This window comes from Nelumbo lutea, chromosome 5 (genome assembly GCF_056320005.1).
Source record: "Nelumbo lutea isolate HS-2025 chromosome 5, American lotus-T2T, whole genome shotgun sequence".
In the NCBI taxonomy this organism is placed as follows: domain Eukaryota; kingdom Viridiplantae; phylum Streptophyta; class Magnoliopsida; order Proteales; family Nelumbonaceae; genus Nelumbo; species Nelumbo lutea.
In genome coordinates this window covers 9,887,538-9,959,626 of record NC_142688.1, presented here as the reverse complement: position 1 = coordinate 9,959,626, position 72,089 = coordinate 9,887,538, and the positions used below count along the sequence as shown (strand labels likewise).

General features: G+C 39.0%; 2 protein-coding genes, 1 long non-coding RNA gene and 1 pseudogene across 4 annotated transcripts; 1 reads left to right on the top strand and 3 right to left on the bottom strand.

The window, feature by feature from the left end:
* Positions 1 to 1,479: 1,479 nt before the first annotated feature.
* LOC148850254 (noroxomaritidine synthase 3 pseudogene) lies at positions 1,480 to 2,786 on the bottom strand (annotated as a pseudogene).
* A 17,340-nt stretch (positions 2,787 to 20,126) lies between these two features.
* LOC148850253 (uncharacterized) lies at positions 20,127 to 21,322 on the bottom strand. Its single transcript, XR_016099140.1, has 2 exons — positions 21,099 to 21,322; positions 20,127 to 20,845 (listed from the first exon to the last, which is right to left on the bottom strand). It is a non-coding gene; the product is annotated as an uncharacterized LOC148850253 (long non-coding RNA).
* Positions 21,323 to 30,381: 9,059 nt separating this feature from the next.
* On the top strand, positions 30,382 to 60,500 carry NHD1 (sodium:hydrogen antiporter 1). The gene is made up of 10 exons (XM_088947872.1): positions 30,382 to 30,887; positions 35,089 to 35,265; positions 35,478 to 35,606; positions 36,778 to 36,954; positions 39,021 to 39,127; positions 41,729 to 41,849; positions 47,894 to 47,955; positions 48,057 to 48,359; positions 59,472 to 59,766; positions 59,880 to 60,500. Exons 1-10 carry the CDS (start codon positions 30,627 to 30,629, stop codon positions 59,997 to 59,999), a joined length of 1,752 nt encoding a protein of 583 aa, XP_088803998.1. The 5' UTR covers positions 30,382 to 30,626; the 3' UTR covers positions 60,000 to 60,500.
* Positions 60,501 to 60,714: 214 nt separating this feature from the next.
* On the bottom strand, positions 60,715 to 65,604 carry LOC148850251 (D-3-phosphoglycerate dehydrogenase 3, chloroplastic-like). 2 transcript variants are annotated; one of them, XM_088947870.1, is made up of 5 exons: positions 65,376 to 65,604; positions 64,308 to 64,911; positions 62,800 to 63,176; positions 62,503 to 62,709; positions 60,715 to 61,589 (listed from the first exon to the last, which is right to left on the bottom strand). In XM_088947870.1, the coding sequence occupies exons 2-5, from the start codon at positions 64,855 to 64,857 to the stop codon at positions 60,918 to 60,920; spliced, it is 1,806 nt and encodes a 601-aa protein (XP_088803996.1). In that variant the 5' UTR covers positions 64,858 to 64,911; positions 65,376 to 65,604; the 3' UTR covers positions 60,715 to 60,917. The 2 variants fall into 2 exon arrangements, with proteins under 2 accessions (XP_088803996.1, XP_088803997.1); XM_088947871.1 differs by having other exon boundaries at positions 65,406 to 65,494.
* Positions 65,605 to 72,089: the final 6,485 nt, after the last annotated feature.

The following is a 72,089-nucleotide window of genomic DNA, read 5'->3' as shown; positions in this document are numbered from 1 at the left end:
GATGAAGTTAAATTGACTAAACATAATTATAACGGTTTTGGTTCCATGATGAGACCCATGTGTGGTGTGGGCTCATATGAGTTTTATGTGTACGTAATATTCGCATATTCACTTGCTTTTGAACTGTTGTTGACCCAAACGATCAATTTCAACTTGATTAATTATTCGATTTATAGCTCGATGAATAAAAAAAAATTCTCAATTAGAATTGGATTCAAATGGAACCTAACTAAATTTGAACTTGAACTATTCAATTAAAACTAAGGGTAAGCAAAAAAACCAAAAAACTGAATTGATCGAAAAAAATCGATTGAAACTGAATCGAAAAATCGGTTAATCAAATTGGTCTATTCGGTGTTTTTTAAAAAACCAAAGGTACTGGTTCAATTTTGGATAACCAATATAAAAAACTGACGGTTAATCGAACCGACCGATATACATATTTTTCTATATATTTTATATATACTTTATGTATATTATATATATTTTTTATATATTTTATATATTATTAATTAATAAATATGTATTATATATAAATATATGTATATATATTTATAATATATAATATATTATTTATTATTTAAAATATAATACTATATATATTTATAATTTTTTATTATATATTTATATATACTTTTATAATATATATTATCAAAACTAAAAACCCAAAAAACTGGCAAACTGAACCGATGATTAACCAAACCGATCAACTGGTTAATCAATTGATTTCGAAACAATTCCAGATACTGATTTTCCAAAAACCGATACTACCGATTTAGTTCAAAAAATGCACCCCTAATTAAAACTTAGTTCGATTGTAATTGGATCTCTTCGTATGGATCGGATAGCCCAATATACCGCCCTGGCCTAGTCCGTTTTAAATTTAAACCCACAAACTTAAAGTCTGAGATTTTGAACTTCGAATTAGGCTTGATCAGAACACTCATGCCTTGAATTGGATTTGGGGTTGAACCATCAGAAAACCTGAGCCCGACCTGGCTAACCAAAATTTTAACCACATTTTATTTTATGGTACACCTATCTATGTAGACAAATACAACATATAACGTATATAATAAATTTGCGATAAGTTCACATCCTTATATATTAATAATATAGTTATTATTTATATACAAGCATGCATGCATGCATCATCTTTATCCAAATTAATGTATACACGTGGGTGCTCATTGGGATAAAGTTTCTCTATGCAGTAGATCAGATTCAGACACAGCAATTGACTATATTATTTTATTGTTTATGAAAAAATGAAAAGAAAGAAAATAGAGATAATACTGACGATTCACATCATGCATTCTATATATATATATATAGACCATAATATTAAAGCGTATGTTTCATATTTTCAATCTGGCTAGGATGTGCAGTTCTCCTTCGGCAGGGCTACACTTATTTAATTACCTCAGTATATATATTGTCAATTAAACTGCAAGTAATTAGTAAAGCTAATAATAAAGATTAGTAATTTACCGAACCCCAAGGCGGCCTTTCCTGTATCTTGACCATTAATCCGTGTTTCATCTGACAAATTATGCTTGGTTTCTTGGAGACGGGTAGAACCTTATCAACCAGTTCAACATGGAAATTGAAGAGCAGAGTGGCAGCAGCCAACTTCATCTGGGTAAAAGCCATTTCCCTACCTACGCAGGTTCTGGTTCCAGTACTGAATGCGAATAAATTGGACATGATCTTTTGAAGATCTAGCGTTCCATCATCACGAATCCATCTCTGGGGCTTGAACTCCAAACAGTCCTCTCCCCATATCCACGGCATCCTCCCAACGGCATAATGGGAGAGTACTCCATACATCCCAGATTCCCAGGCCGGACGACGCTGCCATCGGGGAGTACATCTTCCTTGAGAACTCCTCTGGTGTTGAATTTAACCGGAGGATATAGCCTCAAGGTTTCACAAAATGCCGCATGCAAGTACACCAACCCTGACATCACCTTCATCAAATACCACCCATGGCCGCCATATCCTTCGTACTCTCTCATCAGTATTCCCTTCACCTGCAGATGCAGCTGCTAATTTATTCATCTTCTCGGAGAATACAAACCCTAATTCTTCCAAGATCTTTGCTTCTACATGTGGGTTCTTACAGACCAACCAAAAGAACCAACTAAGGGATGCAGCGGTTGTGCTTTGTCCAGCGATATTGAAGGTGAGCATGTTGTCTCTGAGGAGCTTGTCACTGACGTTTTTTGAGACTTGATGTAGATGGCCAATGTGGTATTTGTTTCCACTCCTTGAAGCAATTCTTCTCTTGTCTGGGAAATGAACTCGGCCGACAAGGCATCTCCAGTTGCCCATGCCTTTGAATACTTCTTCTCCGTTCCAACCTTCAACCAGCGCATCAACTTCCAAACAAACGTAGGCAATGCAAACCTATAAAGCATGGCCTCCTCTGCATTCTCAACCACTTGGAGGAATTCATTAGTAGGGAATTCTGGAGACAGATAGCCCAAATCTCTTCCATATACCGTAGCAACGGTGGTCTCAAACGTGAATCGAGACATCACATCTTTCAGATCAAGACAACACCCTTTCCTCGCCAGATCAACTAACAATGGAATGAGCTTGTCGTCGACTATCTTCCTGGTAACGTCCGCAAGGAAAGTCCGAAACTGGGCAGACCTGAAACTTGAATGTGCCATCTTTCTTTGTGTGGACCATTTATCAAAATCAGCGTTAAATAGTCCATCTCCAAGAATGTCGAATTTCTCGAAGACTCCCAAGAACTTCAGTGAGCGCAATTGAGGCATCTTGTAGCATGGTCTGCATAGAGTTTTGTATACATCGTAAATTTGTGCCGAGTTGTGAATTCGTCGTGGGTATTTGTGTAGCATTGGTTTAGGGCTTTTCTGTGCTATTGCGGTCCTCTAGCTAATGGGAAATTTTCACTTTGTTTCTCCAAACTGACATGTATATCGGGCCAAGTTCAATTAATTTTGTAAGATTTGAAGGCTTGAGAAATCTGAGTTAGTAAAATAAAATTCTTAGGTGGAAGACTTGAGTGGAAGATTTAATGGCCAGTTTGGAAAGAGTATAAATACAAATATGCATGATGTAGATATATACAAAATAATATAAAATACATGGTACGAGATTTTTAAATTTCCAAACTAAGCCTAACAAAATTCAAATTTCCAAAACTTTAAGGTTACTTTAAGTAGGTTTTTAAATTTTTAAGATATTTTAAGTATTTATAAGGTAGTTAAGGGGTAAGTAATTAGCCTTTCAAAAAATCACTATTGATAAACAAAACGTGTGTTGCTTCCTAACTCTCATAGTCTTTAGTCGGTCAACTAGCAAGTACCTATGCATTGCACAGGTTTTGTTAAACGAAAGTTAAACAATAAAAGCGTATAAGAGTAGACAATTGTTTTATATTTTAATTTTTTAAATAATTAATAACTATTTATATTTTATATACTATTTTTATAATTATTTAAAATACAAAAATAACAATAATCAATTTTCAACTAGGACTATTCATCGACCTGATGAAACCGATCAACCTGACTTAATTCGACTCAAGTTAGTCGGTTTTCTTGTATTTTTGGTCGGCTTTAGTTTAGCATCTATCAACTCGACTAGGTCAGGTTAGTTTCGGTTTGACCATATGTAAACTAACCAAAACTGAATCGACCCAATCATAGATATATGCTAATATTTTATAATACAAGAAAGTGGGAAATTTCCCACATTTCTTAAGTCTAAAATATTTTATATTATAAATTAAAATTTTTTAATTTATTTTTTAATAATAGCACTGTAATTTTTTAAATTTAAATTTAATTTTTTAAGTTTAAACCTTTTAAACAATCGACTGAACTAAAATTTGATACAAACTGCCAATCCAAACCGGTTAGGTCTCTTCATCAAACTGATGAAATCGGCCAAACTAACCAACCAGACCCAACTTGACCTGAGTTGGTTGGTTTTCTAGGATTTCTAATCGGCTTCAATTCAACAACACTACATGACCAAGTCAAGTTAGTTTTGGTTTGGCCATTTGTAAATTGAACAAAACTGAATAAACCCAACCATAGATATATAATAATATTTATAATTTAAATATAGCTTTTAATACAAGAAAGTGGGAAAATTCCATATTTCTTAAGTCTAAAGTATTTTATATTGTAAATATAAAATTTATAATTTATAATTTTAATAATACCATTGCAACTTTTAAATTTAAAATTAATTTTTTTAAGTTTAAATCTTTTGAACTGATCGACCAAACCAAAAACCAACCCAAACCGGCTAGGGCTCTTCATCAAACCAAAGAAATTGGATAAACCAACTAACCAAATCTAGATCAACCCATGCTGGTCAATTTTGTAGTATTTCCTGTCGGCTTCGGTTCAACAACTTTCCAACCCGACCTGGTCGGGTCGGTTTCAATTAGGGGTGTAAACGGATCAAATTCAAATGGAATCAAGCAATATCCAAATTCGAATTCGATTAGAAAATTTGATATATGAATTTGAATCCAATTAAATATTCAAATATTCAATTCGATTCTAATTCGATTAATTAATTATTTTAGATAATTAATAAATATTTTATTGATATAAAGTATACAAATATATAAATTATTTATATAACTTAATTATTATATATAAATTATATAAAATATTTTATATATTTTATATAAGAATTAAATAGTCAGTTAAATTCAGATATTTATCAAATCGAATTATGTCATATCTGAATCCGAATTCGATTAACTATTCTATAAGAACATGATATCCAAATTCGACTGATTAGATATTTGAATTATCCGAATTTGATTTGATTATGTTGAATATCGAATTCGAAATCGGATTTTTGAATACCGTTGACACCCTAATAGCACCCTGCAACTTGTTTCCCTACACATTGTCATATTATTATTACTATTAATTGAGAAGTGAAAATTTTAGATGATGATGATGACGACGATGATGATAATAATAATAACTTTTAATGACTTTTTATACTTTTGTCCATAAACACAATTCTTATTTATCACTTATTTGTTTAATATGATGTTTATTTGAAAGTACACATTAATAGCACCCTACAACTTGTTTCCCTAGACTTCCATATGTTAGACATTGTATGCCCTTAGCTCCAATCAGAATGATGTACATTATGACATTTAATGTAAATGAATAAAGTACATAGTTGATTCATGTTATTATGGTGTGTTTATGTGTACTACCCTTAAACTGGACATATATGAGACTCATGTTAATTTAGAATCTTCATAGCCGTTGGATAGATCTGGGGAGATTTATCCTGCCAAGGCTGACATTGATGTTCTGCCAAGTTGGTTGGGGTGGCTTGTCTCAGCTGCCAAGATGAGACCTGAGGTACATGTAGTGTGGGTTTTCTTGAAACCCTGAACCGGACCAGAATTCTAGTATTGCCCTGGACCTTGGAGATAAATGGGCAAAACTGGAATGTTACACCTGACCCTAGACTCGATTATGATACTACACTAGATGTCGGATTAGGCTATTTTTATATGTCAATCAGTGATATCCTTAGAGGGGGTCAAAACCTGGGTACATTGGGACAGTCCGAGAATTCATCTGAGTGGGTGATCATAGTGATAGGATCAGCCCCTTTGTCGGACAAAGTTAATGATCGGAGATGCACTCTCTCTGATGGAAACCAAAACTGTCAGTAGTTGATTTCAATCGTTGAAATTTGTTTTGCAAAATATATTTATATAGAGATACACACACACACACACACACACACACACACACACACACACACATATATATATATATATATATTATGGTTTCAAAATGCTTGCAAAATGTTTTAATTCCCGGGATCCATGTGAATAAAGAGTGCAACACTGTACCTTGCAGCCGAGGGAGATGTTCTCTCTTGTCGGACAGTATTTGATCATTATGGGCTGAGAGGTTAAGTGTAAAACCATTGAAGGTAATACCTAATGGGCTAATCTTGCATCTGCCTACAATCCTTGGGTTTTTATAAATTGCTTGACCCAATGACCATTTAGTGTAAATGTTGGGCTCATTAAAAGCCCATGGTGATGGACTCAGGGGTTCACTGTCTCCTATAGTGAATTCAGTTAGGCCTTGTAACAGAAGTTGGGCTGAACCCATGTGGCTGATGTGTAAATCAATGTTTGGGTCCCACGCCATACAAGGATATCCAACTGGGCAGCAGTTTAGAGGGTAAGTGAGCAGATGGACTTAATGGGCCCAAAGCCCAATTCGAACTAGCTTAATGGGATTAATTAAAAGGGGGAGGTTCTGGAATTTAGATCAGCAGATAAGATAAGGGATTGTCCCTATCCACTCAAAGAGTCCAGATCCAAATAAAGATTTGGATCAAGAAACTCCTAATTAGATTAGGAGGGCTGATCTTTATATGCAGATAAGATAAGAGATTATCCTTATCTCTTTAAAGAGAGTCCAAATACAAGATTTGGATTAGGAAACTCCTAATGGGATTAGGAGATGCTCTCTTTAAAGGCAATAAATAGAGGAACATGGAGAACCTCCAATACACAATTCTCAATTCAAATATTTCAAAGAGAGAAGAACATGCAGTTCGGCTGCTCCTGTCTTCTGCTCTTTCCTACTCTTGCCACCATACCAGTTTGATCTCCACCTATGGGAGCGATCAAGAAGTGTTCTTGATATTACCTTTTGGCATAAAATGTAATCAAAAGTCGTGCTCACTAGCCCTCCATCAGATTCTTGCTGAAGAATCATCCTGTTGATTTTGTTTCATCCTGCACCGTGTCATCTTCGGTGGAAGCAGTCTTTGGATCTTTCCTTGGGCGTGAACACCTTCATTGGAGGTTATTACTACCTTGTATCAGGTATATCCCTCCACTCCCTTTTGGTTTTGATCTGGTTTAGGTTCAAGATTGATTATTGAAAATGCAGTTTTCTAAAATAGGGAATGTGATTCCCACATGGGAGAGAGAGAAATTTTTGAAATTCCGCCCAACCATCCTGTAGGGTTCGACCATTCATATGATGGATCTCTCATCCCTTCACCATATTGACATGTTATTATTACTGGTAAATGAGTAGTGCAAATTTTGCACGATGATGATGATGATAAAAATAATTTTCAACAATTTTAAAATAATTATTATTTTAACGCTTATTTGTTTAATAAGATGGTTATTTAAAAGTATACATTAATAGCACCTTACAACTTGTTTCCCTAGACTTCCACATTGATATGTTATTATTAATAGTAAGTGAGAAGTGCGAATTTTAGATGATGATGATAACAATAACAATAACCATAACCATAACAACAACAACAACAACAACAACAACAACAACAACAACAACAACAACAATAATAATAATAATAATAATAATAAATGTTTTATATTTTTGCATAACCACAACAACAACAACAACAACAACAACAACAACAACAACAACAACAACAACAACAACAACAATAATAATAATAATAATAATAATAATAATAATAATAATAATAATAAATGTTTTATATTTTTGCATACAAATATAATTATTATTTAACACTTATTTGTTTAATAAGTAATGATGATGATGGTGATAGTGATAATAATAATAATGTAATAGTTTAAACATTTTTTAATATTTTTCATACAAAAAATGATTATTATTTATCTCTTATTTTTTTAATATGATGCTTAATTCAAAGTACACATTAATAGCACCCTACAAATTGTTTCCCTAGACATCCAAATTTGCATGTTATTGTTACTAGTAAGCAAGAAGTGCAAAATTTAGATGATAATGCTAACAATAATGCTTTTCAAAAATTTTCAACAATTTTTTAGAAGTGTAAATTTTAGATGATAATATTAACAATAGTACTTTTCAAAAATTTTAAACAATATTTTTATATTTTTGTGTACAAATAATTATTATTTATCACAATTATGTTTAATATGATGGTTATTTGAAAGTATGTACACATTAATAGCACCCTACAACTTGTTTCCTTAGACTTTCACAATTACATGTTATTATTATTAGTAAGTGAGAAGCATAACTTTTAGATGATGATAATAATAATGTTTCTCAAAATTTTAAAGCACTTTTTTATATTTTTGCATACAAAATTCATTATTATTTATCAATTACTTGTTTAATATGATCAATATATGATAGTAGAGATATGCCCAAACGAGTTGTACAAAATTTATTTACTTTTTGTAACTTTTTAATTTTTATTATTTAATTATGACATCAAGGGTTAACACATTTGAGCTAAGGTTGAACTATTGACCTACCACTAAATGTTTCTATAATTTTTTTTTTGTTTGCTATGATTAATATGTAATATTAAAGATGTGCCTAAATGTTTTTTTACAATTTTTTTTTGCATTTTTCTTAATTTTTTGCCTTTTTATATTTTTTGTACTTTTATTATTTAATAATGATATCAAGGCTGACACATTTGTCCCAAAAGTTTGAATGTTGACCAACCCCAAAATACAAACACAATTTCATTTTTGGGCCAGTTTTTAACTTTTTGTATTTCATTCCTAATATCAATAAAAGTAATTATTGTTTACCATGCATACATGTTTTTATTCAATATGATTGATGATAAAACATTAGAGAAGTGCCCAATTTTTTTATCATTTTTATTTTTTATAGTTTTTGTATATATTTCTATTTTAAAAGTTTTATTATTTAAAAATGTCATCATGGGTTGATCCATTTGACTTAGATGATTGAATTAAATATGACATCATAGTTTTATTAATTGACTAAATTTTGGGATGTCTTTAAACACATTAATTGTGAAAAGTATTGGATATAGATGACATACTTGATTTAAAGCAAAGAAAATAATGATATAATTTATTAATGAAAAATTTAGTTGAAATATAGGATTTAATGAGAGAGAATGAGAACTAATACTTTAAATATAAGATTTAATGAGATGGAATTAAATGAGGTAAAAAAAGTAGCTCAAATTCAATTTTTTACTCTCACAATTAGAGAGAGACCAAATTAAAAGATAAAGGCAATTTAGTCAAGAACAACATTCAATGAAAGATGATGAGAGTTAATACCTTAAATATAAGGCTTAATGAGAATGAATTAAGTAAGGTGAAAAGTAGTAGTTTAAGTTACATTTTCTACACTCACAATTAGAGAGGGGCCAAGTTCAAAAAAAAATAATAAAGAGGATATTTTAGTTGAACAAAAGTTTCTAACTCTCATTGTTACTTTTAATTGATAGGAGTATTGTATAGATTAATAATATTATAGATATAGATATAGATTAGAGTAAAAGACTTAAAACCTTCCCTAAGTTTTCTTATAAATACTAAAAACCTCCCCCTCTCTTTTGTTAAAAGGTTAAAAGACTTACACCTCCCCTGTCAAAACAATAACAAGTTGTTATATCTAATGGAATGAATAAAAAGCTCCTTTGCCCTACGGATGCAAACAGATCAAATCATATTCAAATCAGGATATATCCGAATCCAATCCGATCAAAAGATCTCATCGGATCTCATAAGCATGGATTTGAATTCAAATTCGATATGGAAGTCAAATATTTGGATCCTATCTGGTCCGGATTGATTTTTTTTTTAAATAATAAATTATTAAAAGAAAAAACAAAAAATACAAATATACTTTCAACTATTTTCATCATATATATACATGTTTTTTATAAAAAATAAATAATATGACAAATTTGCAAAAGTGCAATATAAATAATATATTTATAAATAAATAACATATATATTGGATCAAATTTTGTCGAATCAGATAGGGGTAATCCAAATTCGATCCGGTTTCTAATCAGATCCTATTATCCAATCCTATCCGAAGATATGAATCCAAATCCAAGAATATAGAATCGGATCGGATTAGCATTCGATCCATTTCCACCCCTACTTTTGCCCTTATATATTCGTTGGCTATGTTTGGTTTGAAGGAAAAAGTAGGGAATGGAAGGTCCAAGCCTACTTTTGCCCTTATATATTCATTGGCTATGTTTTGTTTGAAGGAAAAAGTAGGAAATGGAAGGTCCAAGCCTACTTTTGCCCTTATATATTCCCTACCTATTCCTTCCTTACCCTACATTTTCCTTCAAACCAAACATAGCTTAAATTCTAAAAACAAGTTAAAAGGTCCAAGCCTCATACTCTATGCATCAGCATCCATGGTTATGAATTTTCAAAACAAGTTGTTATATTTGATAAAAGAAAATCATATTTTTAATTAATTTAATTTTTACGGTGGAGTTGTAATTATGAAGACTGGAGAGATAGTGAGAGTTTTCTATTCATGTAGAAGTTTTGCGCCTCGCCTCACTATTATGGAAATTCGGTATCCTAACCCAAATTTAATTTAGGCCCACCTTATAATGATCCATTTTTACTTCATATTTGAGAATTGAGAGTTAGGGGTGATTGCCCAACTGGATCACGGATTTGACTCGCATAATTGTGTGCCCAAAATAGAGAAACCCCAAATTTTCCTTGGGCTCTTCTTACATTTTCACATTGGGTTGGGATCCTGTACGTCTTCCCAGCTGCCCATCTCAATGTCCTTCCCCACTCAGGGAGACATCTGTTTTCCCAGTCCGATACGCAAAAAATTGCATATCTAAGCATATTGGATGCTTTGAACCATAGAACCCCCACCACTTGGCCCAATTGCCAATTGTTATGCATTTTGTCATAATCACTTTATATAACACTACTCGGTACTTATGCCTGCACAGGCTTTGTTAACTATGGTTAAACCAAAAGGAGCTAAGCTGGTTCAGACCACCCCAAGTATTATTTTTAGTATTAGGTTTAATTTATAAATACAAATTAAAAGATTTCATAGTAAAAAAAATTAATAATTAATAATAGTGGGGTAACTTCTCAGTAATAGAACAATCCAACAGTTCTTCTTGTTCAACTACTTAGGCAAGGGAAGCAGACGGCTTATTTGTAACAAACTCAACATGCCGATCTATTTCAAACCAAAGCTTAGACGACGATCCATTCAAATTGTTGGACCATGACTTTATTGTGACTCCAAATACAAAACAATGTGAGTTCTGTGATCTTTCCACTAATTAAGGTCCTCAATCTCTTGGTCCTTTGTGAAAAAGGAGAGCATGAAGTTCTCTCACTGTACTCTCAGTCTGTGACCATCATGGTTTTTAAAACCGGACCGGACCGGATGGACCAGAAAAACTGGGAATCAATTCGTTTTTTCCAAAAATTGGATTTTTCTTAAAACCGTTGATTTTAATCAACGAACCTCTGAACTAAGCGATTAATCATTCAAACGATTTTAACCGTTTTTTATTTTTTGTCAAAATAGGCTAAGTATTCTGTTTGAATGATCGGACCGCTCGACCCAATAACCAGACCCCTGACCAATTCGATTTTAAAAACCATGGTGACCATTCATCTAATGCACTTTTAATAACGAAGGTGAATTTGGAGTAGTCACTAATCATCTCCTGTAACCAGGCATCAGAAACATGAGTTCGATCCTCTCTATATCCTATTTCTTCTTAACAAAGATGATCAACAAAACCATTTGTCACTCTCATCAAGTGATCGATGTTGGCTAATTAGACCCTTGAGTTGGTGGTAAAGCTCCTGTATGACTCTTTCTTCCTGCATCCCAGGTACACACTCTTCGACTAGTAGAAAGGAAATGGAAACCCATCAAGTCAGAACCTTGACCTTAAATTCCCGTCCCATAAATTATTTTTCAGCCATGAGCTTGTTAACCCAATAGTCCAATTGGTCACTCGGCATTACCAAAGAAAAATGGAGGTATGAGATCAAACCTACCGAGGTTCTCCATAGTACAGTCAATGGGCCTCAAATGCGCTCTGCTGACTGCTATGGGCAAGATAGATGAGAGCTGGAAAAAGAAAAATCCGATTAAATATTTGAATATTCGATTCGATTCGAATTTGATTAATTAATTATTTTAGATAATTAGTAAATATAAAAATAAACATTTTATTGATATAAAGTATATAAATATATAAAATATTTTATATATTGTATATAAGAACTAAATAATTGGTCAAATTCGGATATTTATCGAATCAAATCAGGTCATACCTAAATTCGAATCTGATTAACTATTCGATAAGAATAGAATATCCAAATTCGACCGATTATATATTCGAATTATCCAAATTCGATTCGATTATATCGAATATTGAATTCAAAATCGGATTTTTGAATACCGTTGACACCCCTATTTCTCTATACTAGGCAACACTCCGTTGACATGGTTTCTATTGTATTAAAAAAAAAAGGTACAAAATCTCCTGTACTTTTACTTTGTGACAAATACCCCCTTAGCCATTAAGTTAGATGATGGGAGGTGTTAAATTACCAAAATATCCCTTTAAACTTTTTCTATTTTCTTTTTTTACCATTTTTTCTTAAAACTTAATTGCGCAAAACACATTTGATCGTCACCGGAAAAGGAACAAAAAAATCTAACTTTAAGACCGTTGATAGGAAAACAAAAGAGAACCCATGATGTATCTTCAATCTCTCCATATTCTCTAGCACAGGAAGCAATACTCTCTCTCTCTCTCTGGTATTGTTCTTTTTGTATCAGAACACATCTCCAAATTCTCAATTTCTTCATTTGGGTGCTTTCTGTAATGAGAGATAACTTCTTGTGTTAGCAAATACGCCATACAAGTGAACGACTTTTCTTGCGGAGGTAGTTCAATGCAAGGTTGTCGTCCTCTAGCATCATTGATCCCTTTGATCCGAAATGCAGATGCAATCACTTGTATAGACAAGAAGTCCAAATTGGGTATTTGCCAGCAGCTTAGTTCTCTCTAATATCACAAATAGAACATTTCTCAGGCAACTCACTGTATTTGACCAAAGAGCAATTCTGCAACAATGAGATGTCTCACGACATTTTGATCAGATGTAGCAGAGAAGAGGGGTTGAAGCATCTGGTGCTATCGGTTTGCATCGATAAGAAGAAGGTCATTTGAGTGAAGAGGTTGCAATGGAATTTCAGGGAAAACCAGACCATTTTTGTTCTAATGGAATGTCAGCAAAGAAGGTTCCTCTTCTTGCAACTTTGGACAAATTGATCCAATATATAAACTCAATGTGCTTGCGTGTTTCTTAAGCATAATTCTGAGTTGAGATTATGCGCGTGGCTTCTTTGCTACTAGTTTAGATGCCATTTGCATCTCAAATTCAGTTAGTGTTTTTCAAAACTATTGAAGGGTGGAAAGAGCATAACTGGACGTCAATTCATCATAAGTTTAAGCCCAGAAGTCCAATATCAGTAGTAGGGAATACTGAATTCTAACTTTTTTGTTGCAGAATTTGGAGTGCGTGATTATTTTTAATGTCGTCAAAGGCATCAGTGCAGAGTCATTTCTTGGATCCTACGTGTTGTCCTCTTTAGATTCTCAGTATGTTTATGAATCGGGTTCCTAATGGTTCTTGCTTTACATTTTATGGTTTTAGTGTGGTGATGGGTATCTATGGCGGTTTGGTTGAAGATATCTTTCTCACCATTCAAATAAATAAGAAAAGGGTAATTTGGAGATTTAACAAATAAAATAATTAAATAAAAATATTTTTTTAAAGATAACTGACAAAAAATTAACGGAGGGGGTCTTTATCTAACGTCTAATGTTTAAGGGGTCTTTGTTACAAATTAAAGTACAGGGGTCTTTGTCACTAATCACAGAATATAGGGGGTGCCTTTGTAATTTACCCTAAAAAAAGACTTGAAATCGATTTCAGCCCAAGCCCTAATCCACTTAAGCCAAGCTTAAATCAATTTCAGCCCTAAACCAACTGGAAAAGTCGGATTTGGTTGGGTCAAGTAGAATTTCAGCTTATGTTTTTTTTGGTACTAAGTTCAGCTTATGGTTAGGGTTGAGAAGAAAGAACATGACTTAATTTGAGTTGGGTTAGGGTTAAGGTTTTAGCCAACCTGGATCTGGCTTCACTTCAAATTAGTTTCATTGTATGTAAAAATGTTAGGGCAAATAATAAATTGCCACCATGTACTTTGAGGCAGGACTGAGACAGTGGGACCCGGGGGAGCCATGGGCCCCCATGGTCCAGAAATCCCCACTTGTGAAAAACTATTCTATGTAATTTCCCCTCTCCCCCAACTCCCCACTTCAATGTTTGCCCCCCTATGCTCATTCATATTTATTCCCCCTTTCAATCTATTTTAGATTTTGTCCCCCTTATATGAAATTCCTCGCTCCGCCTTTGCTTTGAGGCAATGACACTTAACATCAAACTTTCATATAAAATAAAGACCCATCATGGTAAATGTAAAATAAAGCCCATTGAAAATTCGAGTTCAATGGGCTGAGAGTGTGGTTTCAAATCCCACTATTATCATCTTTCTAAAAAAAGAGATGTTAATTTGTTGTATCGTTCACTTAAAAGCGTAACTAATTTTTTTTATAAACTTTATATATTTTTTATTATTAATCGAATACAAATTGAAAATCCATATCTTATTACATAAACACTTCATCCAAATTCGTGATAATCATATTGAGTTGTGAAATTTCAAGTATCATTTCTAGGCATATTTCCTTTGCTAGATTCTTCTTTTTGCAATATTTAATTTTTTTTGTGTATTTTTTTTGTTCATTTATCTAAAAAATGTAAGCTTTAAATAGAGGGAATTGAATGGGGGTGAAAAGTAATAGTTCAATTTATAATTTAAACTTCATAATTAAAAATGGACTAAATTAAAAAATGAGTATTTTAGTCAAAATAAAGTTTCACAATCTTATTCATATTTTTAATAGTGGTGTAAATATAGAATTATAGATGTGTTTAATTTTTTCTATAACTATTTTGTATTTTTGTGTAAAAATAATTCTAATATGTCACACTTACTTTTTGTTTAATATGATAAACATATGATATTATACATGTGCCTAAATGGTTTTTTTTTTTGCAATATATATATATATATATATATATATATATATATATTTTTTTTTCTTTTTCTTTTTTGTATTTTTATGTTTTATTAACTTTTATTATTTATTTATGACATTAAAGTTTAACATGTTTGACCCAAAATTTGAACTATTGATCTTTGCCAAACAGTAAAATAATTTCATTTTTGGTCAATTCTAATTTATGTATTTCATTTTCATTACCAATAAAAATAATTTTTGTTTATTACACTTTTTTTAATTTGATTAATAAAAATATCATAAATGACTTTAAGTTTTTTCACATTTTATCTAAGTTTTTATATTTATTTCTATTTTAAAAATTTTATTACCTAATTATGACTTCATAAGTTGATCCATTTGATTGGGATGGTTAAATTTCTTAACCACCATTTGGATTAGTAATTGTTTTATTTTTGAGTCAATTTTAAAATATATGGATTTATATTATTAAAAATATTGACACAAATCCAATTAATAAGAGAAAATGGGTTAAAAATTTGGCCCAACCAACCGAGAAGGTCAAAGATTCGGCCAAGCCCGGCTCTTATATCAGGTATCAGCTTGGCCCGTTATATCCATGCCCAGCCCAATAAACAATGTTATGTCTAGCCTTTTTCACTTTTAATTTCAAAATTATAATTATTTGATGTGAGTATATTTCATGCATAATTTATTCGAGAAAAATTTTTAAAAATGCTTAAAAATACAAGTTATATCAAAGATCGGGACAGAGGGTGTGAATTTAATTCCCAGACGCGAACTGTCCAGCCAGATGATCACTTTGCCCACCTTTGGGGTCTGTGATCAGAGTAGCTTCTCAAATGTACACACGCGTGTTCATCGTGATAAAGTTTCTCTATGCAATAGATCAGATTCAGACACGGCAATAAAACTATGTTGCTACCCCTTGCCTAATTTGGAGGCTAAGGCCATATCTGGTTCGCTATTACTTGCCTCGTTCTTTCATTTCTTACTCATTCTAAACAAGAATAAATTATACGAGTCTTTAGCTTCAAAATTCTTTCGGTGAGAATTATTAATTCATTTTGGAATGAAAAATGAATCCATGGCATAAAAATTGAGATTAACTTGCATCATAAAAATGATAGTGCTCTATTATTGCTTATTTTCATTTTGTAAAAAAGCTTTGTACTAATAATATTAAACCTCTAATTTAGGTTTCAAAAACTATTGGCATAAATTTTACACGTGGATGGCTGGCGGTCAATTGTCTGTCCACCACTATTGATGTAAGAGCTTATACTGATGGACATTAACCACCAGCCATCCTCAATAAAAATATATGCTAGAGATTTATGGTTGTTAGGACAGAAATTCTTTAGAAATGAAAATGACAGTTTTATGGTTTTTATTATATTTTATGACTTTCTTAATATATTGTCTTTATTGAATACATTAGTATCAAATTGATGAAATTGTTAGACATTTTGTATTTTTCATGTCATTTATTTTATTTTTAATTTTAAATTTTTAAATTCCATTTCTATTTGAAAGTTCCAAGCTCTTTTCTTCATTTTGACAACTGCCTATTCAATTCAAAAAACTAGTTTCCTTTTAATTAGTTCTAAATAGATATTAATTGCTTTCTTTAATTTTTTTTATATTAAGTTTATCTAGTTTTTTTTTCTTTTCTTGTGTTATGGATGTGGGGCCCATACAGTTGATTTGTATTTTTTTTTTTTGCATGGTCTTACAAAGTTTCCACTATAAATTTGCTAATGAATAACGTATGTATCTCTAAATTATTATTTTGGTTGATAAAAAAATCAATAAAATTAAATTTGTAAGTAAATACATCCAAAATTTATTCTCATTTTTTCCACAAAAAATCATTTTTGAAAAAAAAAACATTTAATCTGTAATAATATTTCCTCATTCTGCCCATATTTATTATCCATTTTTTTCATTTTAATTTTTCTATTAAAAAGAATGAAAATAATGAAAATTGGACAAAAAGATAATGAAAGACGGTCCCCGATCCGTCAAAAGGAAATCATCATACCCAGTTGTCACGAGGCTACTCGATGATGCCCCGTGCGACGCTTGATGGGGCCGAGAAAGCCTACAAATGCAAGCAACAACACACAAAAGGCAACAAGAAGGCACACCAATTAGACAAAAGGCAACTTGTATTGCATTAAACTGCGGTAAGCACAAGCACACAGTACAATGTCGAGGGGATCTCGTGCTTAACCTTTACACGCTTATGAGCTCACTCAACTACCTACCTCCCCTCAAAGAGTACGTTAAGCTTTTGGGGGAGTGACATTAGGAAACATCAAAAAGGTGAAAAAGCATACTATAATATTACAATAGTGCCATTGGCAATCCCCCATACAAAAGTACATGAATAGCCCACCCATGACACACACTTGGACATTGAAGTGGCTGTTGTAGGCACGATGGATGGCACTTGATGGCGCGACAGAGAGAACACTTGTTACAGTCTCCCCCACTCAATTTAGTCTTCGTCCTCGAAGACTAGCTTTTACTTGAGGCTCCAATCTACTGCTGTTGATGAAGGAAGGTTCTTCAGCTGCTCCATGAAGTTCATCTTTTCCAAGGCCCGGACATGATGATGGGTGGAAGTCTTCAATGCGTTTTGGATGGCAGGAAGACCTATGGCTAGTCTCTACAGTTAGTCCTTGCCTGGCTGCTTCAAGGTAGGATTTTGGTTGCTCTAGCTTGGTGTTTGGAAGGCTTGTGGCCAGGGCTAGGTCAAAATGATATTTTGGATTGTTAGGGTGTTGGTTCCCATTTATTTTCCCCAAGGTTGACTCACAACGCTACTACTGGATTTAGCATGAGGGATGATGTAAAGGTGGTCCCTAAATGGCTTGGGTGGCACTCGCTCTCCCCATTGGTTGTGGTAGTAGGTGTGGTCTAGGTTTGACACGCCCTTGGGTTTTCCGTTGGGCCCATCAGTTGCAGGCGCTTGCGGCTTCTGCTACGAAGTTGGCTTCCGTTGATGTCGTTGGTGTTGAAGCTGATGCTGATGCCGATGTTGGTGCAAACTTGGGCGCTGGCATTGGCGTTGGCGCTGGAAATGGAACTGTCTTGGGGGTGACTTCTTCCTGGTGACGATTTCCCAACCAGTTCCAGTGTCGAGGTGAGGTACTTGATAGGGGTTCTTCCTTGTTGGCGTGGCGCTGTCTTCATGGTTGCTGGTTTCTTGGTACAACTGTAAGGCTAAAAGTTGTTTCCCAAATATCTGCACGACTGATGAGACAGGAACCATGCAAGGGGAGCGTTCATCCAGAATAAGCAAGCTGTTGATGTGTGGCATAAGTGTTGCTTCCGCCTGCTTGAGGAACTCCACTCCAAGAACAACCTGAAAATCATCAAAGGGAACCATAGATAGATTGATGGATCCTTTCCATGGTCCGACTCAGAGTTCTACTCCACGGGCCGTGCCCTCTATTGCTTTGGCCCCGGAGTTGACAGCCTTGACCCACCCCGTTTGTTTTGTGGTGATCAAGCCGAGTCGCTTGGCCTCTGCAAGCGAAATGAAGTTGTGGGTGGCCCCAGTGTCCACCAAGGCTTGGGTTGGCCTCCCGCCGAGGGTGATATCTACATAACTTAGCCCCTTGTGGGCTTTGGTGGGCCACTTGGATGTGGCCTCTTTCTTGACCATGGCGATGATGAGTTGGAGGGCGCTTACTCTTGGCGCCGCGGTGGGTTTCTCCTCATCGCTCTCTTCACTATCATTGAGTTTGGTAATGAGGGCAGTTATTTTCTTTCGGGTTGGACAGTCACTCGTCCAATGCTTCCCGTTGCAAAGGTAACAAGGCGCAGGAGGAGGTCTCCTAGTGGCTTGGTGGCCCTAATGGCTTGGGCCCCCTTGTGGCTTCTTCCCTTGTTGGTAATTGTAGGGATTATCCGCAAGCATTGGCTTCTCCTTTGTAGAGGTTGATTGTTCATCACCCCCACTCAAAGTCGTGGTACGTGGGCTGAATGGTCTTTGCACATCTTCCTTATGTGTTCTCAGATCAACAAGCTGCTCAGCTACGGCCATGGCAGTGGCGAGGTCCTCAACCCCGCGTCGCTGGAGTTCGAGCTCGGCCCATGGCTTGAGACCATCCATAAAATTGAACAGAAGATCCTTGTCTGACATGTCAGTGATCTCCAGTGTCAATGCCGAAAACTCCTTGACATAGTCATGTAGTGATTCTTGATGTCTGAGATTCTTCATTCTCCGGCGCGCCAGGTACTCAACATTTCCTGGGTAGAACTGTCGCTTGATCTCATGCTTGAATCCAACCCAGGTGTCGATAGTGCGGGTTCCACGTTCAATGTCTTGGCAACACCTACACCACCATAACATTGCGATATCAGTCAAATACATAGCAGCTGTACGTACCTGAGTTTTGTTGTCAATGATGCCAGTGGCGGAGAAATATTGCTCCAGTTGCCACAAGAAGTTGTCAAGCTCCCTAGCATCCCGAGCACACGAGTAAGGTGTTGGCTCTCGGATCTTGATGTTAATGGAAGCTAGGGTGGAGGGAGTGCTAGGTGCATTGGCCACTGCCCTCTTTAGGAGAGTCATCTCATCTCTCATCTCATCCAATTGCGCTTGAAATTTGTCTAGCAAGCCCTGTAGGCTGCTTTGGGAAGGCCCAGCTCCCGAATTCTGTATGGTGGTGTGCATGTCTCTGAAGGCGCCATTGAAATGTCCCTCTAGTTCTACCACTGCATTCTCAATCGTCTCTAGGTTGAGGTGGAGTTCATCAACCCGATCTCGGGTTTCTCCCATTGTCACTTCGCAACGTAGGAGGCGCATGTCCACAGTAGCTAGTTGGTCGACTGATTTGTCGTGCTTGCTAGCTTTGGTTGTACGGCCCTTTGGGGCTTGTGACTTGGTAGGTTCGTCAAGTGGAGCTTCTCAGTGTCGTGGGCTTGAGGCCACCCATGTTGTGTCATCGGTGATGCCACAGTTGCTCTTCATTGTGTTGATGTAGGGACGAAGACAAGGTCCAGAGTGTGTGTAGGAGCTCCTGCTCTGATATCAACTGTCACGGGACTACTCGATGATGCCCCATGCGACGCTCGATGGGGCCGAGAAAGCCTACAAATGCAAGCAACAACACACAAAAGGCAACAAGAAGGCACACCAATTAGACAAAAGGCAACTTGTATTGCATTAAACTGTGGTAAGCACAAGCACACAGTACAGTGTCGAGGGGATCTCGTGCTTAACCTTTACACGCTTATTAGCTCACTCGACTACCTACCTACCCTCAAAGAGTACGTTAAGCTTTTGGGGGAGTGACATTAGGAAACATTAAAAAGTTAAAAAAGCATACTACAATATTACAATAGTGCCATTGTCAATCCTCCATACAAAAGTACATGAATAGCCCACCCATGACACACACTTGGACACTGAAGTGGTTGTTGTAGGCACGATGGCACTTGATGGCGCGGGAGAGAGAACACTTGTTACACAGTGTCACTTGCTTATTAAATAATTTTTCTTTAGCTGTTTGGCGGAAATTTATTCTCTTCGAAATTTCGGCCATACAATACAAGGAATTCTCATAAATCAGAAATTAACTCAGAAAGGTTTGAAACAAATAACTTGATTTGTAAGAAGCCTGGAAGGCATTCTGGCATTTGGTTACTCCTTTCATTCGATACTGCGGGTGGTAGTGGTGGTGGTGGTGGTGGTGGCTGCGTCACAGATGGCTTCTTTGTCCGAATCGTCAGACTGGTGAACCACGACCTTCTCTGTCCTCACTTGTTGTGCTTGGACACCTTGTTCCGACGTACGGTATTCTACCGTTTCCACTGTTCTCTCTTGCAACCCTCCCTCTGCATTTCTCGATTCGGTCACCTGAATAACAAACAACCGTAAGAAAAGAAATCGAATAGAAAGAATATTACGAGTTCAAATCATCTCAATTCTACTCGTAGGTAGAATTAGGCCAATCTTAATCCGTCAGTTCCATGAATTGGCGCATCGTGATTGTCCAGTATCCTCTGGCTAATGCGCAGAGGCTTCGAAGTTGAAGGCGGCTACGACGCGTATGATCAATTGATAGGAAGGTTGAAGATCTCAAGCGCTAAACTTTTGGTTTTACTTTTACCTTGGTTGTGGTCAGATTGTTGGATGCCATGGCAACGGGAATTAGAATTCTGGGAATTTGGATTTTCCTTCGCTCTCCCTTCTGTGGTTGCTCGTTTTAGTTGGCCCCTGAATCCTGGTCATGATTGAAGGACGCTTGCTATTTAATCTACTCTGTCGTTGAGACGAGTTCACATCTGCGCCCCATAGCACATCCCAACCGTGTGTTGATGTTGAGACAAAGGCGTGAATTACGGTTACTTCAAACATGTTGTATCACTTGGGAAATCGCGGCTCTTGACAAGTGGATGGTCCTGCTTAACATATGTACGACCGCAGAGAAAGCCGTTGTGTCTCACCGTCAGAAATGCTAATGAATTGGTCGCCACGGCCCAGCTGGCCCGCGCCGAGAGTTGAGGCCCGATCAGACGATACACTAGGCACAGGGATTTAGGGATTTCAATTGGACCGGCTTTGGTGCAATCCGATCCGGTCCAATATGAGTTTGTTATGAATGGATTAGGTCCAATCCAATCCCATGAATACTCTTAAAGTCTAGATCAGTTTGAATCAGTCGAATTTAATGCTTGGATCATTCAATCTGTTCAAATTGATTCTAAGTCAATTTTGGTCCATTGACACTTTTAATTCAACCTAATCTAATCGATATAAATTCATTATGGAGGAACTATGTCCAATCTAATACAATAAATACATTAGACTTGATTGATACAATTCAATATGTTTTATTGATTAGTCTAATCCGTCCAAATTGATTTTAATTTAGACGGGATCCAACCCAAAACCAGTTCGTTGAACACCTCTATTGGGATTCTCGATCCAGGGTGATCACGCATGATAAGGGAGTGAGAGTAGTGTGAATCTGTGCTGCCCCTCATATGCAAGGGTGCATACATAAATGTAGAGGTGTAAATCGGGTCATGCCGCCTGTGACTTGGTACGAATTTAAAAAGGCATGGCCCGGCCTAGCACAATAGCCCACAGGTCGTGCCAGGCCCAGCACGATGGTCCGTGCCGTATTGGGCCAGGGGTTTGTAGTCCATGGACCGACATGGCATGGCATGACCGTGCTGCCCGTGGCCCATGGGCCAGCACGACCTAGACCGTAGCATAGCCCATCAAGGCCGGCACAGCATGGCCCGTAGGGCCTATAACGAGCCGCACTCGACCTGTCCAAAAACTAGTCGTCTTAGGCCTCTACCCCCCCCCCCCCCCCGCTAAATGGCTAGTTTTAGCTTTTTGGGGTTTTTTTACATAAATACTCCCCTAACAGCTATAAGCAGTTATACAGGGGGTATTTATGTATTTTGCTTATGGAGGGGAGAAAAATGACACAAATGCCCCCCAACAGCTATACAACAACTAGTTTAGGGGGGCATTTTGGGTAAAGTTATAAATAACTTTACAATGACCAAAATACCCCTCCCAACAACTAAAAAACAACTAGTTTTTAGGGTATTTTGGGTAATTGAATTATTTTCAATTCCTATAAATAGCCCTATCCTCCACCATTCTTCTCGTCACACCAATTCAACATTCAACAATTCTTTTAATCTCTTCTCTTTCTCTCTCTCTCTCTCTCTTATACATTATTTGCAATCTGAAAGAACTCTAATTGATTGATTGTCTATTCTTCAATTCTCAACTTTATTGAATTTTCAATAAGAAGAAGGCTTGCTGCCTTGCTCAACCAGTTCAAATATCTCAAGTTAGTAATTTGGGAGGCTTGGATGTTGAAAGGTTTTAACCGTTGAAATCAAATTGGGATTTTGAACTAGCAATCTGAGTAGTCCAATCAAATTAATTTTACCTTTTTTGAATTTAAAAAAATGACCGGCTCTTCTCAAATCCAATTTCCCAAATTTAGTAGCCCAATTTGGAAAATATTTAAAATAGAGGATGTTGAGGGGAGGGGGAAAAGAGCAAATTTCCAAAAATGTAGGAAAAACTTTAGATATTGTAGAAAGGGTGGTACTAGCCATTTGAATAGACATTTTCTCACACAGGAAAAGGAAGAAGAAATAATCCACAATTTAAATGTATTGTTGAAATAATGGACAATAAATTTAAAAAATATTGGGAAAACATTTCTCTCTTTTATTGCTTAGCTACAATATTAAATGGTTTAGATATTTTACTTGAAACGTATCGTGAAAATATGAATATTGAAATTGGAAATAAAAAAGAAGAAATTAATAATTTATTATTTGAAATGTACAATTTATATGAATCTGATTATCTGAAACAATAGGAAATAATCCTACAACTTGTGCAACATCTAACATCTTCAGATCTTCTACTTCTGATCTCAAGGCTTGAGCCCAATAGTAGAAAAGAAAAACTTTTTTATTTAATAAGTAAAAGGCAGAAATTTGCTACTTCTACACCAAGTTCATTTACTGAACTTAATTTTTATTTACAAGTAAAATTTTCTAATACTTTAGGTAAGGGAACAAATAATTTTGATATTTTAGCCTAGTAGAGTAAACATCCAAAAAATTATCTAGTTCTCGCCGCCATGGCACATGATCTATTAACCCCTCTAGTGTCTATAGTATCAGGGTGTTGGATGACAAGAGAAGTTACATGAACAATGAAAGTATAGAGATATGCATCTACTTTAAGGATTGGCTAGATGTAGAAGATAGATTACAAGACAAAGGGGGGCATGATACTATGTACACCGGATATTTCACCTGAAGCAGATGATGAAAGTCATGATTCATGAACAATAGTTGACTAGTTGTATAGAATTTTTTTATTTATTTTTAAATTATTGTAAATTTTGTTTTAATTTTATTTAATTTATTTGCTATTTTTTAACAATGTAATTTTGTATTTTCAATTTGTAACTATATTGTATTTTTTGTATTTTATTAATTTATTCCATTTTCATATTTCATTCATCCAAGTATCCAACCATTGTATGCTTTGTAATTTGTATCATTCAAATTTAAATGAAATAAAATTCCTATTTTTCTTCCAAATTGTTAATCCATCATGCTTGATTCTTATTTGGTTACATATTTTTCTTCATTTATGTGTTAGATTTATCATTTATCATTTCTTAATCTTTCAAATAGTTCCCAAAGGTCAAAGCTCAAAGGAAAGTTAAAACATTTTAGTTTTACACTTTTACTTAGAAAAGGAATAAAAAATTAAAACAAAAAGTAAAAAAAATCAGTTTAACCCAATTCGGCCCAGGCCCAAGGCCAATCTTGTGGCCCAGCTCGGCACAGCCCGGTCCGGCCCAGGCCCGCAGCACGGCATGACACAGGCCCACATGGGCTTGGGCCGTGGTCTTTGCCAGACTAACCCCCAAAATTTTCATCGAGAAGGGCAACATGACCCATAATGGTCTATAGGCCAATACAGCACAGCTGCAAACCATGCCATACCAGCCCAGCACAACCCACTTTACACCTCTACACAAATGTTTCACACGTTAAGAATTAGGACCCCTTTAGAGTATTGAACCGAAGATTTCGGCAACGTTAATTCAGTCGGTTTGCACTTTGGATAAGCTAGTAAAAGTGGCTGAAATGGACATGGACGGTCCAATTGGTATTTCGAGTTCACTTTGCTACAACACTGTCGTAACGCAGGATTAAAACAAAAAATCATAGCGTTGGATTTATCACGGTGGCTCCATCAAGAAGTCGTTTCATCTAATTCCAGTATCAAAGGCTTTGATTTAATTGTTTCGGTGCAGGGTTATGGATACTGTCGTAGCAAATATGGGGTTGTGGACTCTTGGGATTTTTATCCAACACAAATTTAGGCTGTCTGTACTCTGTAGAGTCCACCTAAAAAAGCAAGGAGTCACTATGTTTCAGCCCCCCAAATAGGATCAAATGCCCAAGGTTATGTTTGGTTTTTAGGAAAATGTGGTGAAAGAAAGGAAAAGATAGATAAACCTTTAAAACCTTAGATTTTCCTGTCTTTTCCTTTTTCTTTTCCCCTACATTTTCCTTTAAACCGAACCTAACCTAAAAGTGAAATGGTCTGGAGTCTGGACTATGTTACTAGAAATTGACAAAATCAGATAGTTTTCAAACAAATTGCAGAACTAATATTAAGCGTACAAATAATTTACTCATTGCGTCTTCTAACTTCATTTCTTTTATTACCAAAGAATTTATCTAAAAGTATTTAGCGTTGTTTGTTATTAAGGCTTTATTTATTGGAAAGAGTGCAAACACCATTTCAATGTATATATGCATTTTAGTTTAATTTAGTAAGCTTTTAAGATACCTTAATTATATGATTTAATGAGAGAAAATAAAAATTAATACCCTACATAAAATATTATTGTTTGTATGTGCTTTGTTCTATGCTACAATGAATGATCGATTGATCTTATTCTTGTTGCCAAGATTTGATGTGGGTAACAAACGGAAGACCACAATTAGACCCTAATTTATAACACCAAAGTGTCAAATCCCTTATTGAATTTTCTATAATTTGTTGGATTCATCAATCATGACTTCATAGTGCTTGGTGGGCCAATACTTACAACTACAAACACAAGGGGTGAATTGTTCCATCTAGCTTTGAACCCCAATCTTGGTCATCCTATGGATAGGAGTGTCCATGACAAACTGAAAAATTGAACCGAATCGAGAAAATCGAACTACAAAATGCGATTAACCGAATCAATCAATTCCGTTCCGGTTTTGAATGTTTGAAAAATCGAAGGATCGATTTGGCTTTTGGTTAATTTACAAAAAACCGGTGGTTAATCGAACCAACCGGTATATATATTTATATGTATATTTTCTATATATTTTTAATATATGTACATATCTTCTATATATTATATATAAATATATATATATATATATATATATATATATATATATATATATTCATTGTATATATAAATATATACTTATATTATATTTATAATAATCTATTTATAAATATATTATATATTTTTAAAATATTTATAATATAATATTATACATATATTTATATAATATATATTATAAATATAAAAAACCAATAAACCAAAGAACCCGACCAATAAAAAATTGAAACCAACGGACCAGTTAACTAGTGATACCGATTCGGTTTCGATTTGGAGAAATGGAAAAACTGGTACCACCGGTGGATACCCCTACCTATGGGCACCCTCAGCCTAACCCACACTAACCCTTTTTCCCCTAAAATGGGTTACTTGACCCATATTGACCCGCATCATAAATAGGTGGTTTTTTTTAATAATGATAAATAGGTGGGTTGGGTGAGTAAAAATTTCCCACCCCTAGCCTGCATTTGGTTCAAAGGAAGAGTTTGGTGGGATGGGATGAGAAAGGGAAAATGGGTGAAAATTTTTCATGTTAATTAATTATTAGTGTATATATATTAATTAGTTAGTTAACTAATATAGTAATATTGATGATTAGTTAACTAATTATTCATTGAGAACTAATATTTTAATGTTCAGTTCATATTTATTATAAATTAAATAATAATTTTTTGTAATTAATCAACATTTTTTTATTAAGTAAATTAATAATAAAATAATTATTTAATTATCCATTACTTAATTGTTAACTATTAAATAATAATATTTTTATTATTTAGTATTAAATATTTTTAATTAGTTAATTAATTATTAACACTAATTAATATTTCAATTTTTATTGGTTATATTTTTACCAATATTTTACTTTACTAATACTCATAAATTAATTAATAATTTCAATATATTATTATTAATTAGTAACTAATTATTAGTATATTTTTATTAGCTAATTATTTTAATTTATTTATTTGTTAATTTTAATTAAATCATTTTATTAATATGTTATTAAATAATTAATAATTTATTAATATGTCATGGATTTAATTTTTAACTCTTAAAAATACTACAAAGAAGATGAATTTATATTAAACAAGTTTCTCCCTCTTTTTTCACCACATGAGATTGCACATCTCAATAATTGATAGTCGTGATCCTACATTTTTTCTCATCTCATCTAAAGACTCTTGGACAAAACCAAACATAAGAAGAAAAATGTGCTCAAATATTCCATTTTTGACTCTACAAAACCAAAGAAAAAATATGCTAAAATATTCCATTTTTCCCTTCCCACCACACAAACTAAAAGAGTCCGAGAAAATACGCTGGTGTTCCAACACATGTGTTTGCAGGATGGATATTTAGACTCTTTTTCTTGACACAATAGTTATTTCATTTTTTTTTTCATCCATAATAAAGTTAGTTTTTAATTTTAGGGTAAATTATAAAGGCCCCCGTACTATGGGATCTGTGACAAAGACCCTCTATACTAGAAAGAATCTCTTATACGATGACTTTGAGGCAAATACCCCTTCCGTTAGTTTTTCGTTAAAATCCGCGGTTATAATATTTTTTAATTCCCATACTACCTTTATAATGACTATTCGGACAAATGGAAAAAAAACACCGTTGATCTTCCCAACCTACCTTAAATTCCTTCATGAACAGCAGCTCCTCTTAGCTTCTCAGAAAATGCTTCGGACCTTGGGGACGTGACTATTTTGCACTTCCTTTTACTCTCCTTTCAACAGGGTGCTTCACCGCCCATCTCACATTTCATCCTCTCTCTCTCTCATGGCTTCTTCATCTGGGAGCTTAGAGACATCTGAGAATTCTCATCCAACACCGTTCTCATTCTCTAACCAATTCCTGACTTGTTCTTTCTCCGACCTTCTCGCCGGTGACGCCGATAAAGGGCTTAACGATAAGCATACGACCAGCCCCAGCTGTTAAGATTTACTAAGAACCCATAGAGCCAACCTTTGCATCTTCACTTCACTGGGTCAGTCTTTCACTCCTCTCCTCTCCTAGTCCCAAAATGGCCGGCATTAATGGGTCAGCCGTATTTCCATCTCAAAGAAGAAGAAGAAACTCTTCCTCTTTCTCCTCGCTTCCTTTCTCCACGTCTTCTCTGTTATCGGCATCGTCGTTGGTGTCGCATCACGAAAAAAGTCCAGCAAAATACCCTCCTCAGCCCATGCCATCCTCAAATCCTCGTGCAGCAGTACCTTATACCCGGACCTTTGCTACTCAGCTTTCGCCACTGGCCCCGGTGCAGCTGACAACCTAACAATATTACCATCACATCCGTTGAGCACAACTACTTCACCATAAAAAAGCGCCTCACTCACTGACCGAACATGAAAAGACAGCCCTCCATGACTGTCTCGAGATGGTTGACGAGCTGCACGAGACAGCCGAGGACCTCAAACAGTATCCCAACAAGAACTCCTTAGCCCAGCAAAGGACCTCAAGATACTCCTCAGTGCCGCCATGATCAATCAGGAGACCCACATTGATGGCTTCTCACATGACCAGGCTGACAAGGAAAGTAAGGAACGCTTTGTTAAAGGGTCAAGAACATGTGTACCACATGTGTAGCAACGCATTGGCCATGATCAAGAACATGACGGATACTGACATGGCCAAGGAAAGGTTTAAGATGGGGAGAAAACTCGGGTAGAGTGGAGAGATAGATGGGTTTCCGGGGTGGTTGTCGGCGGGAGACTGGAGGCTATTGCAGGCGTCGACGGTGACGCCGGATGTTATGGTGGCTTCTGATGGGAGTGGGAATTATAAGACGGTGTCGGTGGCAGTGGCTGCGGCGCCGAATAATAGTAATAAGAGGTATATAATAAGGATAAAGGCAGGAGTTTATAGGGAGAACTGTGTTGAAGAAGAAGAAGAATATAATGTTCGTGGGAGATGGGAGGAAGAACGGGAGCCGGAAGAACACTTACCTTTTCTGCTTTTTTTATTTAATTAAATTAACTTTTGCCTTCTATTCTGGACCGGACATACTGACAAGTATAGTCGCCTGCGTAGGACGATAAGCAGGTTAGTCGAACTTCTGTTTTTCTCTCTGCTTCTTTTTTTTCTTCTCTCTCTAGATCTCTAGTTCAAACTTCTGTTTGTTGGACTGAAGTTCAAGCTGTTTCACCAATAAGGTGCTCGACGTTTACTAGCCTCACGATCCCATTCCGATACGGGGTTTATCGCCGCTGTTATGTGTATCGTGAAGCAGGGGAAAGTGAACAATATTTTTTTTCATCCAAATAGTAGTTATAAGGGTAGTATGGAATTTAAAAAATATTGCAATGGTTTTTTTTGGATGAAAGACTAAAAGAAGGGGGTCTTTGTTTTAAGGTTATAATACAGGAGGAGGATCTTTGTAATTTACCCTTAATTTTAAAAATACCATACATGTCAGTAGCTAGGCACACTCACTAAATTTTGTACCATTTGTCCTTAACATTGAGGATTTAAAAATTTGATTTGTAGAAATAAGAAATTTATATTTTTGGTGAACAAGTGGAGGTGGCAGAAACCTATGATGTGCCTACCGCCTAGCGTTGTTTGTAACCATCAGATCCGAACTCATTTAGAACAAGCCTTTGTCAGTTGTCTCCTTTACTACTTACTCAACTTAAAATTAATTTTTTGAAGCCTGTCAACTTAGAATTATAAAAAATTAATATTCGGAAAGCTGCAAGAAAGAAAAAAACAACAGTAAATGTTTTTTTTTTGAAAGATGAAGTACAGTAAAGTTTACATAAAAAAATCCCAAGTCTATATAAAAAAACTTTTTTTTAGAGCAATATATAAAAAATATTGAGTAACTACAAAAAAAAATACACTAATATGAATATATGATAATTCATTGATACCCGCCTTAGACAAGGAAACATTTGAGCACCAGAATCAATGTCATGAATCATGTCTAATTCACCCATCAAAAAAAAAATGTCATGTAGCTTAGCTTATTAGAGCAGTAATTGCTTCACATGCATATCTCAGCCCGCACCGAAAGGAGGGGGTGGTATTTGTCGTAGGAAAATGTTTTTAATACACGATTGAGATGTATGGTGGGGCATTGATGTGAATTCGGGTTCGGCCCGTTTGAGATTTTAGGATTATTGATACCAGGAATCTAATCTCTTCCCAGAAAATTTGGAATAATAAATTCATGAGTCGCATTATAAAAAGGTGTGGGCCCATGTATTTTATTACACTAAACCTTGCTTCGTCCCAGGTGCATCAGCTGATTCCTCGGGTCCTCTCAAGCCTGTACCCGTCGCGAATCCGAACAGCCGCTACTGGTTCTCTCTTTGTCTTAGGAAGCTGAAGCTATAGTGGACTGAGGCCCGGTCCGGCTGTAGTCGAATCGAGACGCGGGACATTTGAGACCATAATTGATTTTCTTGGTAGGTCCATCTAATGAACGCTAGAAGATCATCCATCAATGATCAAACCAATCGACAATCGTCTTTCTTATCCAAGCTTGACCACACTACCGGGAGGCACCAGTCAAACAATAATAAAACCAGAAAAATCGCTATTCGACGATGCCGGTTCACGGGAACTCATATTCTCTCTCCGCATCCGGATTTCGGAGTAACAGAGCGGAGGACCGGACCTTACTCTTTTTTCCCCAACGTAAAACGGATTCAGTTGTCAATATTTCGATTTCAATTACGGTCGTCCCAACGATAGCTGAGAGAAATGGCGACCTTCTCCATTGGAAACCAGCAGTACCACTTCTGTGGCCGATATCCATCTAATAGAATAGCTTCTCCTTTTCCATCTCCGCACACCGTCTTGCTTCAGAGACCCCTCTCAAGACTTTCGTTGCCGCGCTTCGTTTCGTCTCCCTGGAATATCAAAGATCGGAAATGGCGCGGCAATGGTGTTCTTGCCCGAGCCGAAGAGAAAACCAAAGGTGTCTCCTCCACTTCACCTGGGAAGGCCGAGGAGCAGTATCAGGTTCTCAATAACCATTTCTTCGTAATCATTTTCCACTTCTTGTTCACTTACAATTTGAGCTTATTTTATTAATCTAAAGCTGATTTAGTGCGATACGAGTATGTTTCAATTTGTGGAAGTTCACCAATTCCTATATTCGAATGAACTAGGTATATCTAGCTTTAGATTCTACGGATCATTGCACGACATAATATAAGAATCAGAAAACGAGAAAAAGGAAATATAAACGATTTTCTTTCAACAAATATGAATTAATCGATAGATGCTTGACCCATCTTTTTGTTGTCAATTAGCTCTATTGATATCGGTAGGCTTCCTTTTGCGTTAATAGTACTTTGTTAATGCGTTATTCGCTAAGATATCACTGCAGATTTATGGCTACTATTTCCGACGAACAGTTTTATGTGGTGACACCCTAATCTATGTTCAGCTTCCGTGTAAGCATATATAGTCCTCTAGAAGACATGAAATTTAGAAAAATCCAAATAACTTCATTGCGCAAATGCTGTATGTTACCAATATTTCCAACTATTGCAGAGAGCTGAAATTTTGGAAATTTAAAATGCATGTTTTATTAAAGTTCTCCTGCTCCTAACGAGCTGCCGTATGGGCTATTTCTTGGTGTAAAGGTAAAATCTTGGGCTGACAAGTGTGAGATGTCAGAGGTGCCCCTCCCTATAGTTGGGACCAACATTGGGTTATGGCCCTTTATGGAATTTTGTCACTAATCTGTTAACCCATTAGTTTTAGTCTTGTGGAAGGGTAATTTTTCAACACAGTAGCCTGGACTTTGAGTAGGATGTAAGTCCTTCTAATTAGACAAGTAATATCATATGTAATTTCGGTTCAATATAAGCACACCTATTTTGTAAATCCATGTTCATTGAATTCCTGGAGATCAATTATACATCAGGAGTAGCTCGTCTAGCTTCCTTTGGTCTTTTGTTTCTGTATAGGCCATTTCTAATCACTTTCAAAAGGAATAAATAAACAGGATTGCAGTTGAAACTAACTACATCAAAATATTTCACAAGCATGAGAATGAAGGGTTGAGTGAAGTTCCCAACTTCACAAGCTCGTCTAGCTTCCTCTGAAGGCCCCAACTTCCAAGATCAGATAATCTGTAAAGTTTACCACATAAGTTTAAAAACATTTGCTCCTGTAAATAATTTATTAGATGGAAGTGTGCAATGTATAAGGGTCATTGTTTGATGCATTGGTACTTGGGCTAACAAGCATGGGAATAAAGGGTTGAGTGAGATAGAGGCCACTTCATCCTAAAAACAACAGAGGTGGTCCATATCTAGTCCAATCCTAAGACCCTTGAAGTGTGCAATGTAAACACAACCTTAACCGAGCTAACATATGCTGGCATTATATGGGAGTGGGAGTGTATAACTATATATGTAATATTGTAAATAGGAATGTAACAAATGGAAGTGGTGTATGCATCTGACTCTTGGATGTTATACATTGTCCAACTAGGCCAGATTTTGGAAAATGGAGTTTTCTTGTGAAAATTAGCCATTTTTTTTTTCTTGTGTGAAAAATTGGCCTCTGGAATACTTGGGAATGCCCTTGGGTGGGAATCCGAAAGCTGAAAGCTTTAGGAAACTGGTGGTAGAGAGGTTCATGAAGAAGTTGGCAATGTGGAAGAGAAATTATATTTCCTTGGGGGGAAGAATCACCTTGATAAAATCAACCCTTGCAAACCTTCCCACTTACTTCCTTTTCACCTTTAAGATCCCGGTGAAAATAGCTAGGAAATTGGAGAAGATTATGAGGGACTTTTTGTGGGAGCTAGGTGAAGAAAAGAAAGATCATTTAGTGAAATGGGAGCAAGTTTGTTACCCTAAGGACCGGGGTGCATTAGGTATAGGGAACCTAATAAAGAGAAACAAGGCCCTCCTAGGGAAATGGCTATGGATATTTCCTTGTGAGGAAGAAAGGTTGTGGCATAGGGTCATTAAAAGCTTATATGGTGATGTAGGTAACGGTTAGGATGCAAAATTAGCCCCCAGTGCAGCTCCATCCTCTCCTTAGAAGGCAATCTTTGAGGTATATCCAACTCTTCTTCAATTTATCAGGTTTGATGTTGGTTGTGGCAACAAAGTTTTATTCTGGGAAGACCTTTGGGTTGGGGATGTGCCTCTTATGTTCAATTTCCCAGACCTCTACTCTTTATCAAACTATAAAAACAAACCTGTTGCTAGGTTTGGTGTGCTTTCAGAATCAGGGATCTTTTGGGATTTTGGATTTAGAAGAGGGCTGAGGGAAAATGAGTGTGAGTCTCTAGTGCTGTTGATTTCAACACTTGAGAGGGTCTACTTGGACCAATCTATAGCTGATTGTAGAGTGTAGTCCCCAACTTCTGATGGTTTATTTTCCTGTGCATCTTTCTTTGGTTTGCTCACTCATATTAACCTTATGGGGGTGAACTTCCCAGTGAGAGAAATTTGGACTAAACTGATCCCTCCAAAAGTACAAGCTTTCTGTTGGGAAGTGTTCCTAGGGAAGGTAAACACTTGTGATGTGCTACAGAAAAGGAGGCCAAACCATTGCCTCTCTCCTCATGTGTGTGTCCTTTGTTTGGGATGTGGTGAAACTCTAACCCACTTACTATTATCCTGCTCTTTTGCTTTTGGTATTTGGAATGCTGTTTGTTCTCTCATTGGATGCAGATGGGCTCCCCCACAGGATGTGGTAAGTCTATTCAGCCCCTCTTTCCTATGTCAACGGAAGAAAAGGGGAAAATGTATATGGAAGGCAGTGAGAGCAGCTACAGTATGGACTATTTGGGAGGAATGAAACCTAAGAATCTTTTCAGGAAAAGCAAAACAATGGAGCAAGTTATTGAAGCCATAAAAATCAGAACTGCACATTGGGTGAAGACCATGGAGATATTTAGAAACTACTCCACGGATGAGATACTAAGGAATTGGGCTGAAATAGCACAAACAGATGTACCCAAAGTTCTTGTAAGCATGGAATGGAAGCCACCAGCACGGAACAAACTAAAGCTGAATTTCAATGGGAGTTCTCTTGGCAACCCTGGAAGGGCAGGCATAGGGGGTGTTCTTAGAAATTATTTGGGTGTGGTGGTGGCACTCTACTCTGGACCAATAGGTTATGGTGACTCAATACAGGCTGAATCTCTAGCCCTACTTCAAGGTCTAAAGATGGCTGAGCAGATAGGAACAACAGACTTAGAAATTGAAGGAGACTCTCTATTGGTCATCTCTTGGGCCAAAAACATCACATCAGCACCTTGGAAGCTCAAGTTTATTTTCAGAGAAATTGACACATTTGCAAGGAAGTTCAACTCTCAGTTTGGTTGGGTTAAAAGGGATGCAAATGGGATGGCGGATACCCTAGCAAAACATGGGGCAAATAAATCTTCATTGTATTGGGCAGAATTGTAACTGATTGCTGGAGATTGCAATTTCCTATGCAATCTTTAGCTATTGTATCTTAATCTCTCTGTTATTAATGAAAGATTTTTACTGATAAAAAAATGGAGTTTTCTTGTGAAATAGTCACAAGCTAAATGGAGTAATAAAAAGACCAATTTTAGCATTTAAGTGCCAAACCATTTTCTTTCTTTATTTTCTTCTTGTAGAGTATAGAAGCAGATGGATATTGATTTATGATTTATTCCCTGGTGAAGGTTGCGTTGTCCTGACTATATGGGGTATGCTACATGAATTCTGTTTTGCCACTCCCATTCTGTTCATATCCATTGACAAATTATGGGCACTTAAATCATTTCCTTTTACTTCCATCCAAGTCCTTTTCAGTCTGCCCCTAGCTCTTCTGGCCCTTTCAACTTGTAACAGATCACTTTTTCTAACAGGTGAGATTGCCATGACTAGAGTATTATGAAATTGGTCTAGCTGTAGTAGTTGTGTTGAGCTAAGAGCTATTGGCTGTTAAGTTTGGTTCTGATTCAACTAACTAGGACTGACTCAGACAATACAATGATGACTTGGATGTTATGAGTACTTTGGTTGACTTGGACTAGGTCCACTGGACCTAGTCCAAACGACCAAAGCTGTATTACTTTTATATTATTATTTACATATATGTTAGCCATGGACACCAATATCTCCAGTTTCCTATTGAAACTATTGATGCTGGAAATTGCTCTCTATATGGATTTGTATTCACGGATTCAGTATTGACATGTTGGCATTTGCATCAGGAGCTGATGCCGAATTCTAGGACGTGTGATCCTTTATGTTCAGTTGATGACTTTAGCTCACAAGATTTTGAAGCCACTTACCAGCCAAAGACGGATTTGCTGAAGGCTCTTGCAATTATTGCGTCAGCCGCAGCAGGAGCAGTTGCAATTAATCATTCTTGGGTGGCTGCCAATCAGGTCCATCCTTATTTATTCCTCTCCAGAACTCAGCATTCTGCGTTTTCTGCAAGAGCTTGCATGCTTTTGAGATGAAACAGTTCTAGTGCTTACAGGACAGGCATTTCTTACTTTGTCCTCTACATGAGTATCTGTCTGCCTATGTATTAATGAAAAATGTCAACACCCTTCAGTTTTTTTTTTTTTTTGATAATAGGTATCTTATAGTGCAGGATGTTGCTATGGCGCTGGTATTTGGATTAGGATATGCAGGCATAATCTTTGAGGAATCTCTAGCTTTCAACAAAAGTGGAGTTGGATTGTTGATGGCTGTTAGCTTATGGGTTATACGAAGCATTGGAGTAAGATCCGTATTCGCTTCTTAAAGATTTTAATATTTCTATTGCTTGTAGTGTTATTATGGTGCCTTTGACATTTAGTTCCTTGTCCAAACAAGCAAATTCACTCATTCATTTGCTAGTTTTACACTTTTACTAACAAATTAAGATAAACCGGTACATTAAAGGCATCATTTTATAAACATAAACATAAATTATCCAAAGATAATAAACATAAACTAGAATTTATATATCTCCTGATCGATGTTCTATAAATATTCCTTTGACATTGATTCAGAGTTCTGATTGATGAGGCACCCTTAGTTTGGGTACTATCTGGTAAGTGTATTCATTTGATGATCTTGATCATGTGTCTAATCAACTCTCGCTCTCATGCATATTAGAAGTATTCACAACTCCTTTTTGGTTGTCAGAGCAATTTATTTGAGTAGTCAGGATTACCAGTTTGACAGTCAACGTTAAAACTTTTGCTAAACTCTAATGGTCATGGATCCTGAATTGTCTTTTTGTGTTCATGATTATGAGTCAGGATTACCAGATTACAGTTGTTTGGGCTATGACCAATCCAATAGATGGCTCATCATTTGCATTTAGCTATGGCAAATTCATTTGATTATTTATCATCTTTTACCTGCTAAACTCCACTGCCATAGAATTTAATTGTAAAACTGCACATCCATTTAGTTATGTACACATCAATCCTGAAACTCTTATGCCTGTTATAGTGTTAACTATTAAAATGCCTCCAATGGATTAAATTATAGCTCTTTTCTTCCTCTCTTAAATGCACAATTCACCTACGCATAGAAATATGTGACACCTGCCAATGTTTTGTCCTTTTTGCAATAACTGCATTTGCCTGTATTAAGGAAGCACCAACAAGTAATGCATGCTCATAAACCCTATGATGTTATCTGTTTTGGTGATGATATGCATTTCTTCTTGAGGTAGTATTTAATTAAGTGTGGATTTTTTTTTTGATAAATATTTGATTAAGAATGGTATGTCATGGTTTCTGAAGAAAGCTGCGGTAGGCCACTTTCCTCCTAAATTATGACATGCTATAGTTTCAAACCCTCTTCCTGTTATTTTCTTTAGTCTAGAATTGTTGATCTAGGTATTTTCTTCATATTTGTTTAATTTTCTTCCTGTGGCAATTTATTTTCTGGTGCAGGCTCCTTCAACTGAGATAGCTGTCACAGAGCTAACCCGTGCTTCTGCCGAAGTCAGTGAAATAGTATTTTTCTTGCTTGGTGCAATGACCATTGTAGAGATAGTTGATGCCCATCAAGGATTTAAACTGGTTACTGACAATATAACTACCCGGAAGCCGCGGACTCTCCTTTGGGTGGTAAGTGTCTACATCAGTTTTATCCTCACATTTGCCCAATTGGCAGTTCATGTGCAAAAGAAGTGAATTTCCCAACTAAAACTGAAGAGGTAATTTTATTAGATGCCAATAAGACCAATATGCCGTATAGAGTAAAATGTGAATCAATAAATATGCCCATAATATGAGAATAGGAAAGATGAATATATTGAAATAGAATTAGAAATTAAAAAGAAATAGAACTTAAAACTAGAAACAAGCACGTATAGAAACCTACTGGTAGCACCAATGATGACCAGATAATTGAAAGTTGTCTAGAGATTGTATGATATTTTCTTTTCAATTATTGGCATAAAAACATTAAAATATACATATAGATTATACAAAATAGGGGTGAGGGCTAGCTGGGCAACATATATCATTATCAGAGGAGCAACCCCACCTTTAATGTATTCATCCCTCTAGGCCTTAAAGTGAGACCAATTAGATGCAAAATCTCCATAATTAAATCAATAATATATATATATATATATATATATATATATATATATATATATATATATATTGATGGAAAAAGGTGAGCTACACAAGCCTGGCCGTGTCAACACACAAGTCACAATCAAAATATTTCAAAGCTAGCTTCACATCTCTAAGACATACATCCGTATGGCCGTGTCAACACACAAATGCCAGAAAAGTTGTTCAAGGTGATAATTGACCAGATCACCAGAAGGAACATCAACCGAATACTTTAACAGATCACTAAACCAAATTTTCAAAGCAGAGCTGGAAAATGAAAACCAGTTGACCTTCAAACCAAAGATTTAACAGTATTACCAAATTAGAGTATCGTCTGCTAGCACATAAATGCCAAAATAAAGCAGTAAACCATGGATCTGAACCCATTTTCTCTGATACCATGCAAATAACTGAGTGCAATAGTGCAAAGATAACAATTGGCATAAGCAGAAGCTAGACCATATTGAACAACATGATGGAAAACCATAACTGGAAAAAGGAAGAATAAATTATAAGCAGAACAAAAAAAGAAACCAGATTTATATGGTTTGGCATGGTAGCTTGCATCCATGGGATCAGAGAGAATAATATAAATGGAGGAATGCAGGAAGATATGGGGACAAAAGTCGTAACCGTAGCCTGTAAACCCCATCCCCCATGGTCTACATTGTCTCCTCTCTGACTAAAAACCATAGATTGATGGCGGCTTAGATAATCCAATACCAGTTACCTTGCCAGACAAGTCACATATACCAGTTGGTTTGTTGGTACAGAACTTCAGCTAGCCAGAAGTACAAATAGGCCCATAATATATTGATTAGGAACCAATTATATTGGGAAGTGACTACCCAAGGGGGAGTTTGTGATTTGAAAATTAAAATACAGATTTGTTAGAGCAAGTAGCATCTGCTACCCTACATGGGGTGCTTGGCAGACTCTTGTATGTATTACATCATTCTTTCTTACAAACTTAATAGATTGAAGTGTTACTGATAGAAAATCCCCTAATGTAATAAAAAATTATAATAACACCATAACCCAAAATTCCAATATACCCAAACTTTTTCCAGCGCCCACCTTGGAAGATAACTTAGATGCAATAATATTCTCTGAAGCCTAAATGTTGTGCTTGTATTTGATGAATTATTTTTTAGATGATTTTAGGTATTTTTTAGGTGTTTTTTACCATTACTTCAGTAGAGGTACATCTATTTGAGAAACTATGCTAACTATTCTAATAGTTGATTGACTTACTTCAGTAGAGGTACATCTATTTGATTGACTTACTTAGCAATAATATTTTAGGTATTTTTTAGGTATTTTAGGTATTTTTTACCATTACTTCAGTAGAGGTACATCTATTTGAGAAACTATGCTAACTATTCTAATAGTTGATTGACTTTTTACTGGTCAGAAAAAAGTTGATTGCCTTACTTCTCCAATTGAGAAACTATTCTAACAGACTTTTGGTAGTTTATTATCAGTTTAATGGCTTTATTTGATGCATAAATTATCAAAATTTTGTATCATAATTTGGTGAATTACCAGGTTCTTGATAAAAATTTCAGGTTGGTTTTGTAACCTTTTTCCTTAGTTCAGTCCTTGACAATCTGACATCAACCATTGTCATGGTCTCCTTATTGCGGAAACTAGTGCCTCCATCAGAATACAGGAAGTATGTCTCTTCCAATTTTGTTAATATTCCTCCGTTCTGTTATATAATTTAATAACTTAATGGTATGACAAGATAAATGCCCCTTAGTTTGTCTTAAAGTTTTGAAATTCATTTTTTAGGTATCAATTTTATAACTGCTAGTTCCAGTTTGTATAAAGCAATGTGCTATTGCTATTTATAAACTTGGCCACCACTCCTTTTGCCTATGCAAGCAGGCCTTTATCTTCTAGCTTTCCTTGATGTAGTTTGATGGTGCAAAACATATCATTTTTTTTTGTTGTTTTTTTAAAACTAAACGAATTGTATGAAAGTAACTAAAAAATTATATCAAGATACCCCTGTACATGAGGAACTGTACAAAGGGGATTTTCAGCGAAGTATAAAGCTATAGATCTCTCAAAAATCTGTACAGTCACAGTGTGCCTTTAAAATTTACAAAAAGATTGTTGAAGTTGAATTGTTGTAAAAGAACCATCATTTCTTCAATCTTACCATTTCCTCTTCTGCTCTCTACTTATTTTCAAATATTCTTCCATTTCTTTCCCTCCAAATGGTCCAAAACAAAGCTATTTGTATGGTTTTCCATGCTATTTTCCCATTTCTACTCAATTCATTCTGATAGCAGCCAAAAGCATAATTTTACTGCAAACAGCTGAAGCTTTCTCATCCATACCTTGTAAGAGAAGTCACAGTGTAGTAATAAGTGGTTTGAGGACTACTCCCTCCTGTGGCACGAGACACAACTGACATCTTCTATTTGTGTACCCCTCCTTAGCAGCTTGTTATTGATTTTGTCCATCACCAAGGTCATCATCATCATCCAAGCCTTATCCCAACATATGGGGTTGGCTACTTGAGTCCTGTTTTCACCATTCTTGTTCATCACTGAGGTCCAGAAGCCACTTTTGGATGGAATTGTCACCTGCCATGTCATTGGAAAGTCACTATCACCCCCTCTTAATCAAGTTTCTGTAAAAAGATTTTACCAAGAATTGACCTGAGATCTCCCAATCCCAAATCCCCCTATCCTTGTCTCTGCTTTCCACTCTAAAGTTGTACAGCTTCTGTAACATGTTCAATAAAGATGTTACTTCCCAACCATTGACTGTCCAAAACATTTCTAATGCAATTTGCAATGTTTACTTCCCAACCATTATCTGGCAAAATCTAGAGCCATCCAGATGATAACCACATAGAGGCATGCATCCCTGGACATTAAGATGATTAACAGATTCTTTGCTGTTCTTAAATGGGAAACTTGAGGAAATGTTTAACCAAATTGTATCTAATGAACTGAAGGCAAGATGGGGAATTCCATATAAGCTTCTAAAGGACATGAAATGTAAATAAAAAAGGCACAAATTCAACCACTCTAGGTGCAACCTTGGACATGAAATTTCTAATGGACAGGGCTGCATTGCCAGCAGCACAAGAATCAGATGGTTTGAGTTGTCAAGAAAGGTATTGGAACTCAATATTCCCAATGTAGACAATGTCAAAAACTATATGAAACTTTCTATGGAAAATTGAACATATTTGTATCAATTTTTTTATAAAAGAAATGGAAAGGCGAAATACATAAATATTGATTAAGTTAACTTTTTTTTTTATCAGTAAAATTCTTTCATTAATAACAGAGAGATGAAGATACAATAGCTAAAGATTGCATAGGAAATTGCAATCTCCAGCAATCAGTTACAATTCTGCCCAATACAATGAATATCTATTTGCCCCTTGTTTTGGTAGGGTATCTGCCATCCCATTTGCATCCCTTTTAACCCAACCAAACTGAGAGTTGAACTTCCTTGCAAGTGTGTCAATTTCTCTGAAAATAAATTTGAGCTTCCAAGGTGCTGATGTGATGTTTTTGGCCCAAGAGATGACCAATAGAGAGTCTCCTTCAATTTCTAAGTCTGTTGTTCCTATCTGCTCAGCCATCTTTAGACCTTGAAGTAGGGCTAGAGATTCAGCCTGTATTGAGTCACCATAACCTATTGGTCCAGAGTAGAGTGCCACCACCACACCCAGATAATTGATGTCTAATAAACACAGTCCAAACTTAAGGTTGGAGAAAACATCAAAAGCTATAAATGATCCTTTCACATATCTAATGGACAGGACTGCATTCCAGCAGCGCAAGAATCAGATGGTTTGAGTTGCCAAGAAAAGTATTGAAACTCAATATTCACAATGTGGTTCACAATGTCAAAACCATATGAAAAAACTTTCTATGGAAAACTAAACATATTTGTATCATTTCTTTTTTGATAAAAGAAATGGAAGGGATGAAATACATAATTAGTGATTAAGTTAACTTTGATGTCTAATAAACATAATCCAAACTTAAGGTTGAAGAAAACATCAAAAGCTATAAATGATCCTTTCGCATTATCTGTTCAATTACGATTTTAATCTCAGTAAGTCAAAGTCAAACTATGGAGTGTAAGCATCCTATTAGAGGAGCAATTCCAATTTCTTGGCAACACCTCTACCTTTATAACGCACTTCTTTGCTAGTCAGCTTGTCCAATTTAAATTCGAAATATTTATGCACTAATTTGGCCCATAATATTTTCTTCCTACATTTGTATCTAATTTACAGGTTTTTAGGTGCTGTTGTTGTAATAGCGGCCAATGCTGGTGGTGCATGGACTCCAATTGGTGATGTTACTACCACTATGCTTTGGATACATGGTCAGATCTCCACGTTGCAAACAATGAAGGTCTTTCTTCATTATTTTGACTACCCTTATTATACAAGATTTTCAGTATGCACTCATACTTTGAAATTCTTGCACCACCTATGAAATTCTTGCAAATAATATTTTTTTTATATTGCATTGTGTAAAGGATAGAAATTATTGTTTTGATATTGTTAGCGTAGGGGTATTTCTGTCTTTATACCTAGATTAATGTTGCTGATTTGTAATGTTGTGTTGGAACCAGTGCTCCTAATTTAAATAAGGGCATGTATGTCTTTTCAATTAATTTTAATAATATAAATACTGCTTGGCCGACTGGGAGAGGTTATGTTGAGTCTTCCAGTTTGAACCAGAATTTCTCCCTTCTCTCTTTCTCTCTTTCTTCCACCTTTCTCTTTCTACATAACTGATCTCAGACAGACAGAACTCTATGGTAGAACCGAATCATAACATGGTATCAGAGCAACTTGAATCTGCCTAGATTTTTGCTTGCCTAGGTTTCTATTCTCTGTGCACCCTATCTAGGGTTTTTCCTTTTTTTTCTGCATTTGATTGGAGATAAGGGAAAGGGCTGAAAAGGAGTGATCGCCCTCTTCCGTTGGAGGTTTCTATGCCTCCAGTCAGGTTGTATGTGGTCAGTTACTGTGGTTTCTGAGATCGCCCTCTCCTAGTAGAGGAAGAATAGAGGGCCGAACTGTGTGTGCAGTGGCTGCCGTGTGTGGACTGATTTCCTGCTTGTATGTTTGTTACTTCAGTGATAAGGTAAGAGATCTCAGTGCATGATATCTGTTATGGTTAAATAGGAAGTGTGTTTCAGACCATATGCTAGGGTTTCGGACAGTAATGTGCTAGGGTTTATGCTGGTTTCTTTGTGCATTTCGAAGGAAGAGATATGACCATATAGTGGTGAGATTTTAGGTAGTTGTAGGAGTAGGGTTTGTGGTGTAAAGAACACACTTTTCAGCAACAACAAGTGCTGAAATCAGTGTGACAGGTGTGACCTAGTGGTGTGCAGTGTGCAAATCTCAGTGGTAATAGAATTCAGCAAGTGTGCAGAATCGGTGATAACATAATGGGAGATAATAGTGATTATAAACCTAGTGTGATGGTGCCTACAGACTACCTGAATGTTTAGATGACCTCCATTAAACTAAATGGAGAGAATTATGTGCCTTGGGCTAAATCCGTCGAAGTCTTTTCTGAAGGCAAAGAAGAAAGTAAAACACATAAGAGAGGAGAAACCCTCCTCTAACTCTCACAAGTATGAAGGCTGGGAACAAGAGGATGCTCAGATCATCACATGGTTGTGGAATAGTATGGAACCCAGGATTAGTGTGAACTTCATGTTTCTTGATACTGCCAAGGATGTGTGGGACCATGCGAAGAAATTGTATTCGGGGTAGGACAATACAACCAGAGTTTATCAGCTGTATCAAGAGTACTTTAACCTACAACAGGGCAATCAGAGTCTTGAGGAGTACTATGCCAACATGAGAAACATACGTAATGAGTTGAATGTCTATCATCCTCTCACTTCTGATGTCAAGATTCAGCAACAACAGAGAGAACAACTTGATGTGACTAGATTTTTGGTGGGACCAAAGTCTGAATATGAACCAGTACGGGCTCAGATATTAGGAGGATCAACTTTTCCCTCCTTAGAAGAGGTATTTGCTCGACTCCGGAGGATTTCTATCAGATCTACTGAGAACTCTAATATCTCAGATAGATCTGCCTTTGCTGTATCGAGAGGCCGTGGTGCTAGAGGTGGAGCTTGGGGAGCTCAGTCTGGCCGTGGTGGTGGTAGTGGTTCTGTGTATGGCCGAAGTGGCAATGGTGGGCCCACTCACAATCGTGGTGGTGGTCGTACTGGGGGCAGAGATTCAGGGGGAGCCTGTGGTAGAGGACGTGGCTCAGGCCCGAGGAAGTGCACTCATCGTGGTATGGATGGAGAATCAATCGTGGTGGTGGTCGTACTGGGCCAATCATGCCGCGACCAGTGACTCAAGTTCCAGCTTTAGATAGGAGAATCATTCATCTGATCAGATGCCTCCTACATCCACAGATGGTCCCGTGAAGGAGATGGTGACTATTCCCCGTGATGAATATGAGAGGTTTATCCAATCACAGCAGAACACGACGACTTTCGCTCAATTAGGTATGGCTTGTCTGGCATCCACACCCAATCCCTGGATCATTGACTTTGGAGCCTCCGATCACATGATTAGAACTCCAGGTGTGTTTTCCTCCTTATCTCATTGCTCAGCATCACAATCTGTCACTCTTGCTAATGGTTCCACATCCTCAATTTGTGGTGTTTGTAATGTTGACCTAGATCCTGTATCTCTCTCCTCAGTTTTGTATGTTCCTAAATTGCCTTTTAATCTTATGTCTGTTAGTAAGCTGACCAAATCACTTAATTGTTCCATTACCTTTTATCCTTCTATGTGTGTTTTTCAGGATCTCAAGATGGGGATGAAGATTGGTGGAGGGCATGAAGTAGGTGCACTGTATTATCTTGACGGTGGTGGTGGTAGAACTTCAACAGCTCTCCAGTCATCCCTTTCTCCTCTCCACTGGCACTACCGATTTGGTCATCCATTGCTAAAAGTCTTGAAGTCCTTGGTTCCGTCCTTGAGTCGGTTTTCTGTTTTGGATTGTGAGTCGTGTCAGTTTGGGAAACACCATCGTGTTCCCTTTAGTTCTAGGGTTGATAATTGTGTGTCGAGTCATTTTTCTTTAGTTCATTCAGATGTTTGGGGTCCCTATAAAGTGATGTCATATAATGGATACAGATATTTTGTCATTTTTGTGGATGATTTTTCAAGGATGACGTGGCTCTATCTAATGAAAGAAAGAAGTGAATTGTTTACCATTTTTCAGAAATTTTATGCTGAGATTCGTAACCAATTTGGTACCCACATCAAAGTTTTCCGTTCTGATAATGGCCGCAAATATTTATCCTCATCATTTTAGGAATACCTGGACCAACACGGCATTATACATCAGACCTTGTGTACCTACACCCCACAACAAAACGGGGTGGTTGAGAGAAAGAATCACCATCTCCTTGAAACAACAAGATTCCTCATGCATCATATGCATGTTCCCAAACCTTTTTGGAGTGATGTCGTGCTTACCTCTTGCTTTCTGATTAATTGGATGCCCACGTTCATCCTTGATGGTCATTCTCCGTTTTAGGTCTTGTTTCCCACTTTGTCTCTGTTTCTTCTTACGCCGAGAGTTTTTGGGTGTGTTTGCTTCGTCTATAATTTGGGTCCCGGGAATGACAAGTTCGATGCTAGTTCTCTCAAGTGCATCTTCCTTGGCTACTCTCGGACCCAGAAAGGGTATAGGTGTTACCATCCTGGTTCTCGACGGTCCTTTGTGTGTGCTGATGTCACCTTCTTTGAGTCTACTCCGTTCTTTTTGGGGTCTGATGATTCTTCTTCCTCCTCATCACCTCCTCCTCTTCCACTTCCCGTTGTCGACCCTCCTTTCTTTGTTCTAGCCGTGACCAAACCCTTGCCTCCGGTGCCACCACCTCTTGAACGCCCACCTATCCATCATGTGTATACACATCACCTACGCGCACCAGCTACTACTCCACCGGCTACAGGTCGACGGACCCGACACCAGACCCGCACTCAGCATTTGAGCTTGATCTACCCATTGCTTTGCGGAAAGGTAAATGTACTTGCACCCTTCATCCCATTTCTAATTATGTTTCTCTTACTCACCTTTCCGCTTCCCATCGCTAGTTTGTCACCCTATTATCATCAGTTGTTGTCCCTAAGGATGTCTAGGAAGCCCTTGCCTCTCCAGGGTGGTGCCGAGCCATGGAAGAACTCTCAGCCCTTCATCATAATCATACTTGGGACCTCACTGCTCTTCCTCTTGGGAAGCATGTTGTTGGTTGTAAATGGGTTTATACGGTTAAGTATCTACCTGATGGTAGTGTTGAACGCCTGAAAGCGCGGTTGGTTGCTAAAGGGTACTCCCAAACCTATGGTATTGACTACATAGAGACCTTCTCACCGGCTGCTAAGATAGGGTCAGTCCGTGTTGTGATCTCTCTTGCAGCCATGTATGAGTGGCCACTATATCAGCTTGATATCAAGAATGCTTTTCTACATGGTGACTTACTCAAGGAGGTCTACATGGAGCAACCTCTAGGGTTTGTTGCTCAGGGGGAGGATGGTAAGGTGTGCAGACTAAGGAATGCTATATATGGGCTTAAACAGTCTCCTCGAGCATGGTTTGGTAGGTTTAGTGAGGTGGTGAAGAAGTTTGGTATGAAACAGTGCAAAGTTGACCATTTTGTATTTAGTCATGACTCTTCGGAAGGAAAAATACTGCTGGTGGTGTATGTAGATGATATTGTTATTACTGGGAATGATAACATGGGTATTGACAGGCTGAAGACTTATCTGTAGGATCATTTTCAAACAAAGGATCTTGGTAAGCTGAAATATTTCTTGGGGATAGAGGTAGCAAGATCCAAGTATGGTATTAACCTGTTCCAGAGAAAATATGTGCTTGATTTGTTGGAGGAAACATGCTTGTTGGGTGCTAAACTAGCTGAGACACCCATGGACACAAATACCAAGCTAAGCAGTGATATGGCTGAAGTGTTTGAAGACCCTGGCAGATACCGACGACTTGTGGGTAAACTGAACTACCTAACCATTACCAGACCAGACATCTCTTTTGCGGTTAGTGTGGTAAGCCAGTTTATGCAGAAACTTCTGTATCCTCATTGGAATGCAATTTTGAGAATTGTGAGGTATCTAAAAAGGGGGTCCGGGTCGCGGTCTGATATACAAGAGTGGTGGAAAACTTGAAATAGAAGGGTATTCTGATGCTGACTGGGCTGGTTCTATGTCTGATAGGCGGTCTACTACAGGCTATTGCACGTTTCTAGGAGGTAACCTGGTGACATGGAAAAGTAAGAAGCAGAGGGTTGTGGCAAGAAGTAGTGCAGAAACAGAATATAGGGCTATGGCGCACACCGCTTGTGAATTAGTGTGGCTAAGGAACCTTCTACAGGAAGTAGGGTACAACATCAACACTCCAATGAAGCTCTATTGTGATAATTAGGCTGCAGTCCATATCTCCTCTAATCCAGTGTTTCATGAAAGAACCAAGCACATTGAGGTTGACTGTCACTTTGTGAGGGAGAAGGTGCTGAATGGAGAGCTAGACACTACACATGTTAATACAGGAAATCAGTGGGTTGACTTATTTACAAAAAGGCTTGAGTCGGGGAAGAGTGGACTACATATGTAACAAGCTGGTGAGTATATATATACTCACCAACTTGAGGGGGAGTGTTAGCTTAGGGGTATTTTTGTCTTTATACCTAGATTAATGTTGCTGATCTGTAATGTTGTGTTGGAACCAGTGCTCCTAACTTAAATAAGGGCACATATGTCTTTTCAATTAATTTTAATAATATAAATACTGCCTGGCCGACTGGGAGAGGTTATGTTGAGTCTTCCAGTACGAACCAGAATTTCTCCCTTCTCTCTTTCTCTCTTTCTTCCACCTTTCTCTTTCTACATAACTGATCTCAGATAGACAGAACTCTAAGGCAGAACCGAATCATAACAGATCAAGCGGCATGCCCCGAATCTTTCATTAAACATGGCTAGTTACAGAGATCCAACAGAAATAACTGGATGCACCATTTGTTCCAAGTATCCATTCACGCACACACACACACCATTTGTTTCAAGTGTCCATTCCACACACACACACACACACACACACACACACAACAAGGTTCATCTTCATGTGAAAATATGATTGTAGCATGAAGTGATTGGTTTGCAGAAAGCCAAGTCGATAAATGAACTTCATATTTGAGTTTCCTTGGTTCCTCTTGTCTTTATATTTGTTGATAACCAATTGTGAATCTGATTAGCTTGTTGACCATTTGGAACTTTATTTGCATTTCATTTTTTCTACGAATATTAACTCACCGGACCACTTTGATGGAATACATTTTGTTGAAATACTGGTTTAGGAAACAGTGGAGTTCAGATTAACATCTTTGCTTGCAGGACTTGATTTTTCCTTCTGTCATTTCTTTGGCTGTTCCACTGGCTCTTATGTCACTTACCAGGTATCTTTCATGCAAGAAGAACATTATGGAATCTTTGAAAAGTTAGCTTAGATGTCTACATGGATGGTAGCTTTTCAGCTCTATCTATCTATCTATTGCAGCGAAGTTGATGGAAAGGGTCAGGACTCTCCCAATGTTTTGGCATCTGAACAGATGGCTCCTCGAGGACAGCTTGTTTTCTCTGTAGGCATTGGAGCTCTAGTGTTTGTTCCAGTGTTCAAGGCCATCACTGGTCTGCCTCCTTACATGGGTATGCTGCTTGGACTAGGGGTTCTTTGGGTTTTAACAGATGCTATTCATTATGGTGAATCTGAAAGGCAAAGGTTGAAAGTACCACAAGCTCTATCCCGTATTGATACACAAGGGGCTCTTTTCTTCCTTGGAATCCTTCTATCTGTTAGCAGGTACACATGGACATCATCAGATATCTTGCATCCTGTTTATATAATAATTAAAATATAGAAAATTACTCAAGTTCTAATGTCCTTTTCCCCCTTCTATTGGTACCCAAACTTTCATGTGAATTTTCTGAATTATGAGATTCTCCTTCAAATGACATCTTTTATTCCATCAGTTTGGTCAATGATGAGATTGTGATAATCTAAGAGAGAGGTGAAGATGTTTTTGTAGAGATTGTTAGATGAATACCCTGCTGGAAATTGAAGTATAGGAGTAATTAATAGCTTTGTCTATATTATTGCAGTTAGGCATTTGTATGCCAATAGCATCTAATAAGGCATTGAGAACAATGTTTTAGGCTTTAGAACCAAGTGGCATCTCAATATAATTAGGAATGCATAGGAATATTGCTCACCAAAATCACAAGGACAAGGAAATGCTAATGTGGGAAAAGCAACATCCTGCATGTATAATAAAAAAGACATGTTGCATTGCCAAATTATTAGAGTTAAGCCTAATAGTATAAAACTTTTCTTAGTGACTATGATTGAGCAAAGGTTAATAAAAGATTATACATAAAACAGTTTCTTTTTGTGCTAGGGAGATCAACCATTGACTTTGTTAGGTCCTATTGGAATAATGTTAAAATAACTTAGTTGCAGATGTTAGGGCCTGTTTGGCTAATCAAAGTGTTTTTTATTTCGTTTTTTTATTTCTGTTATGTCTGTTATTGTACTCAGGGGCACAATGGTCTTTTCCCTTGTTATTTCTGTCGCCCTATATATAGTAAAATAAACACTGGCGCCGCCAGTACTGTTACATTGCAAACCTTCTCTCTTCTCTCCTCTCCTCTCTTCTCTTCTCTTCTTCTTCTCTTCTCTTCTCTCCTCTCTTCTCTTCTCTTCTTCTTCTCTTCTCTTCTCTCCTCTTCCACTTATCTTTGGCCGGATACACTGTCAAGATGGTATCAGAGTGGGAATGCTGATTAAAAGAGAGCAGATCGATCAACCCTACTGTCAAGAGAAGATCGATCAACCCAAAGAACAGATCGAACAGACTAGCAGAAAAGAAATCTGATTCTGGACTACAGAATAGCTACGACTGGTACAATTCTTCCTATTTTTTTCTCTTCTTTACTCTCCTTGGTCATGTGCCGAGTGAAAACCCTATGAATCTGGGGCGGCTGAATGCTGTCGAACCTGTGTAACCCTAGTTTTCTTGGATCGTGTGATCCTGTTCATGTGTTAAGACAACTGTAGTTCAATGCTGACCTGTCTTCTCAATGGTTTGAGTTGACTATAAGTAAGAAGGATCTCTCCTGCTGATTAGTGGCTATTAAACATTCTGGAATTCTGGTAGGTGGGGACTGATAAAACTATACAGGTCTGAAATCTGCCGAATATTACCTCAGTTTTTGTCTGGAATTTGGTACTGTTTGTGCTCAATCTGGTTGGTAAACCCAAGTGTGTGGGTGTGAACTGAGTGGAGCATTGTTTTGTGGAGTAAGGAGGGGTCCTAAGTCCGGTGTGTGGGACTGATTAACTGCTTGACCATGTCGACTGAGAATTCTGCTACTTCAGAGATCTTAAGGAGCCACAATGGAGTGAGTGGGGGAATGGATATGAGCTTTCCCATGGCTGTCATTCCCTTTGATGGTCTGAATTACCTTGAGTGGTCTAGGGGGATAAAACTCTACATCACTGCTAGGGGGCGAATAGGATACATCAATGGGAGAGTAAAGGAACCGAAGTATGGAAGTGTTGAGCATGATAGGTGGAACCAAGAGAACAATATGGTGATGTCTTGGCTCTTGGTTTTAATGCTGCCACAAGTAAGGAAGACTTTTATGTGGGCTGAAACTGCTTGTGAGATATGGGAACAAGCGAAGTCCACTTATTCAGAACAGAGACACTATGCCAAGATATATCAACTACAAGCTGAATCTTCTACTTGCAAGCAGGGGGAGAGGAGTCTCTCGATATACTATTCTGATTTGACATCAATATGGAAAGAACTTGATCACTATCAGAATGTGAATTGGAAGTGTGATGAAGATGCAAAGGCCTATAAGTCACTTGTATCACAGCAATGCGTGTTTGCCTTCCTCCTAGGGCTGAATCCGTCATATGAGTCCATCAGGGTACAGATCTTGGGTAGTAAAGACTTGCCATCAGTCCAGGAGGTGTATGCCTTGGTGCAGTCAGAAGAAAGCAGAAGAAGTGTGATGAATGGTGTAGAAGGGGAGTCAGTTGCCCTAGCGGTCTGGGGAAATTCAGATACAAATGTCGGAGGTGGCTTTAAAAGGGGTGACACTCAGAAAAAATCAGAAGATAAAAGCAAGCTTTGGTGCACTCACTGCCAGAAGACACGACACACTAAAGATACATGTTGGGATCTCCATGGAAAACCTAAATGGGCACAGGATTTGGGTAAGAAGTCAACACCGGATCAGGGCAAGAAATCAGGCCAGCAGAATCAAAAAAGGTATAACTCAGCTAATATGGCATCGACAGAGACTAGTCCTTCCGCAACTCAGGAGAGACATCCCGGTTTTGACCCTAAGGAAGATATTATCAACTCCTTTCGTGAATATTTGGAATTGTATGGTAGGACTCTCCGCCAGGTGGATTCTGGGCCTACTCCTTCTATCTCATTTGCGTCTACATCAGGTAATGCCACAACCTTCCATGTGTCATCTCATACTACTGATTCACCTTGGATTATCGACTCCGGAGCCTCAAATCACATGACCGGTAAGTCAAATTTGTTCCAGACATATAACCTTCTCTCTTTGAGAGATAAGGTAAGACTGGCTGATGGTTCTTTTTCTACCATAGCTAGTCGAGGCACCATATCTCTCCCACTTGGTTTTACTCTTCCTAATGTCCTGCATGTTCTGAAATTACCTATTAATTTGCTGTCCACTAGTAGTATTACTCACTCTTTGAATTGCTCAGTCACATTTTTTCCGTCTTCATGTGTGTTTCAAGATTTGACCTCGGGGAAGACGATTGGTAGAGGAAGCATGGTGGATGGTCTCTACGTGTTGGAGAATAATGTTGTTCTAGTGGCGACTGAGTCCACAAGTTCGTCGAGTGAGAGTCAGGCCTATTTATGGCATAGTTTGTTTAGGTCATCTTTCTTTTGCGTCGTTAAAAGTTATGTTCCCAAAGTTGTTTGAGTCCTTGTTAGTGAGTCAGTTACAGTGTCAAACTTGTCAGTTGAGTAAGCATTGTAGAAGTTCTTTACCTTTAAGAAATAAAAGATCTGAATTTCCATTTCATATTGTTTATTCTGATGTTTGGGGCCCTGTTACTCTACCTACTGCGGCTGGCTATAAGTATTTTGTTACTTTGATTGATGATTATTCTCGATACACTTGGGTTTATCCTATGCGATCTTGAGATGAAGTGCCGCAAATTGTGAAAGATTTTCAACGCATGGTGTTCACTCAGTTCCAAACGGAAATTCATATTTTCCAGTCGGACAATGCAAAGGAATATTTCCATAGTGATCTCACGAAGTTCTTTGCTTCGAGTGGGTCACTTCAGCGAAGCTCTTGTGCCAGGACACCACAACAAAATGGTGTGGCTGAACGAAAAAACTGTCACCTTCTCGAAGTTGCTCGTGGCTTGCTGATTCATATGAATGTGCCAAAACAGTTATGGATGGATGCAGTATTGTGTGCGACATATATCATCAATCGCATGCCCTCTCAGCTACTAGAGTATAAGGCCCCACATCAGCTCTTGTTCCTTACAACCCCGTTGTCCACCATTCCAATGCGTGTTTTTGGGTGTCGTTGTTTTGTCCACAACCTGTCACCTACTCATGGTAAACTTGACCCTTGGGCTATTCCTTGTGTTTTTCTTGGTTACCCTTCATATCAAAAGGGGTATCGTTGCTATGATCCCATTGCCTGCAAGTACTATGTTTCCATTGATGTCTCATTCTTTGAGAGTCAACTGTTCTTCTCGGTTTCTCCTCAGGGGAAGAGTAGGGTTGAGGAGAAATAGGCGTCGACTCAGATTCAACTACCTCCTTTACCCGATCCTCCTCCGTTCCGGGTTTCATCGTCGCCATAAGAGCCAACAGAGTTCAAGAGCCGTGGAGCCGGACACTATGCAACCAACATCATCAGATTCACCCGAGGCAGATCCGTCTCATCAGCCAGGTACACTTGCTCCCATTGCTCCTTTAAATGTTGATTCACCTATCCCCAATGATCTTAATATTCCTATTGCCGAGAGAAAGGGTGTTAGATCTTGTACCACTAATCATCCTATCTCTAACTTTGTGTCCCATGAGCATGTTTCACCTTCGTACCGTGCCTTTTTCTCTTTTGTGGATAGTGTTCCCATCCCTAAGACCGTGGCAGAAGCTTTGTCAAAACCTGAATGGACAGATGCAATGCAGGAAGAAATTGATGTCTTACACAAAAATGGTACGTGGGAGTTGGTAGATCTTCCTGAGGGGAAGGAACCAGTGGGGTGCAAGTGGGTGTTCATAGTGAAACACAAAGCTGATGGAACTGTTGAAAGGTACAAGGCTAGACTAGTAGCAAGAGGCTTCACACAGGTATATGGAGTGGACTATGCAGAGACTTTTGCTCTAGTAGCGAAGATGAACTCCATCCGGATTCTCCTTTCCTTGGCAGCAAATCTTGACTGGGATCTTCACCAATTGGATATCAAGAATGCCTTCTTGAATGGTGACTTGGAAGAGGAGGTGTACATGACCCAACCCCTAGGGTTCTGTGCCAAAGGCAGTGAACAAAAGGTGTGCAGATTAAAAAAGTCCTTATATGGGTTGAAACAATCACCTCGGTCTTGGTTTAGTAAGTTCCATTTAGCGGTCCAACAGATGGGATTCAAACAATGCCAGTCAGATCATACCCTGTTTGTAAAAAGAGGTGAAGATAAAATTGCAGCTCTTATTGTGTATGTGGATGACATAGTGATCACAGGAGATTGGGAGGCTGAAATCCAAAGACTAAAAAAATTCTTAGCCACTAAATTTGAGGTGAAGGATCTAGGCCCCTTACGATACTTTATTGGAATTGAAGTTGCCCGCTCTCACAAGGGCATCTTTATTTCCCAACGGAAGTATGTACTAGATCTACTAGAAGATACGGGCAAGTTGGGGGTAAAACCATCTGATTCACCTATTGAACCTAATCACCATCTGGGAGACAGTTAGGGAGAGTTTTTGAAAGATGTAAAAATGTTCCAGAGACTCGTTGGGAGACTTCTGTATTTGTCTATGACCAGGCCTGATATTGCCTATGCAGTGGGTGTCCTTAGTCAATTCATGCACAGCCTGAGGACAACTCACTTTGAGGCTGCAAAGAGGATCTTGAGATATCTCAAGAAGTTTCCTGGAGCTGGTTTGTTGTTCCAGAAACACGGTCACATAAAAGTGGAAGTATATACTAATGCAGATTGGGCAGGAGCAGTCAATGACCGGAAGTCTACCAGTGGTTATTGTGCCTTTGTAGGAGGAAACCTTGTCACATGGAGAAGCTAAAAACAAAGTGTGGTGGCTAGATCCAGTGCTGAAGTAGAGTATAGAGCGATGGCTCATGGGGTTGCGGAAATCATGTGGATAAGAAATCTGTTAGGTGAACTGGGTTTCGCAGTAAGCAATCCTACGTCACTCTACTGTGACAATAAAGCTGCCATCAATATTGCTGCTAATCCAGTTCTGCATGATAGGACGAAACACATTGAAGTGGACAAGCATTTTATCAGAGAGAAACTTGAAAGTGGAGAAGTGTGCACACCATATGTCAACTCGGAAGAGCAACTTGCAGATATCTTCACCAAAGGTCTTCATCATGTGCGGCACAAAGATTTGTGTGACAAGTTGGGCATGATTGACATCTATGCTCCAACTTGAGGGGGAGTGTTGGAATAATGTTAAAATAAGTTAGTTGCATATGTTGGGGCCTGTTTGGCTAATCAAAGTGTTTTTAATTTCGTTTTTTTTTTATTTCTGTTATGTCTGTTATTGTACTCAGGGGCACAAGGGTCTTTTCCCTTGTTATTTCTGTCGCCCTATATATAGTAAAATAAACACTGGCGCCGCCAGTACTGTTACATTGCAAACCTTCTCTCTTCTCTCCTCTCTTCTCCTCTCTTCTCTTCTCTCCTCTTCCACTTATCTCTGGCCAACTACACTGTCAAGAGGTCCCTTGGCATGCATATAGTTCTGTGGGTTTCAGTGGAGGTCTCATTGTGTATGTTGATTGCTGGTGAGTGATGCCAGGGTCTTGATTGGTGCCACAAAAGATGGGATGAATGCAAATTAACCATGTTCCAGGCCTAGAAGTGGTTATTCTCAAGAGATTGAAAGGATGCTGCCCATATACCTTTTTGGCCCCATTTGTTTGCCACACGGTAAGTGGCAATTCCGGAGAGCATCAGTTACCTGGGTAACTGATACCCTTCTGGAGGGTGGGTAAGCAACTTACCTGCGCTAAAATAAGACTCTCTCCCTCCCGCCTTTCCCTTTACCCGAGTGGCCTGTATCACACAAGAATGCTGGAACCTATCTTACCTGGGAAACACTTTCCTAGGTAAACTCGTGTACCCAGGTACATAAGTGAAAACAACAGGGCCTTTATTTATTAATTTATTCATCATTTGTTTCTTTAGTTGGGACTTGGGAGTAGGGGGCTCTAAGAGAGGATAAACCGTGCTTTTATGGGATTGACCCATGCCAATCAAACTGAAGAGCATATTAATGCAATACACCATACAGGGGATAGAATCTTCACTATCATCAACTAAGCCTTGTCCCTACCATATGAGGTTGGCTACATGAATCTTATTTGTCATTCTGTTCTGTTCAGTGACATCCATTGTGAAATTACAGGCCCTTAAATCATAGGATGAGCTAAGCTGGGCTTAGGTTGTGAATATGCACACCTAGAAAGACTATGTAAAAAGGGACATATCACATATAAATATATGCATCTTATTAGGAGTATCAGGAGTATGCACAATAAGTAACGAGATGAGGGAAAATCAACTATGATGGGTGGATGGTCAAGTCTGCCAAAGACCAAATCCTGCAACAGCTAGGAGCATTTTGGTAAAAGGCAACGGCTCTAAAAGGATAATGACAAGTTTAAGGACATTAGTTGAAGTAATGAGAAAAGACTTGAGGGCTTGTATTGCATGGGTATAGCCCTATACAAGGTGGAAGTTTGGAGCAGGATTGTCTAGAAAATGATTGGGATAAGGGTAAGTTAAATGAGCTCTGTGTAATGAAAACCTCTTGGGACATCTTTATATATTTTTGTTCAGTTTCTGTTTCTCTTGTGTTCTTTTTTCAAAACCCTACCTTTACTCTTTCAGGAGGGGGGCTTAAGATTTATTGATACAATTAAAAGCAGGTACTACCTACAAGAGGGACAATAGCCACTACACTTAATACAGTGCACAGAGGGTAAAATGATAAATAACAGTGAAACTAGAATACTTAAAGGGATGCATTTTTAAATCATAAACATCAAATGTTATGAGAAAATTGCGTAATCATGTTCTGTTATACTTATGTGGGCTTGGAAGTGAGTGACAGGTTTTTTCAACAAGAAGCACTAGTATGACTGATATAGACCATCCACCATCTGATTTAGATTAGTCATTTGCATAACGATATTATTGTTTTTATACTAGTGAATAGTGATATAGACCATCCCTATGAATTGAATTCCAAATTTTATTTTCATTTGAATAAACTAGCAGGGAAACATTATTATATATGCTACGTGGCAAGGGATACTGGACATCTGGACCAAAATTTCCATATAGAGAACATGGGTAGATCCAAATTTGATTCATTTATATTCAACTTCGTATTGGATTTTATTTGAATTTGGATTACAATTGGATATCGAATAATATAAATAAATTAAACTGTAAGTGATCAAAATTTATATAGGCAATATCTATGATGCTGGAAAAGTATGATACCAGAAGAACTTTGACCAATCACAGACAACCCACCCCCCACCACACACACACACACACACAATGAATTTTGATGAATACCAGCTCATTGGTTACCAATTTTATGACACTGGTTGATTGGTTATCACTTTTTCAGATATCATGCCTTTCTGGTATCATAGTTAGACTCTATATTATTAATAAAATGAACATAAATGACTTTGATATTGTATTTCATGAACAAAATAAATTGAAAGTTACTTGTTTGAAACTTGAACCTATGCCAATTTAGTAAAAACATGACGTCCAGACCAACTATACTAATATATGCACTATAAAAATATCTGTGTGTATCAAATCAAATCAAATCAGATTATATTTGATCAGATAGGGGTGGATCCATATTTGATCCAATTATAAATGGATCAAGGGGTTTCTTAATGGGATTGAATTCACACAATCAGATACCATCTGCAGCCCTACTGTGTGCGTGTGCATGTGCGTGTGCGTGTGCGTGTGTGTGTGTCCATATGGAGTACAAATATGTGTATATATGCTTATTAGAGAGAATCCGAGCGCTACCTATTTACAAGGTGGGAGTGGGATAAAGGAGGATGGTTTGTGTCAAGTTGGCATTCGACCATTTCTACCAACTTTCATGCCATTCTACTGTACTTTGGGCAACTCAAACTTAAAAGAAAAATTCCTCAATGTTTTAAAAACCAACTCAGAGGCTGAACTGTTTTTACCTTTGGGTCACAAGTCACTAGTTCGATCGTCCTTTTGAATGGGTCAAACCATGCCACATCAGTGTATGTAAAACATACATACATATGTGTGTGTACACAATGTTTTGTCAATAAAATAATGTATAATTATTTTTACATGTAAGTAGTGGGGCGAGGTGCCTACAACACCTTGGGATCCATAGATCTTGAAAAGCTACCCAAAATAAAATTAAAAAAAAACGATCACCACAATCAGACATCTGAGTGCAAAGTTTTGGCCTCTAGAATTTTGCATACACACTAGTGTGCCACCCGTGACCCGATCACTGAGCTGAATAGGTCAACAGTCCAACCACTTGGGTTGGATGGTTTTTGGGCAGGTCAATGGTTTTTTACCAATGGTCGGATTTTAAGAGAATTGGACCTGGAATCATGACGTTTTGAATGGTTCAACTGGTCGGGTCAATAATGAGTTGAAAACATTGCTTTGTGCTTTGTCCTCCAATGAAAGGGATGAGCCCATTTCTTCTTTTTTAGTTCCTTCAACTCAAGGTCTAGGTTTGATTGGGACTTGGGGTTCAAGAGAGGTCTCTGTGAGTCAGAAATAAGTAGTGTCATGTTGTTGCTCCAAAGTCCAGAAGGGGTTTTCTTGAATCCCTAAGAAAGGGATAATAGGATTTGGACTCTTCTCCTTTGGTTCCTTCACTTGCCTCATTCCTTTCATCTTTAGTTCAGCTGAGCGATGGTCATGGTGTGCCTTGTCCTATAAAGGAGGTTTGGAGCAAGCCTATTCGGCCTAAGATAAGAGCCTTTTGCTGGGAAATATTTATGGAAAGGCCGACAGTGAAACTTGCTACCACTTATTAATCTCCTACCCATTTTGTTTCTTCAATTTAGGAATGGTTTCTTTCTTTGTTTGGGTGTAGGTGTAACCCCCCGCCAAATAAACAAAGCCTGTTCCTCTCTACCTTCGTTAACTGTCTGAAGAAGAGGAGAAAAACCTTATGGAGGTGTACAAGTGATGAGGAGCTGAAGAGTTTAACTCCTAAGATTATTATGAGTCTTAACAGTTTAACTCCTAAGATTATTATGAGTTTAGAATCTATAAATATGTATGGACATTTTACACAAAGGCAATGAATTACATTGAGTTTTCTTCAGCTTATGCTAACTATAGTGAGTGATTCCCATGCCTTAGGGTGATTCTAGGCACCCTGTGAGTGATTCCAGGTATTTTCTCTCTTCTTTCTCTCCCTATTTTCTCTCTTATTTTTTCAAGAAGCCATTACAGCCATCGACAGCCATAAATCTCTGATCTAGAAGACCATTCAACATTCTCACATTCTCTAAGGACTAGAACTGAGCTGGTCTTACATCAACATGGGTAGCAGTGTGTTGGACTATTTGGGAAGAAAGGAATCAAAGGATTTTTGTAGAAAAGGAGAGTAGTAGAGGTGCTCTAATTGAAGCCATTTCTATTAGAGTGATTCATTAGGTGAAGTCCTTGGAACTCTTTGAGGATGTCGATGCAGCTGATTTGGTGAGAAATTGGAAGGAAGTAGCTGCTTCTCCTCCATTCAAGGCTCTCGTTAGGCCAATTTGATCCCCACCTTCAGATGGATTCATAAAGCTGAATTTTGATGGGAGTAGTAAAGGAAATCCAGGTCCCTTAGCAAAGGAGTATTCAGGAATGAGGAAGGAAGAATTATTGCCATTTATTCAGATCCGATTGGCATGGGTGATTCTTTGTGGGCTGAAATAATAGCCATCTTGGAAGGACTCCAAAAATCTGAGTTGGGCATTCATAAACTAATAATTGAAGGGGAACCAAAGTTATTGATTAGCTGCAAAAGGAAGAGAAAGCTGGCTGGTGGAGCTACATTAATGAAAGGAATGGAGGTCAATCTACAATAGGCGAAAAGGGCTGCCAACTGTTTTTTCTGCAATAGTGGCTAAACAAGGGGGTGGGAAGGAATCAATTGTTTTGGGCTGTTTTGTAATCATTTGCTCTAATTTAGGAGAGCTAAGAGAGTTTATCTCTCTTTTTTTTTTTTTTTCGTTCATATTATCTCTTTTTAATTTAATGAATCAGTTTCAGTTATTCATAAAAAAAGAATCTTTATACCTTTTTCTATTCCTCAACAATAGATTTCTTAAATTCAAGAAATTAATGACACTATTTTGTGTGTATTATAAGTGGTGAGATGAAAGACATTCTATGATCAAAATATATAACTAGTACACAGTGGGACATCAACTTTGCTCACATGTCTAATGGACTTACTAGTTGCTTAAATGTCTTTAGATATTTTACAGTATATGCTGAAAACATTTATATGCATATCAATTTAGAAGATTCTTAATCTATTTTATGGAATATAATAAAAGGAAATGTATTGTAATTTCTCATGCTGACAAAGCTTAATTTTTGTAGCTTGGAGGCTGCGGGAATCCTGAGAGAACTGGCGAATTACCTTGATGCTCATATCCCTAATATTGAGCTGATTGCAAGTGCAATTGGAGCTGTGTCGGCTGTTATAGACAATGTTCCGTTGGTTGCAGCAGCAATGGGAATGTATGATCTGTCTTCCTTTCCCCAGGATTCTGAATTTTGGCAGCTGGTTGCATATTGTGCAGGAACAGGTGGATCCATGCTGGTTATTGGCTCTGCAGCAGGTGTTGCTTTTATGGGTATGGAGAAGGTGGATTTCTTTTGGTACTTGCGAAAGGTATATCTACTGCTTTTTATTAGCCATACACCATATTCTAAAAACAATAAATCAATGAAGATAGAAGTCACAACCGTAATCTTATCAGTTTCGGTGAACACATTCTTTTGCAGGTGAGTGGTTTTGCTTTCGCTGGTTATACTGCCGGTATTGTTGCCTATTTAGCTGCTCACAATCTCCATCTCTCTCTACCGACTGCCCTAGCTGAGATTCTATTTCTCTCTGGTTCATAGATCATAGTTTGCTTAACTTGCTGAGCTCTCCGATTGTTGCTCCTTGTACTGCTCATATAACTGCCAATAAATATTCTTAATAGTAAAATAAGGACAATCAGATATGTTGTTATATTGGCAGCTAAGGCAGGACTGTTTGCGAAGTATGAGTTATGGGCCAACAAATTATGCATTACCTGATTACCAATGTACCTCGTATATTGGTACATGATAGGAACCTTCAGTGCTGGCTTCAGACGGCAGTGTATCTAGCTAGAGGTGGTTTTTTCACTGGAATCTTTACTGAAGAAAGGTAATATGTAGACATGTCAACCACTTTAGATGGTCTGAGGATGAGAAGTTTGTATTTAATTCTGAGGGGGCACTTATTAATATATCATGCAAAACTAGGATTAGAAATAATTCCAGAAATGATTGTAAAGGGGATACAACATCCAGATTGAAAAGTTTTTCTGTGAAACATGACGTTGCTCTAGTAAACAAGATTATTGTTGTCCCCAAGGGCCAAGGTGGGCTTAACCTCCTGTCATCTAGATCTAGGCGTAAGGGTGGATAAGCTGCCGCCGTGGTGACGGTCTCCACGTCTGACGTCCAAGGTCAAGGCAGTGAGCAGGATCAGATTTGGAGGCATCACTATTAAATCATATCTTGGGATGCGAGGTTTTGAAGTTGCATGTGAAATAAGAGAAAATTAAGTTTGTGAATTAGAATAATGGTAGATTAATGCCGAGCACACTGCGAATTATTACTTGGGTTACGATTGTTTTAGAACCGCCGTTATTCCCAAAATTCTCAACATATAAAACGTTCACAACCTTGATCTCCTGCGAAGAAACTGTAAAAGCTACTCCATGCATATTTGCATATTCTCCAAAATAGACTTAAAGCAGACCGAGTAACCCACCCCATAGGCTCATACTACAACTTGAGGAAAACAAACTCTTCAATGGCTGGTATATTCCCAATTTTCTTTAGGGCCTCCTTGTTGGGTTCTTCATCGACCCCAATTGCCATGACTGCATGCTTTCGTGGAGCAATCCTCCCAACACTCATAAAGCTCACATTGACATTTTCCTCGCCCAAGACGCTCCCTACCTTTCCAATCATACCTGGCTGATCAACTTGCCTGCAGAGAATGACGCTGCCTTCCAGGGTCACATCTACATCAAAAGATCCTACCTTTGTTAGGTGGGGTATCCCATCTTTCACCAATCCCTCAACTTTAGTCTCCCCAGTATTTGAGATGGCGCTGGCAAACTTTGATTCTACGTTGGCAATTTGAACCTGGATGAACTCAAGTGGATTTTCAGGTGAGCCATCTAGCAGGATTCGCTCTTCTGTTATGTGCAATCCTCTCTGCTTAGCAGTGAAATCAGCATTTACTAAATTCACAAACACACTTGATATGGGTTCAATAAGTCCTTTTACGATCATGGCACGGAGCACCCTGGTATCTAGATCGTCTGGAACCCTTGAAGAAGCATATGTGACCTTGACCGATTTCACGCCACTCCCACCTGCTACCAGTTGTACAGCCAGTCTGCCAAGCTTCTCTGCCAGTACAACAAATGGTGCAAGCTCTGATAGAACCTGTAGTCAGAAAGAATGTCAGATATATGCTCCTCATAACACAAGACTCAGAAATGAAAAGGCTATCAAGTCCTAGTCCTCCCAAGGTTCGAACTTCAAACTTTTGGATTTATACGATAATTATGAACAAAAGATTAAAAATTATAAAAAAAAGTGGTTCAAACTGTTGGACAAGATTATGTGTGCTTTACATAAGCATTGTAGGCCAGAAATTGTTTTATGGAATTCTCCATCTTGATTCAGTCACAGGGGAGACAATCTCACAGAAGAACGCAACACGTCCTACCAATCCTCGATATTCCAAGTTCTAACCCAGCAGTGTCAGACTGATACAGGTTTTTCTGTCCTCAGAAGGATGGTAGACATAACTAACTTGAAAGGAAGTTGGCTTCTTCCTTTACCCATGCTGGCATTGTACACAGTAGGGTAGGTCAAATTTTCAATTTGCAAAATTCCAAGAGGTGACAAATCGGATGGTTCATCCCCAAACCACAGGTGTACTGGGTTTCTAGTAATACTAAGTTCCATCTGAACAAGTTATGGAGAGGATTGGACATCCCGGAGCTGTAAATGACAAAAGTAAATTCCAAGCCCTACTAGAGGGCCATTACTAAAGGGTGGCTCCAACCAGCAACCATCCAGGGTCCTGGCAGGGGTAAACTGGATGTGCACAAAGTAGACACTTCTAAACTGGAACCTGCATTATCAGACTTCTTGTCCTAAGATTTTACCATTGCACCAAACAATGACTTCTAATTTTCAAATCCAACTGATGAAAAAGTCGAAGACAACTACCAGTCGGGAAAAAAAATAAAGGCAGGTTTCTGCTGGCCATTTTCCGAGAAAATTTATTTGCCGGTTTTCCAATTTCAATAAAGATGATGATAACATGGGTGAGAATTTGCAAGGATACCTCAGCAGGAACCATTGGTGCATTTACTGCAGTAGCAGCGAGCTCCCCTTTCAAAGCTCCAACGACAGCTTCAGCTATTTCAATTGCCACTCCTTCCTGAGCTTCTATGGTGCTGGCACCAAGATGTGGAGTGACGGTTACATTTTCATGTTGCACCAGCTTGCTGTCTTTTGGAGGCGGTTCTTCTGTGAAGACATCAAGTGCCGCCTGCATCAAAAGAAACAAATCATCCAATGTTTATTCTGCAGTTTAACAAATAATGAAAAAAAAAAAGCTTGAGAATGGACCAAGAAGAACCTGAGCAACAATTCCAGCATCCAGTGCTCTCACAAGGGCTTCTTCATCAATCACACCACCCCGAGCAACATTGACAATGCGAACTCCTTTCTTCATCTTGGCAAAAGCTTCATCGTTGAGAATTTTTGATGTTGCAGGAGTAAGAGGCATGTGTAGCGAAATGAAATCTGCAGCTGATATGGCTTCGTCAAAAGATACCAGCTGCACGCCTATTGCTCGAGCACGGTCTGCAGGGGCATATGGGTCATGTGCAATCACATGCATGCCGAGTCCCTTAGCACGCCTGGCAACTTCTGATCCAACCTTTCCAAATCCCATTACAGCAAGTTTCTTCCCAACAAGTGAGACACCAACGTATTTGTTTCGTTGCCACTTGCCTAAAGTCACCAAAATAGAATTGAGATTCTGAAACTATATGGTTCAAGCTTAAAGACCAGCATTCACTAGAATGTTGTCAATTATCACCAGGACTGATCAAACCGCTAGTACAGTATTGGGTTGGATGACATGGAGAAATGGAAGCATGGAAAAAATTATAGAAACCTTATATTGTTATAACTAATAGATATTGAAGTTTACTGGAAAATCCAGTGGCACCATACTCATGAAGAAAAGCAAAGTATGTCCACTGGATTTCCAAGTAAGCGAATTTGCAACATTTCATAACAGGGGTCTACATAGTGGTCTGAGACCAGCACAGATCAAAATTTCAATCTTATAGGCAACAACAATTCAATCAAAACACTCTGATAATCACTACATACTGTTCTTTTTGCTTTATTGACATTAGCACCTATAAATAAACACAACAGAGCAATATATTTAGTCCAAGTATGTTTGTCCTTATCATGTTTCTTCATTTTGTTCTTAAAACACAAGTCCCAAAAGTTGACACTTCAACTGCCTTGGAGATTGAAAGAGCGTTTGCTTGGATCCAATATCCGAGCGTGTGCTCTTAATTCCACTATTTCACTATTCACTGTGTTAAGTTCTATGGTCATTATTTTCAACTGGGGAAAAAAATCTTAATAAAATACAGCAATGCCGGGATTTGTAACATAACCTGTCAACAGTTGGATCTTAATCCACATTTCAGTGTTCTCAGTAAAATCACCATCTTAGTAATCCACAAAAGTACCTCCAAATATATTAAATCATCTCGATATCGAAAAGAAAATTCATAAATCAAGGAATTAACCGCCAACACAATCGTGAACTTTTAGTCTGATCAAACGTAACAACATGTTGATCAATAAAATGACTAACAAAAAATTAAAAACAAAAGAATATAAGCTGTTCGAAGAAACGGCCAAATCAAAATTAGTTATCCACAAAATATTTTTAAAATCTTCTCGATATTAACGAAGTTTTATGAATAAGGGTAAAGGAACCAACCATCCAGTTAACCGTGACCAGACCAGAGAACTTTTCAGTCCGATCGCGTAATAACGCACTCCTTAGAGAAATGGCTAAGAAAAAGAAATTAAAAAGAGAAATAATATACCGACCGGCTTTAATAGATGCATCAGCCTGCGCGACGTTACGAGCCATAGCAGTGAGGAGGGAAATGCCGTGCTCGGCGGCAGCAACAGTATTAGCAGTAGGAGCATTAACGACGAGGCACCCGTGCTCAGTAGCAGCGGAAAGATCGACATTGTCGACTCCAACACCGGCACGGCCAACCACCTTAAGGCGGCCACCGGACGATTCGAACACTTCCCGAGTTACTTTTGTGCCACTCCTGACGATTAAGGCGTCACATAGTGAGATCTTGGTGCAGAGCTCGTCCTGGGTCAAGTTATAAGAGCAGTCAACGTTGGCGAAGTTCTTCAAGAGGTCGAGGCCGGCCTGTCCAAGCTTTTCGGCCACGAGGATAGTGGGTTTTGCGTCCATGGCCACCACAACAAAGGTGGGAGCCGGCCTGGCGCGCGAAGGAGCAGCGATGGACACGCGGAAGGCGGAGGAGAGAGGAAGTCGCCATGAGAGAGACGGAGAAGAAGATAGTTGTTTCTTCAGAGAGGGAGTAGAGAGAAGGTTAGATAATGCATTGGTAGCCATTGCAGCAATTTCCCTGTTGCCTCCGCTGCTGCTGCTACTACCTCAGAGAAAAATCTGTGCAAGACAGGGGTCAGGGGACTCGGTTGGTGAATAAATAATAAAAAATATGGGTCTAAATTCGCAATGATTTTTTTTAATTAATGATTTGTGCTTAATTAATAAATAACTATGACGATTTTGATTTTGTAGTTGTATAAAACTCCAAAACAGCTTGCAGTACTCAGATCCGTAGGAAGGATTCTAATGCAACGCTTTAATTCCATTTTTATCCGTGTCCGAATTTATTATATAGGCATAAAATTTTATATTTAGGGGGCGTTTGATATCAGAGGTTCGAAACTTACTTTTCAGACACCAAAATGGGTCTGAAATCTCTGAATTTTAAAGTTCATGGGCCGGCTCTTAACGTGTTGAAACATGTTTTAAAGCGAGAAAAAAGTTAAAAATATTCTCCAAGAAACATAGAAATGACACAACTTTGCCTCTGTTAACTCCAAAAACCTAACATTTTTCCTCACTTGTATTTTCTCTTTGGAAAACATCCTCACATTGCCGTTCGTCTTGACTGAAGATCGCTACTCGTCTCGTGGAAGGTACCCTCCTCTTCCTCTTCTTCTTTTTCTTTTTCAAATGGCTGTTCATAGGGTTCAGATATTCTTCTTCGAACGGCTCTTTATGTTCAACAAATGATGGCTTACAGTTGTTCTAGCACTTCAAACAACTCTTTATGTTTATTTTGATTTTGATTTGTTTAATTGCACTTGTTTACAATTGTTATAATCTCTAAACCATTGAAGAATTTGATTATCATTTTTTGTTCGGTTGTATGTTTCTGGATTTTTAATTCATTATAACTCAGAACTCCAAGCTCAACCCAATCGCAAACCATTTTTTCATTTGAAATCCATCTTATTTATTATTTTTATGAGTAAAATGCATATGCATATTGTTCCAAAAAATCCCATGGGAGTAATCCGTCCTATGAGGAAACCAGATTACAGTATAATTCTAATTGTTACCCCAAATTCCCAATACCAATTTAAATAAACCATCAAACCACTAACTTATTGATTTCAGGCGAGTGATTATTGGACTACAAAAATCCACGACAACCACTCAATGGATAGTCCTGGAACTCCTGGATTGAGGAGTTATCTTTGTTTCTAATTAATAGCTAGGTTTGATGGAGCGCAATCCGGCCGGTCTTAGCTGTTCGCTGCCTTGCTTCCGAACGGGGTAGCCAGGAACCTGAAACGGAAGAGATGGGGAAGCTCCGGGGGGAACCCGATGTAGAGGCTCCGAAGCTCAAGTTAGAATCCTTCAAAAGCAAGGTAATACCAGATAGCGCAAAGTTTGCATACCTCCGTTGTTGGGGGGGAGGGGGCTCTTATATTCACTTCGTGCACTTGCCCCGGGGCCCTTGTCAGGTCAAGCATGATTACCCTTGTGCTTGTCAATTCGGCCGTCGTCCTTTCTGCTGAGACAGAACCGTCACTGCCTAACCGTCATCTAACTGGAGATGGCGATGGCAGGTGGCTGTTTAGGGTGCTGCCGCCAAACGTGGTACGACTTGTTTGGTTTTGGTGCCAAGTGATGCGAAGTGCTGAGTGAGGCGGTCTTGAGCTCGAAAGTATCTATAGGGAAGGTCAGTTCGGCGAAATGTATCCCGAGCTGTTACAAGGTGGGTCAGTTCGGCGAAGTGTATCCCGAGCTGTTACAAGGTGTTCGGCGAAGTGTATCCCAAGCTGTTACAAGGTGGATAAGTTCGGCGAAGTGTATCCCGAGCTGTTACAAGGTGGGTCAGTTCGGCGAAGTGTATCCCGAGCTGTTACAAGGTGGATCAGTTCGGTGAAGTGTATCCCGAGCTGTTACAAGGTGGGTCAGTTCGGGCCCCCGGTAGGGAGCTCAGTCCACTAGTGTCACCTTGTTCCCGCCTAGGCTTGGCCCCTTTTGCCGAGCTGTTGTTTCTGCCACGTGTCACGTAATAGAGAGGTCGGGCCAAATCTTCCTTCATCAATTGCCCCCCACTCCTTGCGCTGGGGGTCTTGCCATGGTGCGGGGAGTTTTCGCGAGGTAGCAAGTGGATTTGTCCCGTCCTTCGAACCTTCACTGCACAAGACGCTTTTGCTAGGGTTCTTTCGATTTCCGAGAAGGTTGGAAACGTGCTTACTCAAGAACGCTGGTGGTTGTGACAGCGCGCGTTTTAAATTTCAAACCAATTCGCGCCGCTAGGACGTGACAGCGGGTCATTTCAAAAAAGCGCGCCACTGCTGTACGTGCGCGGGCGACTGTTAGGGAGACGTGTGGTGCGTCAGTTTTGGAAAAGACGCGTGTCGAAGCGACGTCGGTTTCAAAAAGACGTGTGCTGACGTTTCGCTTTTTTCGGAAAGACGTGCGCCAATCACGTCTTGACCTTAAGGGTTGTGCGGTCGGTAAGAATGTGGGCTGTCGGATCGTCTTCGGTCTGCACGGTCGATTCTTGGTTAATGTAGTTATAAATAGTGGGGGACCCCGATTCGTTTGTCACTTCTGCGGTTTGTCTACTGAGTTCGCGTCCAACCTTTCAACTCGCGTCCAAGTCTTTTCCAGCTCGCGTCAAGGCTGGTTATACAGTCTTCACGGTTCTTTGGCTTGTTCTTCAAACTTTCCAGTGAGTACTTTCTTGAATCCATCTTTTCCCCAATGTCAAGCTTTGATAGCTCAGACGATTCTTCGAGTAGGGCCGACGTAGGTTCCACCAACCGAGCTGTGTCCCCAGACTGCCTCAGTGATCCTAAGGTGGAGCTTGAGGACTATGAACCAGTGGGCCGAGTCGCTTCGGGCAGTTTGGCGTCTACCTCCCGCTGAGGTCGGATGCTAGACCGGTTTGGCCCCTTCGACCATGACGCCTGAGGGGCTTCAATCCATACTTCTGTCTTATAATCTTCCTGGGGGGTACACATATTTTATTCCTTCGGGTAGCTTTCCTTGGGAACACGGTCCCGATGAGATCGTGATTTTTCGAGAGCAGCTTGCTGCAGGGTTGCGACTTCCTTTCCATCCCCTTCTCGTCGAAGTCATAAACCACTTCGGTGTCACCATTGGACAGCTTCATCCGAACTCTATCCGGAACCTGGTGGGGACAATTTCCCTTTTTTGTGAGCAGAACTTTCCCTTAGACTTAGAAATATTCTCCTCTATCTTGATGCTCAAGAGACAGGCGGGTTCTCTTCCTGGGGGGAGACGGGCGTATTACCTTTCTCCTCGCCAGGGTTTCAAGCTTCTGCACGATCTTCCTAATAAGGTCCCGGCTTGGAAGCGGGACTACTTCGGCGTGCGAAGTGCACAAGGATGGCCCTTTCAGACCGGGTGGGGTGAGGCCGCTCCCGATTTGGGCGTAACTCTTGATAAAGAGACGGTGAAGGGTCTCCGGCAGTGGGCATGGCAAGGCTTAAAGTGCCACCACTACTTAACGGAGGCTAAGCTTTTTGCAGCCGACCTGAATTCGGGTAGGTTTCTGGCTATGCGGCTTTTTTTTTTTTGATGTCGAACTCGTTTCTGTAGGTGTGATGGATGCGGAGAGAACTCGTGGGGGGCGTTTGTTCCAAGGTATGAAGAGGAGGAAGGGGGTCGCCAAGCGAACTCGTAACGAGCTGCCCTTGGATGAGGAGCCCCAAGCCCCAGACCATACGCCAGAGGATCTGCCCAGGGAGCCTGAAGTGACTCCACCGGTGCACGAGACTGCCGGGGCGCCTTACGCTGAAACCACTCATACGGGCGCTCCAGCGTACTCAAGTGCTCCTGCTCACTCCGGGTCTGCTCATACGCGGGCTGGGCCCTTTCGGGAGCTCAAGGGGAGTTTAAGAGCGTGTTGACGCCGAACTACGCTCTTCAGAAGAGTAGGGACGCGACTTTCCGCGAGGAGGTCGCGGCGTGGACCGATCTTCCCTTGAATCAGGTCGCTTGCCGCGCCGTAACACATGCCATGGTGGTAAGTTAGATTCTGTCTTCCTTTTTTATTCTGTTGCTTCTGCTGTCATTTTGCTCACTTGTTTCTTTTGGTAGGTGAATTCTTCGATTCATGCCTTGGCGGCCCAAGTGGAGAGGAGCTCGCGACAGGCGCGAGCTGCTGAAGCTGCCGCTCATGCTGCTGAAGAAGCCTTCCGTGCTGCAGAGGCAAATACCCGGGCTGCTGAGGCGGCTGCTTATGCTGCTGAAAAGGCTGCTCGCGTCGCGATGGCCAGACAGGCGAGGTCTCAGCGTGACGCCGAGGCCATGGGGGTAGTTGTCAAGCATATGGCGGACTTGAAGTTGGATTTGCAGCATCAAGTCGAGTATCTTCAGGAGGACATTAGGGAGAGAACACAGATTTTTTCCCAAGGCATTGAAGACACCAAGAAGAAGGCAGTTGAAGACTACATTGCCTCCCCGCGTTTTGACGATCTGATGGTGGACTCTTACAGGAGGGGGTTCAAGTTGAGCCGGTGGATGATCCGGAATACATACCCCGACCTCGATGTAAGTGCCATAACCACTTCGCGTATAACTCAGGAGATGGCCAATGTTGCCGATGGAGAACCGGACTCTGAAGGAGAGGCAGGGCTTTCGGGTGTTGTTGAAGTGCCTTCCGATGGCGAAGAAGTGGCTCCGGGCATGTAAATTTTATTTATTTATTATTTTTTTTTTACCAGTGTACTGTTTTTTGCAATGGAGTGTCTTTTTCCCCTTGCTCATCTTCCCCGAGCTGTTTCTTTGCCGGATTTTTAAATTTCCGTGGCCTTTTATGCCGCGAACTAATTTTTGCCGAGCTGATAATGTGCTGAAGTTCCTCGGCTTGCCTTGTGGCACATGGCCTGATTTCGTCCACTTCGCTAGGTGGTTTATAGGTAGTATCGCCTCAAGTTCACGATGTTCCACGTTCGGGGTACTCGTTTGCCTTCCAAGGTTTCGAGTTCGTATGCGCCCCCGAGCGCTGTTTTTACTTTATAGGGCCCTTCCCAATTAGGTCCAAGCTTGCCGACGCCGGGTTCGGGCACCATAATCTTACGGAGGACCAGGTCGCCGACTCGGAAGCTTCGTTGCTTTACTCTGCTATTGTAGTAGCGAGCTACCTGCTGCTGGTATGCCGCTGTTCGGATGTGCGCGAGGTCCCTTACCTCGTCCAGTAGGTCGAGGTTGGTGCGTAACTCATCTCCGTTCGTCCGATCGTCGTATGTTTCTAATCGCAACGTTGGTATTTCGATTTCCGCCGGGATCACCGCTTCAATACCGTAGGTGAGGTTGAAGGGGGTTTTCTCCCGTGGCTGCTTTTTCGGTCATTCGGTGAGCCCATAAGACACTTGGTAGCTCTTCGGCCCACAATCCCTTAGCACGATCCAGACGTGCTTTCAGTCTACGCAGGATGGCTCTGTTCATCACTTCCATCTGGCCGTTCGCCTGTGGGTGCGCGACTGACGTGAAATTTTTCCGAATCCCCATGTCCTGGCACCACTCTTGGAACTTGATATCCTCGAACTGTTTTCCGTTGTCGGAGATTAGAACCCGAGGTAATTCGAACCGACATACTATGTTCTTCTAAAAGAAGTTCTATATGTTTCAGGCCATAACAGTTGCCAGAGGTTCGGCTTCTATCCACTTCGTAAAGTAATCTACTGCAACAACTAAGAATTTTCTTCCGCCTGTTGCTGGTGGGAATGGCCCTAGGAGGTCGATGCCCCATTGTGCAAAGGGCCAAGGGCTGGCGAGGTATTTTAGGTCGGAGGCAGGTTGGTGGTGGATGTTAGCGTGCTTTTGACACTTGTCGCATTTTCTGACGAGCTCGACAGCTTCTGCCTTCATCGTTGGCCAGTAGTATCCTTGTCGAAGTGCCTTTTGGGCGAGTGCTCTGCCCCCTAAGTGTCCGCCGCACAGGCCTTCATGAGTGTCGCGGAGTACTAACTCGGCTTCGGTAGGTCGCAGGCACCGCAAATAGGGGAGCGTGTACGATCGTCGGTATAACCGTTTGTCTATTATGACATATTTGGCTGCCTGGCGCTGCACCCTCTTGGCCGCATTGCGTTCTGCAGGGAGGGTTCTGTCTATCAGGAAGCTCGCGAGTAGATCGATCCAGCTCGGCTCTGCTTCTAAGATGGGAGCGACCTCCTCTGTCCCCTCGAGAATACTAGGCCTAGGTAAGTCCTCTATGTACACAGTTCTCATATTGTTGTGACTCGTGCTGGCTAACCGGGACAGGGCGTCGGCCTCAATGTTTTCGGACCTCGGGATTTGCCTGATGATGTGTGACCAGAAGTTGAGCAGGGCTTCTTTTACTTTGGCCAAATATGCGATCATGGAGAGATCGCGTGCTTCGTACTCGCCGGTAACTTGGTTCACCACGAGCTGAGAATCGCTGTAGATAACCAAGTGTTTTGCCTTTACCTTTCACGCTAGGTCCAGCCCGGCAATCAGTGCTTCATACTCTGCCTCGTTGTTGGATTCCGCAAACTCAAAGCGTAGTGCGTATTCTAATTTTGTGCCGCCCGGGCCGCACAAGACTATTCCAGCTCCGCTGCCTTGCCGGTTCGAGGAACCGTCCACGTGAAGGATCCAGGGCTCTTCATCCCAGTTCGCGCTTCGCCTGACCAGGAGAGATGCCACACTGGCTGCTACTTCACGGGGTTCGGACTCTATGGGCTCAGGAGCTCTGGGTTCACCCAAACTGGGGACCTCAGGCTCGACCTGTGGGGCTTCGTGGCTGAAAGTGCACTCGGCGATAAAATCTGCCAAAGCTTGGGCCTTGATAGCGGTTCTCGGTTTGTACTGGAGGTCGTACTCGCTGAGTTCGATGGCCCATTTCGTCAGTCAACCCGAGACCTTGGGTTTGAGTAAAACTTGTCTTAGAGGTTTGTCAGTTAGGACGATGATGGTGTGAGCCTGGAAGTATGGGCGGAGTTTCCAAGCTGCTATTACTAGGGCGTATGCTAGTTTTTCTATCTCCGGGTACCTTGCCTCTGCTCCCTGCAAAATTTTACTAACATAATAGATGGGTCGTTGGACCCGATCTGTTTCTTTTATTAGTACCAAACTGACCGCCTCGTCGCTCGCCGAGAGGTACAGTTCTAAGACCTCGCCCACCTCGGGCCGGGCTAAGATTGGCACACTAGCGAGGTAACCTTTTAGTTCGTCGAACGCGAACTGGCAGTCCTGGGTCCACTCGAACCCTTTGCCTTTGACTGCCTTGAAGAAGGGTAGGCAGCGGTCTGCTGACTTAGACA

Coding starts and splice junctions, on each gene's coding strand:
- LOC148850251 (XM_088947870.1), bottom strand. CDS start 64,857: ATGGCTACCAATGCATTATCTAACCTTCTCTCTACTCCCTCTCTGAAG. Junction 62,710..62,799: donor ATGCTGGAATTGTTGCTCAG/GTTCTTCTTGGT, acceptor CTTTTGATGCAG/GCGGCACTTGATGTCTTCAC. Junction 61,590..62,502: donor CACCAATGGTTCCTGCTGAG/GTATCCTTGCAA, acceptor TTCTGACTACAG/GTTCTATCAGAGCTTGCACC.
- NHD1 (XM_088947872.1), top strand. CDS start 30,627: ATGGCGACCTTCTCCATTGGAAACCAGCAGTACCACTTCTGTGGCCGA. Junction 30,888..35,088: donor AGGCCGAGGAGCAGTATCAG/GTTCTCAATAAC, acceptor CATTTGCATCAG/GAGCTGATGCCGAATTCTAG. Junction 48,360..59,471: donor ATCCTTCTATCTGTTAGCAG/GTACACATGGAC, acceptor TAATTTTTGTAG/CTTGGAGGCTGCGGGAATCC.